This window comes from Oncorhynchus tshawytscha, linkage group LG23 (assembly GCF_018296145.1).
Source record: "Oncorhynchus tshawytscha isolate Ot180627B linkage group LG23, Otsh_v2.0, whole genome shotgun sequence".
In the NCBI taxonomy this organism is placed as follows: Eukaryota; Metazoa; Chordata; class Actinopteri; order Salmoniformes; family Salmonidae; genus Oncorhynchus; species Oncorhynchus tshawytscha.
The window spans coordinates 23321204-23393292 of NC_056451.1; the positions used below are offsets into that span (position 1 = coordinate 23321204).

Below are 72089 nucleotides of genomic sequence, written 5' to 3' on the forward strand. Positions count from 1 at the left end.
CTGGTCAGATGAAACCAAAATTGAACTTTTTGGCAACAAGGCCTGCTCGCTGAAGTTCTTTAGGGAGTGTTTGACAGTGGTGAGGGGTGGTCGTTTGACCACAGACCCAATACAGAGGCAGACAATGAGGCAGTGATCGCTAAGATCCTGCTTGAAGACAGCAGAGGTGTATTTAGAGGGCAGGTTGGTCAGGATGATATCTATGAGGGTGCCCGTGTTTACGGATTTGGGGTTGTACCTGGTAGGTTCATTGATAATTTGTGTGAGATTGAGGGCATCTAGTTTATATTGTAGGACGGCCGGGGTGTGAAGCATGTCCCAGATTAGGTCACCTAACAGTACGAGCTCAGAAGATTGATGGGGGGGGGGCAATCAATTCACATATGGTGTCCAGGGCACAGCTGGGGGCAGAAGGTGGTCTATAACAAGCGGCAACGGTGAGAGACTTGTTTCTGGAAAGGTGGATTTTTAGAAGTAGAAGCTTGAATTGTTGGGACACAGACCTGGATAGTATGACCGAACTCTGCAGGCCATCTCTGCAGTAAATTGCAACTCTGCCCCCTTTGGCAGTTCTATCTTGTCGGAAAATGTTATAGTTAGAGATGGAAATTTTGCGATTTTTGGGGGCCTTCCTAAGCCAGGATTCAGACACGGCTAGGACATCCGGGTTGGCAGAGTGTGCTAAGGCAGTGAATAAAATAAACTTAGGGAGGTGGCTTCTAATGTTAACATACATGAAACCAAGGCTTTTACGGTTACAGAAGTCAACACATGAGAGCGCCTGGGGAATGGGAGAGGAGCTAGGCGCTGCAGGGCCTGGGTAAACTACTTTCACTACACAATCATGGTGTTTTAAGTCTTTCTGTTTTTACAGTGTAGGCCTATGACATGTTTTTTTTTATCAGCACGAATTACTGTAGATTAAGCAATAAAAGCCCCACTCGTGGTCTTCTTAAATTAAAGTCATTTTTAACAGTATGGAGCACAATACCAGGAACTCCCTCAAACTTGTTTTCCAAAGACTGGGATTCGCACTAGGCAGCTGCTGTAAGAGCTTATGTTTCACTGACTCTCCACTGGTCGCAAAAACAAGCTTGATAGGCAGTTTAAACTTCTTCAATTCAACCATTAAAATACACATATAGTCTACATTTGTGAAAAGTCATCCACAACAACCACAAACTGTAAAGTGCAATAAGCTAAATGAGAGCAGAAGTGTGATTCACATCAATGAGCTATGTAGATATCAATAAGCGATATCCGTATCGCCCGTGGCTACACCACTGCTGTCGTCTTTTACCTCCAAGCGTTTATTCAAGTTGGATAATCTTTGGATATTAACAGCAGTTGCACCATTGGAAGACATACAGTAGCTTGGACTGTAGCCTACAAGCCTATTCCTGCTCTTTTCCCGCAATACATCAAACCGATTTGGTGTGTCATCATAGTGGTCTCCGACTTGTGGTCAGACTCGCTCAGGCTGAACAAATTTAAACTTGTGCCTTTTTCCAATGCTGATTTGAATTTCATTGAGAAAACAGAAAGGTAATCAAATGGACATTTCGTGAACATCCTTTCTGAATTTAAAAGGCATCCTAGAAGTAGACCTAATCGATTGATAAATTGATTGACAAAGTCATGAATATTTTGAAGAACTGAATGGGCTATGATAGCCTTTGGGCTATGAAAAGTATATATATGCCTCCTTGTCAAAATTACCTCAGTGGGTAGTATGAGATTTAATTGTGAAGATGATTGTTTTCTTGACAGCTACCACACAAATGTCAATAGCCAGGGAGACCCCATATATGTTCTATCATTCTCACTCAGATATCATATTAATTTGGCATAAGTATGGCAAAATGTGTAGAATTGCAGCAAATTCTCTTTAAAACTGTAAAAATGTCTCTCCACCCCATGCCAAAATGGGTAGAATTGCATGAAATTACCTGTAAAACAGAATTTTTTTAAACCTCTGCCCCATGAGACAATTGCATGAATTTTGTTACAAAATTGCAAAACAATTATCTTCCCCCCCATGGCAAAATGTGTGGAATTGCAAGAAATAAACATACATTTGTCTCTCCGTCATCAAGAGGGGAGCCACTAAAATGTTTTGCCGCGATGTGGGTGGCCCCCCAACCAAATCTCCCTTAGGGCCCCCCAAAATGCCCTGTCAGTAGTGTTGTTGCCCTGATAATTTGTTCAATTTCTGATATTGGATGGGGCCGTTGGGTCTGTTAATGGCCATCGCTCTTGCATTAGATGTACAGAATTGCTGGTCTTGATTATTCTCTATGTATTTTTTAAGAGAGTGTAAACAACACAAACCTAGGCTTGTACATTCATCATTAAACACACACATGCACACACCTGAGTGGCTGAAGTACAAGGTGACGCACTATGTTCCTGCTTTGTCCCATTTACCATACTGATAACAACAACCAAATAAAGAGGTTGAAAGGACTGAAACTTCTACGCCCAGAAACCAAACATTTGACATTTCTCTCTGAGGTGTTCCGACAGTTCCAAATGGGTGGGCAGAACGCAGGTACTCTTAGTCTCGCCATGTTTCATGGAAATGGCATTGTCACCATATCATGATGTCACCATGGGTATAAGAGCAAAGGGCCCCGTGGCGCTCCCATTCACAGCTTTTCCCAAAGCTCACCCAGGATATCTAAGGCCCCAGTGGAGACTGACAGGGACTGAGCACCAGCAGGTAAGTGGCAGGAGATAACCATTGGGACTCTAGTCGGCTTGAATATGAATATTGAATGGTATCAGTGTGTGGAGGTGTAAACGGATGTAGAACTTTGTCCAAATGTCTTCTTCTTCTCCCTGATAGTAATGGCTTATCAGAGTGAGATGGTGATCAGCTCCCAGCCTCAGGTCACCATCAACAACTACACCGTGACCTCCTCTGGGTCCTCAGATTGGAGCTCCAACGTTTGTGACTGCTGCGATGACTGCGGCATCTGTGAGTCCCCCTCTGTGTGTGTAAAGTTATGCATGCACAATGTTTGCATTGTGTTGAGTACACTGTTTAAAAATCCATAGACTGGGTGAGGTTATTCGGTATCAGGAGTTCTGCACAACTAATGTAACCGTGATGACCTCTCAAACGGCCACACCAACAATTAATGGTGGAGACAGTGTGTGACTTTAAACGTTTTTTCTTCCAGGTCTGTGTGCGATCTTCGTGCCCTGTATCCTGGGCTGTAAAGTTGCACAGGACAATGGGGACAGTTGCTGTGTGCCTTTCCTCCCTGGAGCCTTGATCGCCCTGAGGACAAGCATCCGGAGCAAATACCGCATCTCTGTGAGTGACCCTACTACATCCTCAATACAAAACCTATGTCCAGGACCTAAATATAATGGGAAAAATACAATTCTAAGCCTCCTCAAAGAGTTGTAATTTAAATATTTCCGTTATCACTCTAACTGAATGTTAGCGAGTATAGTATATAGTGTAAGGCTGGGAATCAATCCGATCTCGGGTTGATAGGCATTGCGTTTTTTAAAGGCAATCCAATTGAGACAATAAATGTAGCATTTACTGTGAGTGGGATCTCTGTGAACACAGGAACATTGCCTGAGCTGCAATGCCTATAACCTCCGATTTAATTGAATACTGGCCTTAGTCTAGTAGTGAAGACTGAAGGAGTCAACAGTTGGCTATTCCTATTAAAAAACAATGCATTCAAGGATGTGCAAGTTTACAGTTAGCCACAACTGGGTGTTTTCATTCTGTTTTTCTACTGCAGACGATAGAATGCAAAAAAAAGATGGTGAGAAAAAGGATGCAAAGAGATGAGAGTTTAGACAAGTCAACCTTATGGGTCCCCCCCTGTTCTCTCTCCACCCTCCTTTATAGAACTCCCCTGTAATAGGGTCAGGAGTCAGGAGTTTTTCTGACAACATGACCCGACCAAGAAAAACTCTGACCCTATTTGTAGCCTAACTGCGACCTGACTAAGATTTTACTTTTCAGGTCATGTGGTCAAGCAAACGTCAAGGCCCTACCTATAAGTGTTGTCATGGTGTTTATGTTATGCTTAACATGTTAATCTTTTATGTTTTTACTCAGGGTTCCGTGTGTGATGACTGGGTAGTCATGACCTGCCTGCCTTTCTGCGGACTCTGTCAGATGGCCAGGGAGCAGAAGATGAGAGGCTGATTGGTTAAATGAGGGGAATAGGTACAGGCTTAATGACAATCATGCATCCAGTCATGGGAAAAAAAACAGTGTACCTTCTGACGTCACAGGTACGATGTCACAGCCTGCTTTGAATATCCTATGCTTTGAACACAACTTTGTTGAAGTATTGCCTTGACTGTGGCCAGTCCATCCTATATTTATTATGGGCTGTGCAATACTCTTATAATATCATTTTACTACTAAAGAACCGTACCTTAAACTATACATTATAGTTTACTACTATGAGGTACTTTATATAGTGGTGTTTTTTTATCATTATCCAATGGTGTGTATTTGCTTGTCGGAAAATGACCTGATTGAGATGTTTCAGATTTCAATAAAGCACAATTTTCACATTCAAAATAAAGTTGTTCTCCACTTTTTTTCATTTCCATAGAGATGGAGAGGAAAATCCAGGGGTAGAAAAGTCAAGAATGTGCTTTTCTACCAAAGCTTTTTTTGGCACATTCTTGACTGGAGTCCCTGGGTTTTCTTCTCCCTCTCAATGTAAATAAAGAACAATAAATGGAGAGCAACTATCAATTGAATGTGTCCCATGACTTCGGGTCAGTTGTCCTTCCTCTTTCTGTACAACCAAAGTGAAAATCGTGTCAGTCATTAATCAAGTATTAAGAGACACACTTTCATAACGTAGCAGAAAGGACCAACATGACACAGCCCTCAGAGCACAGGTAAAGCGGGACTGGAGGCTTTTCAATAAGATTATATGGGACTTCAGATATGATTTTGCTTTATTTTAATGTTATATATAGACTCTCTTAACCTAAAAATAACAAAAGTATTTGATAACTCATAATCAAATTATGTTATGATGGATTATGATAGGTTAATGAAAGTTGTAGATTATGCAAATTGTTCAATTTCTAAATATTGCTTCCAGCGTCGATCAAAGCTCAGACGGCTTATTTATCTTCTTGATCTGACAGAGTTATAATCAGCCTGCCTCTGTGAACAAGTGGAATCATTAACAATGGTTTGTTCCTTATGTTTGCTTGTGTCCCTCGGATTTTTCCTTTTTAGCAGCACATTCACCACTCCCTCAAACGGTCAACTCCGCCCTCACGCAGCACAGGCCGAGGGCCTGAGACATGAAACGGACTACCCCAGCTCAGAGCAGGTGTTGTGCCGAAAATCTCCCCCTGCCAGAATCCCCCCCTTCGCGTGAGCGTGCACACACTCAATTTTTCATTGCTGCAACCTGCTTGCTAGTGGAGATTTCGGATCTAAACTCTTGTCAGTTTAGCCTACATTTCACTGATCTTAGTAGCAGAAAGCATTTTTTATTCGTGTCCTTCAAGGCAGCTGTCAATGATCACATTAGGTTGCGTTTCATTTGATTTTTTTATGGCGGTTTGATCGCGGGGGAGGCACTAATGTCTGCAGTTTTCGGTTTGGCTATTTGTTTCAAGTGTATTAGTCTATAAATAAATCTCTTTGCCAAAATTCGTCATCCCTCCCATGTCTTATTCGACTAGTAGTTGTTCTGAAATGTTTATTGCTTGCCTACATTTCACTCCCTCCTCTGTTTAGGAAGGGGGTGGATTCTGTCAGGGGGGAGATTTTCGGCACAACACCTGTTCAAGTACTATTCCTTAGCCAGCTAAGAGGAAGTAAGAAGCTAACGTTAAAGGGAAATATGCAGAAATGTATTGCTCCTCCATCTCCTGGTTGCTAAAATTCTAATAGTTAGCTTAATCTCAGTTTATGTGACAAAACAAGAAAGTATAGTGTAGAGAATAATTGTAAACCACTGTGAAAAATATTTTCCAAAACCAAAAATATTGTATTTTCAGCTGTTTTAAGCTGGTGTATAAAACAACAAATCACATTTCTATGTGAATTTGATCGGGTGGCCCAAAAAGTTACATATTGCAGCTTCAAACAGTGCCTAAACTGAGCAACAAATAGATAAATTCTCACAATAACTTTTCTTTACAGAGAGTAGGCTACTGAGACAGACCTGTGATGTAGCTCTCACGCTTCGAACACACCATAGTATGCAGCATCATCTGGATATGTATGCAACAAAGGTTCAACATTCACCCAATTTCTGTCAAACCGTCTACACATACAGTTTGAGCATACGTTCGATAGCACCACACCGAACGAACGCACAATGCTGCAAGGCAAACCACAGCGTTTCATTGGAAATGAATGTTATTCTGGTGTAATTCTGGTCCAAAATGCAATGAGGCTGTTGGTGTGATAGCGTCAGTGGTGAGGCTGAGGCAGGCTGCAATGCATGCAGAAGGAAGCAGAAGAGACAGAGAGACAGGTTAGTACAGTGGTTCCCAAACTTGGGGTGGGGCCCCATGTGGGGTCTCCTACGAAAATATGTACTAATCTTATCGAACAAGTTAAGAACTTTTAAAAAAGGAGATATATTTAAATATGAACATATCCACATGGCCTATCTTCCCTATAGGCCTATTTAAAATGCAATCAACATGCTAACAATACAGTTCTAACAATGTAAAACGTTTTTGTTTATATCAATGTTTGTTTGTCTTATCTCCATCGCCCACCGGATATTATAGGTTACCCATCACCTTTCATTTTTTTACCACTACAAAACTGATATAAATACAGAATAGTAAGTGATATTCTAATAATTCATGTGAAGGGGCACGTGCTCAGTCCCCTCCTGTACTCCCTGTTCACTCATGACTGTACGACCAGGCACGACTCCAACACCATTATTAAATTTGCCGATGACACAAGAGTGGTAGGGCTGATCATAGGCAACGATAAGACAGCGTATAGGGAGGAGATCAGAGACCTGGCCATGTGGTGCCAGGACAACAACCTCTCCCTCAACGTGATCAAGACAAAGGAGATGATTGTGGACTACAGGAAAAAGAGGATAGAGCACACCCCCATTCTCATCAACGGGGCTGCAGTGGAGCAGGTTGAGAGCTTCAAGTTCCTTGGCGTCCACATCACCAACAAACTAACATGGTTCAAGCACACCAAGACAGTTGTGAAGAGGGCACGACAAAACATATTCCCCCTCAGGAGACTGAAAAGATTTGGCATGGGTCCTCAGATCCTCAAAAGGTTCTACAACTGCACCCGAGAGCATCCTGACTGGTTGCATCACTGCCTGGTATGGTAACTGCTTGGCCTCCAACCGCAAGGCACTGCAGAGGGTAGTACGAACTGCCCAGTACTTCACTGGGGCCAAGCGTCCTGCCATCCAGGACCTCTACACAAGGCTGGGTCAGAGAAGGCCCTAAAAATTGTCAAAGACTCCAGCCACCCTAGTCATAGATTATACTCTCTGCTACCGCACAGCTAAGTCTAGGTCCAAGAGGCTTCTAACCAGCTTCTTCCCCCAAGCCATAAGACTCCTGGACATCTAGTCAAATAGCTACCCAGACTATTTGCATTGCCCCCTCCCCTGTTTAAACCATTGTCACTTTAATAACTCTACCTACATGTACAGTTGAAGTTGGAAGTTTAAATACACTTCGGTTGGAGTCATTAAAACACATTTTTCAACCACTCCACACAAGTCTTGTTTACAAACTATAGCAAGTCGGTTAGGACATCTACTTTATGCATGACACAAGTAATTTTTCCAACGATGTTTTACAGACTGATTATTTCACTTATAATTCACTGTATCACAATTCCAGTGGGTCAGAAGTTTACATACACTAAGTTGACTGTGCCTTTAAACAGCTTGGAAAATTCCAGAAAATGATGGCATGGCTTTAGAAGCTTCTGATTGGCTAATTGACATCATTTGAGTCAATTGGAGGTGTACCTGTGGATGTATTTCAAGCCTACCTTCAAACTCAGTGCCTCTTTGCTTGACATCATGGGAACATCAAAAGAAATCAGCCAAGACCTCCTCCAGAAAAAAATGTAGACCTCCACAAGTTTGGTTTATACTTGGGAGCAATTTCCAAATGCCTGAAGGTACTACGTTCATCTATTCAAACAATAGTAATCAAGTATAAACACCATGGGACCACGCAGTCGTCCTACCGCTCAGGAAGGAGACGCGTTCTGTCTCCAAAAGATGAACCTACTTCAGTGCGAAAACAGCAAAGGACCTTGTGAAGATGCTGGAGGAAACAGGTATAAAAGTATCTATATCCACAGTAAAACAAGTCCTAAATCGACATAACCTGAAAGGCCGCTCAGCAAGGAAGAAGCAACTGCTGGGTCTTCCAAATGGACAATGACCCCAAGCACACTTCAAAGTTGTGGACAACAAAGTCAAGGTATTGGAGGGCCATCACAAAGCCCTGACCTAAATCCTATAGAAAATTTGTGTGCAGAACTGAAAAAGCGTGTGCGAGCAAAGAGGCTTACAAACATGACTCAGTTACACCAGCTCTGTCAGGAGGAATGGGCCAAAATTCACCCAACTTATTGTGGGAAGCTTGCGGAAGGCTACCCGAAACGTTTGACCCAAGTTAAACAATTTAAAGGCAATGCTACCCAAATACTAATTGAGTGTATGTAAACTTCTGACCAACTGGGACTGTGATGAAAAAAACAAAAGCTGAAATAAATCCTGGAATGACATTGACCTCATCCCGACAGTAGAGGATGCCTGGTTATTCTTTAAAAGTGCCTTCCTCGCCATCTTAAGTAGGCATGCCCCATTCAAAAAATGTAGAACCAGGAATAGATATAGCCCTTGGTTCACTCCAGACCTGTCTGCCCTTGACCAGCACAAAAACATCCTGTGACGTTCTGCATTAGCATCGCATAGCCCCCGTGATATGCAACTTTTCAGGGAAGTTAGGAACCAATATACACAGACAGTTAGGAAAGCTAAGGCTAGCTTTTTTAAACAGAAATTTGCATCCTGCAGTACAAACTCATAAAGGTTCTGGGACACTGTAAAGTCCATGGAGAATAAGAGCACTTCATCTCAGCTACCCACTGCTCTGAGATTAGGAAACACTGTCACCACTGATAAATCCACGATAATTGAGAATTTCAGTAAGAATTTTTCTACGGCTGGCCATGCTTTCCACCTGGCTACTCCTACCCCGGTCAACTGCCCGGCACCCTCCACAGCAACCCGCACAAGCCCCCACCATTCCTCCTTCACCCATATCCAGACAGCTGATGTTCTGAAAGAGCTGCAAAATCTGGAGCCCGACAAATCAGCCGGGCTAGACAATCTGGACCCTCTCTTTCTTAAATTATCTGCCAAAATTGTTGCAACCCCTATTACTAGCCTGCTCAACCTCTTTTTTGTATCATCTGAGATTCCCAAAGATTGGAAAGCTGCCACGGTCACCCCACTCTTCAATGGGGGAGCCACTCTAGACCCAACCTGCTACAGACCTATTTTTATCCTACCCTGCATCTCTAAGGTCTTTGAAAGCCAAGTTAACAAACAGATTACTGACCATTTTGAATCACATCGTACCTTCTCCGCTATGCAATCTGGTTGCAATTACTGGTTGCAATCTGGTCTATGAGCTGGTCATGGGTGCACCTCAGCCACGCTCAAGGTCCTTAACGATATCATAACCGCCATCGATAAGAGACATTACTGTGCAGCTGTATTCATTGACCTGGCCAAGGCTCTCGACTGTCAATCACCACATTCTTATTGGCAGACTCAACAGCCTTTGTTTCTCAAATGATTGCCTCGCCTGGTTCACCAACTACTTCTCTGATAGAGCTCAGTGTGTCAAATCGGGGGGCCTGTTGTCCGGACCTCTGGCAGTCTCTATGGGGGTGCCACAGGGTTCATTTCTCGGGCCAACTCTCTTCTCTGTATACATCAATGATGTTGCTCTTGCTGCTGGTGATTCTCTAATCCACCTCTACGCAGACGACACCATTCTGTATACTTCTGGCCCTTCTTTGGACACTGTGTTAACTAACCTCCAGATGAGCTTCAATGCCATTCAACTCTCCTTCCGTTGCCTCCAACTGCTCTTAAACGCAAATAAAACTAAATGCATGCTATTCAACCGATCATTGCCCGCACCTGCCCGCAGCATCACTACTCTGGACGGCTCTGACTTAGAATACGTGAATAACTACAAGTGTCTGACTAGACTGTAAACTCTCCTTCCATACTCACATTAAGCATCTCCAATCAAAAATTAAATTTAGAATCGGCTTCCTATTTCGCAACAAAGCTTCCTTCACTCATGCTGCCAAACATACCCTCATAAAACTGACCATCCTACCGATACTTGACTTCGGCGATGTCATCTATAAAATAGCCTCCAACACTCTACTCAGCAAACTGGATGTAGTCTATCACAGTGCCATCCATTTTTTCACCAAAGCCCCATATACTACCCACCACTGCGACCTGTAGGCTCTCGTTGGCAGGCCCTCGCTTCATACTCGTTGCCAAACCCACTGGCTACAGGTTATCTACAAGTCTCTGCTAGGTAAAGCCCCGCCCTATCTCAGCTCGCTGGTCACCATAGCAGCACCCACTCGCAGCACACGCTCCAACAGGTATATCTCAATAGTCTCCCCCAAAGCCAATTCCTTCTTTGGTCGCCTTTCCTTCCAGTTCTCTGCTGCCACTGACTGGAACAAACCGCAAAAATCACTGAAGCTGGAGATTCCTATCTCCCTCACTAGCTTTAAGCACCAGCTGTCAGAGCAGCTCACAGATCACTGCACCTGTTCATAGCCCATCTGTATACAGCTCATCTATCTACCTCATTCCCATACTGTATTTATTTATTTATTTTGCTCCTTTTGCACCACAGTATCTCTACTTGCACATCCATCTTTTGCACATCTACCATTCCAGTGTTTAATTGCCAAATTGTAATTACTTCACCACCATGGCCTGTTTGTTGTCTTAACTCCCTTATTTGTTCTTATTTGCATTCACTGTATAGAGACTTTGTTTTCTTCTTTTTCTACTGTATTATTGACTGTATGTTTTGTTCATTCCATGTGTAACTCTGTGTTGTTGTATGTGTCGAACTTCTATGTTTTATCTTGGCCAGGTCGCAGTTGCAAATGAGAACTTGTTCTCAACTAGCTTACCTGGTTAAATAAAAGGTGAAATAAAAATATAAAGTAAAAAGTAAAAAAAACTATAATTACAATATACGGTACACACTAAAATTACATGTCACAAAACTGTGGCAGTCTGGTGTAATGGTTAGCCCCCAAGACATTGGACCACATACAGTGAGGGAAAAAACTATTTGATCCCCTGCTGATTTTGTACGTTTGCCCACTGACAAAGAAATGATCAGTCTATAATTTTAAATGGTGGGTTTATTTGAACAGTGAGAGACAGAATAACAACAAAAAAATCCAGAAAAACGCATGTCAAAAATGTTATAAATTGATTTGCATTTTAATGAGGAAAATAAGTATTTGACCCCTCTGCAAAACATGACTTAGTACTTGGTGGTAAAACCCTTGTTGGCAATCACAGAGGTCAGACGTTTCTTGTAGTTGGCCACCAGGTTTGCACACATCTCAGGAAGGATTTTGTCCCACTCCTCTTTGCATATCTTCTCCGAGTCATTAAGGTTTCGAGGCTGACGTTTGGCAACTCGAACCTTCAGCTCCCTCCACAGATTTTCTATGGGATTAAGGTCTGGAGACTGGCTAGGCCACTTCAGGACCTTAATGTGCTTCTTCTTGAGCCACTCCTTTGTTGCCTTGGCCATGTGTTTTGGGTCATTGTCATGCTGGAATACCCATTCACGACCCATTTTCAATGCCCTGGCTGAGGGAAGGAGGTTCTCACCCAAGATTTGAAGATACATGGCCCCGTCCATCGTCCCTTTGATGCGGTGAAGTTGTCCTGTCCCCTTAGCAGAAAAACACCCCCAAAGCACGGCAAGTTGAGTTGATGCAAAAGAGCTCCGTTTTGGTCTCATCTGACCACAACACTTTCACCCAGTTGTCCTCTGAATCATTCAGATGTTCATTGGCAAACTTCAGACGGGCATGTATATGTGCTTTCTTGAGCAGGGGGACCTTGCGGGCGCTGCAGGATTTCAGTCCTTCACGGCGTAATGTGTTACCAATAGTTTTCTTGGTGACTATGGTCCCAGCCGCCTTGAGATCATTGACAAGATCCTCCCGTGTAGTTCTCATGATCATTGCAATTAACACCTTGGAGCCAGAAATCTTTCTGATTGAGAGGGGGTCAATTACTTATTTTCCTCATTAAAATGCAAATCAATTTATAACATTTTTGACATGCGTTTTTCTGGATTTCTTTGTTATTATTCTGTCTCTCACTGTATACACCTGGTGATGTGGAAACAATTCCCTCTCAACCCGTCCTCTCTGTCTCCCTCTGTATCTGCTTCCCCTCTACATCTTCGACTATCACTGTCCATAAAACAATAACAAAAAAACAATTATTTAAAAACTAAACTGTGATCTTTGTCCAATTTACAAAGACATCATTGGGAGATGTCTGAGGTGAGGATGTTGTGGAAAATTGCAACATTATGTTATAGTGCTTGTAAGATTATAATCTTTGTATTGCATTAGAATGGTTGTTTTATTCGACCGAATAGAGTATTCTGTTAACTATTGTGTGTATGTGTGTTCCACTGAGGATGGGCCTCTATGAGATAGCACTGACAGAGGAGATTTACGATGTCTTTGGGTAATAAAGCCTAAAGAACATTCCAGATAGTAAAGGTAATGTTTTTGTGCTATACCGTACCAGGGTGAGACGGGTTCCAGTTTGGAGTAGGAGGTGGCCAGACACTGGTCTTTACAATGAGAACTGTTGACACAGCAGTAACTGTCTGCTATGTTTTATAAATATCTTTCACACCTTTGTGAATTGTTCCTAAGATCTGTGGTTCGTCATGTAAGTTGAGAGGGGTGTATCTTGGCTATAAAAGATCTTTGTACTTTTCTGTATTCACTTTTCAATGGTTCATTAGAGATAGCCCTTTTTGACTATCAATGACGCGCTATTGCAAAGCTCTTAATAAAAAGATGCAGTTTAAGTGTAACTCTGACTGGTGTGTAGTTTGTAACTCTCCTCATTTGGTAAAGCAGAAAAATGGCACCATAAGGTTGAGGTGTATCATGATATGGTGAAGGAAAATACCTAATGGAAAAGAGGAACATAAAGCCACAAGAGAACTAACAATTAACAATGGCACAGTTATTCTTTTTGTTTTCCAATGAAGTCACTGAGAAATGTATTGTAAAGTCACTAAAAGGTGTTTTTCCCTTCCCAATTGAGCTGGCTTATTGGCATGCATACCTATGGAGAATATAGTCTCATTTGAAGAAACAAAAATAACACATTTATTTTCCCAATGCAAACATTTCCTGGAACTTAATTAAAATGATGGTAATGTGCTTTTAATTAAAGGACAAGATTTTCATTGGAAAGAGTTCAGACTAGATGTAGAACATTACTCACCTTTTCCCTTTCCTGCTGCACACGTCAGACAACATGGACAGGCTAAAAGATGTAATGTAAATACCTTCGACCATCTTCCAAACCTCAGGACGCTTCAGATTGACAATAACCATCTGGAGACCATAGACAACCAGACATCCCAAAATCTGATCCAACTGAAGAGCCTAGACATGTCCTTGAAAAAAATATCAAATTTCAGCTCCTCTGTATTTCAGGACCTCAAGAAACATGTCAACCTGTCACTAAATATGCTCCCTCCACTTATTTTCTCCTCACTCTACAATCATATTACAGCAGAAATATCTGAACAACTTCTCTGCGGTGGCAGAATCTGTGACTCACTTACTGAAGCTGACAAAACTAGATCTGTGCAATAACAATCTAATGTCCATCCAGCATTATAACCATACAGACCTACCAGAGTCCCTCACCACCCTCTATCTCTGTAACTGGCCACTTTAGCATGTGAGTGGGGCTTCCATAGCCATAAACTACTACTGGATCTCTCCTACAATGACCAGCTCCCTTCAAGGGCTTTCCAAGGTGTGAACTTGCGGAAGCTAAACTACATGCGTTTGCATTCAACCAATGTCACAATGCCAGAGCTTTTGAACATCAGCAATGTTAGAGCTGGGAACATAGACTTCTCTGGTATGGGGTTGAAGACTGACAATCTGCTCATGGAGTTATGCAGCCTTTTGAGTACAAAGGTTACATTTTTAAAAAGCTGTGTCTGGGTACCAATGGGATACCGTCATTGCGGAAGAACACACTTTCCAACTGTCCAACAATCAGAGGTTTATTGGATCTTTTCTTCAACCAGTTGAGGAAGGTAAGATGCCTCCACTTTCTCAAAGAACAGGATCAAATCAAGAATCGCACTCTTTTGCTTTCCACCACAGACCAAATGTGAAGACCCTACAACTCGCAGCGGACACTTTTGACAATCTGACCAAGTTGACTTTCCTCTCCTTGGACAACTCCTGTGCCGGGGTGATGCAGCTGCAGTCGGGCATCTTCAAAAATCTGCGGAAGTTGAGCAAGCTCAACGCAAGGAACATGCGTGTCCAGTTATTCTCAAAAGGAGGTTTTCAGGGATCTGACGGAGCTGGAGATCTTGCTTCTCAACCAAAACGTAATGTAATCCTTAGATGAGAATGTGCTGGAGGCTCTGCGTAATATTCCTCTTAGTTGTAACTGCCTCAACAGCGATCTTCAGAACTGGACTTTGACAAACCAGAGAGTCAAGTTAGTCTTACTCTATTGACTACATTGCCCAGAAAAAAACTGCAACAAACCATATACAACTTTGACACCAATGTCTTCTACCTGGACCTGGGTGAGTACCTTTAAGCCACCACAACCACTGTGATTTAACTGCTGACTATAATCCTGCTTAGTAGACCAGCTACTTCTCAACCTGGAGGGCAACGGAGCCTCTTTCCGGCTGTGCCTGCATCACCGTGAGTTTGAGCTGGGCCGCAACATTGTGGACAACATCGTCTCCGCCGTGTACAGCAGCCGCAAGACCATCTGCGTGATTAACAGGCCAGCTACAGGCTCTTCCTCAAGCTCCAGGATGTGCCCCTGCTCATATTCCTGGACCCCATCGCTGAAAGGCAGCTGTTGGTTTACCACCGTATGAGAAAGGTAATGTTGAAGGAGACCTACCTGCAGTGGCCGGGGCCAGACTGCACTGAGCGGGTCTAGGCCCAGGAACTGTTTTGGAACCATCTGAGGAGAGCGCTAAGGAGCCGGAGCAGCAGTTTTGAAGAGGAAGATGAGGAAGAGGGGTGGGAAGGATATTTCATTTAGCCACCGACAATGATGCTAAGTATTACTTAATGACTTTAAGAAAGGGTTAGAGGACACGCTTTGCTCTGGCAGCAGCCTGATTCCTGGATATGAAACAAAGTTCAATGTAGTAAAAGTACAGAAATTATGCACACACACAGACAAAGACAGAGAGAGGAACTGAATCTCTTGTAAATATGTTCTCTGTGCCATGATTTTCTACTTGCTTGAATCCAGCATTGTCTATGCTTTGATTGATTGCTATAATAACCTTAATTCATTTTTGGTGGGCTTTTGTAATTTGCTCATGGAAAAAAAACTAATTGAATCCTATTCTGTACTAAATAATATTGTAATACTGTATGTATATTTAAAAGATGCAGAGGAAAATGGAAATAAGATGATCAGACATACGCTGATAAATCATGTTGCAAAGTTAAAGTATTCTTTAAGTTTACTTCTTGTTGGTAAATATCACTGTCTCAAATCAGCAATACACCAACATATTAGACCTATTACTTAATCACTTAAGGAAAGGGTTAGAGGACACACTTTGCCCTGGCAGCAGCCTGTTTCCAGGACTTTAAACAAAGTTCAATGTAGTAAAAGTACTGACATCATGCATACCCACACATATAGAAACAGAGAGAGTAACTGAAAATCTTGTAAATGTGCCCTCCGTGCCATGACTCTGTACCGGTACCCTCTGTATATAGCCTCGCTATTGTTATTTTACTGCTGCTCTTTAATTATTTGTTACTTTTATTTTTTAAAAACTGCATTGTTGGTTAAAGGCTTGTAAGTAAGAATGTCACTAAGTTCTACACTTGTTGTATTTGGCACATGTGACAAATAACATTTTATTTTATTTGATGTTCTACTTGCTTGAAATCCAGCATTGTTGATGCTTTGATTGACTGCTATAATAAGCTAAAGCCGTCATTTGCATTTGTAATTTGCTGTCATGGAAAAAAATTACTTAATCCTGTTGTGATCAGTACTTAATAATATTGTAATACTGTATGTACATTTAAAAGATACAAAATGGAAATTGAAAATAAGATGATCAGGTGTACCTTGACAAATCATGTTGCAAAGTGAATTTAAATATTCTGTAAGTATACTTCTTGTTGGAAAATATCACTGTCTCAATCAGTAGTACACAAACTAAAACAAGTAAATAAATCATCTATTATTAGATTTTAATATAAGTGACTATGTACAGTATTTTATTCACAGGTTCATTTTATTCAGTCCATTTTACAGGGAGAGAATTGTATACTCGTGTCCTCGCTCCTCAAAACCATTTGGAGAAAAAGGTCAGAGGGGAGGGACCTCTGGCTTTCTCATCTAATGGGTTTTGAGAAGGAATATGCGAGGAATATGCACTTGGGATGGGATCTATCCATAGACAGCAGACAATCCTCTGCATAATGCGTTAATGCTGATTCATGTCTTTTATAATCTGAGCTAAAGCATCCTGCTTGTCAAAAATAATAAAGTATACTTTGAGTAGGCCCACTGGCCACAAGAATAACGAGGGACACATTCACATGTGCTGCCGAAGTTGACTTGTCCACTGTAGCTGTCTGTAAATAACATACTGCATAAGTTCTGCAATGCATTTTATTTTATAGTGCTCCTGTATGTTTAAAAAAAAATACATTCTGCTGCTGTTACTTTCCACAGCATTATTGTGTTTTTATTGTCCAGGCTGGAAGTAGTTTTAGAGTTGCAAAGTTAGGGTGGATGGATACATTAATAGGAAAACATCCATTGGGTTGGGGCAGCTTTGTTTTACACATTCTGCAGCATTTGGGCTGTATACTATGTGTTTTGGAATCACAGCAGTGGCAGGCCTCTTCGATCATTTGAACACTCAATCTTTATTTTTGACCACATGCAGCTTTGCCCTTGGCTCTTCTGACTGGACCCTCTGGCAGGTAGTGGCCGTTGGCTCTTCATTATCAAAAGTGTGTTTTGGGGGGGTGGGCGGGTCATCATCACTGATAACGTTGTTCCTGTCATGATCTGTTTGCATAGGATCAGCATATGCATTCAAAATCCTGGCAGGCAAATGGCCTGTCTCCCCCTCATAGTCCATATCTGACCCATCGCTATCACAATCACTGAGGACAGCATTTTTCTCATTTTGAGGGATAACTGTAATGTTGCATGCCTTGTCTGGGCGGTCACCTAGATCCAACATATCCAGAACTTGACTCAAAGTGAAACTAAAAGAAAGAACAGAGTAGGAAGTCAGGTAGAACAAGAACTATGTATGTGTATATCTATGTCTATACCTAGATGCACTGTGTTATCCTGCCGGTCACTATTGTTGCTGTCAACATGTTTACACATTCTGTGACCACACTGAACAAAGTTGAGTAATTGCAAATGCATATATCAATACTAGACACCTTAAAAATTGAGTGAATTGGTATACATTGAGAGAGAGAGAGTAATATTACACAATTAAATAATAGATCATCACTCACACACACAGACATGTCTTCATAGTTGTTCATAGTTTGATCATAGTTTGTCAAAGTTTCTAATCACAGTTTGAACACAGTTGGCCATGGTTTCTAATCATACTTTCTAATCATACTTTCTAGTCTGAGAGGTTTGATATAAGAAGAGGGTCAAATAGACCCTAAGAGGTTAGAAGCTATTGTTTACAAACAGTATGAATAAAAACAATGGTTCAATGGATAAACAGCCTTCATTTAAAAAAACATACATGTCAATGAAAACAATTAAGACATATTCTTAAATAATATATATCTATATACAAACATCACATTGAATATTCAACTCACCTTCAAAAATCTCCATGAGGAAGGAAGGATTCCCAGATGATCTTTTAGCTGTTCTGTCTTCATGCTGTTCTGGGCTGTTGGCTGTTGTAGAGGGGAGGGGCAGTTGAGTGTGCTGGAGCATTTTATGGCCCTCCCTCTGGGAGCCTGTCAGCTTGTGACATGATGAGAAAGTAAAAGAGGGCCTACCTGTAAGATATTTTGTGCTAAAAACATACTTCTATTTGAAGAGATGTTTGACCATTCAGGGATCTACTACCAAACAGTCATGAAATCATAACAAAATTCATGTCTACACTAAAGAATGTGAATTTGGTCATAAAAATACTTGTTGACTAGTTATATGCATATATGCAAATATTTGACATTCTGGAGAGATTATTGGACACTATAGGGGCCTCCTAGACCTTGTTAAGGACAAATGTCTATAAAGATGGATTGGTATGAGATATCTGTTCCATTTTTGGGGGACATGTTGACAAGATGTTGGGGAATCACTCAAGGGGGAATATTGACCAACTAAGCATCTCAGTGTACAGTTCAATTGGCATTTTGTAACATTTTAGTCTTCTGTGATGTATTTAAAGTGGCATATTGGGTTGCAAGCTCAAAAATGAATATATTTAAACTATATCTGACATGTTACTGGTGTCTATTTTTAAGTCAATAAGCATGTGTGTAAAGTGTACGCTTTTGTTTCACAGTAGATTTGTTTAAGACCACCAAGAAACACCTGATTTAGCCCACTGCATTAATTATTAAGTGGGTATAAAGGAATCTGTTTAATGGATGGAGGACAGGTGGTTAAACATTTGGGGGTCAGGTCGGAAAGAATTGTTGGGAAGCTGCAGGAAGGCTCTGTCAGTAGAAGAGTGGCTGATGCTTAATAATCACAAGAAGAAGGTACAAGATGAAGTACAATTTCCAAGACTAGGGATTACACCCAATATCCCAGAGTCAGAAAGAAAGGCATTATGTCACAATCGTCATCGTCGATTGAAAACCATACCCGGCCAAATCATAGAAACACAGAACATAGAGTTTCCCACCTGAGTCACACCCTGACCAACCAAACATAGAGAATAAAAATATCTCTACGCTCAGGGTGTGACACATTACTGAATTTGAGAGGGTTGGAAGAGGTGGGTTTGGATGAGGTGAATAGGAAAGACTTATTTAGGCGGTGTGTCAATGTTATGAATAAAGATAAAATTGAAGAATAGAAAAGACACTCCTTGGAGGGGAAAACTGGGTATTGGTGACAAGGTAAAGTCAGCATGGAGAGCACTGTATAAGCCACCGTTACAAAAGAGCACTGGTGACATGTAATGGATTGTTTTGCATGGCATCATTACTTATTTTCCACCATAATTTGCAAATAAATTCATTAAAAATCCTACAATGTGATTTTCTGGATTTTTTTCCCTCATTTTGTCTGTCATAGTTGAAGTGTACCTATGATGAAAATTACAGGCCTCGCTCATCTTTTTAGGTGGGAGAACTTGCACAATTGGTGGCTGACTAAATACTTTTTGCCCCACTGTATGTATGTATGTATGTATGTATGTATGTATGTATGTATGTATGTATGTATGTATGTATGTATGTATGTATGTATGTATGTATGTATGTATGTATGTATGTATGTATGTATGTATATATATATATATATATGCTTTTTTTCCCTCTCTCTCTCGATTGATCTCTCTCACTCGCTCTCTCTGGGGGGCCTTGGTCCTACCAGTGTCTCAATAGCATCTCTATCACAACTTCTACCGAAGGTAGTTCCCCTTCCTGTTCGGGTGGCACTCGGCTGTCGTCGTCACCGGCCTACTAGCTGCCACTTATCCCTTTTCCCCTTTTCTGCTTATTCGTTTCACCTGTGTTTGTTTTAGGCTGATTGGTTGGGCTTTATTTATGGGCCTGCTGGTTGTGCAGGATTGTTTGGTGTACGTGTGTACACATCTGTGTGTCACGGTTTTCCCATTTTCTTGGGTTTTTGCTGGACTGTTTAAGTCCCCCGTGTTTGGGGCATTTGTTTTGGTGTGCGCCCCGTGTTTCGTGGGGTTGGTGTATGTTCACCGTTTTTGTGCATAAAAAGGTATTAGCACTACCCTGAACTCTCTGCTTCCTGCTCCTGACTTCTCACCCACTACACCCCGGACGTTACAATCTCCTTATCCAAGTCAGTATCCAACTACCTAAAACCCTTAAACACTACCTCTAATCTCTTACCATTACTACCAAAACAATTATGTTAACTCCCAATTATATAGAGCCACATTTTACTGTATGTTTAGTAACATAGTATTTGGCATTGTGTTATATGTTTGCTATTTAGTTATGACATTGCGATAGTGGTTATTATGCTGTAACAATGAAGTGTATAGTAAATCAATCTCCCTGGAAAGTTGACCTGATTTAACAGGCCTGTCCAATGTAGGTCGGGTGAGAGCTGAATTCAAGACAATCTTCACCTGTACCTCCAACCGCATCCCAGGATGCACTACACCTGGGTGTTGAAGGGGAGCACTTTATATGAGACCTGTTGTTTCTTCTGCTGGTCATCTGTATGGGACTGCTGTTCCTCCTGGATCCCTAGAGGGGGCGCTATTGGACAACAGCAGATTGGCAGGATTTAGGAGAATGTTGGATGAGGCCAGGTGCACATTCAGAATGAACAATAAAACAGGAACTAACATTTTTAAATTGAGTCTTGTCCAAAAAGAATGCTCATTACTCATTTCCATAATAATGTTTCCTCTGTTATGGCATAAGGATAGTTGAGTAATTGGAAGTTATCCAGTGAATTATGTTTATCATTCACATAATGATGGGATAAATAACAAACCAACATATTTATACTTTATGTAATATTTTCTGGTTTTCAATAAAGTGGCTTGTGAAAGTATTCACCCCCCTTGGCATTTGACCTATTTTGTTGACTTACAACCTGGAATTAAAATTGATTTTTGGGGGGTTTGTATCATTTGAGTTACACAACATGCCTACCACTTTGAAGATTAAGAAAATGTTTTATTGTGAAACAAATAAGAAATAAGACATAAAAACAGAACACTTGAGCGTGCATAACTATCCACCCCCCCCTCCCCCAAAAGTGAATACTTTGTAGAACCTTCTTTTGCAGCAATTACAGCTGCAAGTCTCTTGAAGGTATGTCTCTATAAGCTTGGCACATCTAGGCTCTGGGATTTTTGCCCATTCTTCAAGGCAAAACTGCTCCAGCTCCTTCAAGTTGGATGGGTTCCGCTCGTGTACAGCAGTCTTTAAGTCATACCACAGATGCTCAATTGGATTAGGTCTGGGCTTTGACTAGGCCATTCCAAGACATTTAAATGTTTCCGCTTATACCACTCGAGTGTTGCTTTAGCAGTATGCTTAGGGTCATTGTCCTGCTGGAAGGTGAACCGCTTTCCCAGTCTCAAATCTCTGGAAGACTAACAGGTTTCCCTCAAGAATTTCCTTGTATTTAGCGCCCATCCATCATTCCTTCAATTCTGACCAGTTTCCCAGTCCCTGCCGATGAAAAACATCCCCACAGCATGATGCTGCCACCACCATGCTTCACTGTGGGGAAAGTGATTTCGGGGTGATGAGGTGTAAGACATAGCATTTTCCTTGATGCCCAAAAAGCTACATTTTAGTCTCATCTGACCAGAGTACCTTCTTCCATATGTTTGGAGAGTCTCCCACATGCCTTTAGGCAAACACCAAACGTGTTTCCTTATTTTTTTTCTTTAAATCAATGGCTTTTTTTCTGGACACTTCTGTAAAGCCCAGCTCTGCGGAGTGTACGGCTTAAAGTGGTCCTATGGACAGATACTCCAATCTCCGCTGTGGATCTTTGCAGCTCCTTCAAGGTTATCTTTGGTCTCTTTGTGGCTTCTGATTAATGCCCTCCTTGACTGGTCTGTGAGTTTTGGTGGGCGGAACTCTATTGGCAGGTTTGTTGTGGTGCCATATTCTTTCAATTTTTAAAGAATGGATTTAATGTTGCTCCATGGGATATTTTTTTTGTAACCCAACCCTGATCTGTACTTCTCCCTAACCTGTTTGGAGATCTCCTTGGTCTTCATGGTGCAGCTTGCAAGTGGGACACAATCATGAAGTGGAACGACATTTATTGGATATTTCAAACTTTTTAACAAATCAAAAACTGAAAAATTGGGCGTGCAAAATTATTCAGCCCCCTTAAGTTAATACTTTTTAGCGCCACCTTTTGCTGCGATTACAGCTGTAAGTCGCTTGGGGTATGTCTCTATCAGTTTTGCACATCGAGAGACTGACATTTTTTCCCATTCCTCCTTGCAAAACAGCTCGAGCTCAGTGAGGTTGGATGGAGAGCATTTGTGAACAGCAGTTTTCAGTTCTTTCCACAGATTCTCGATTGGATTCAGGTCTGGACTTTGACTTGGCCATTCTAACACCTGGATATGTTTATTTTTTAACCATTCCATTGTAGATTTTGCTTTATGTTTTGGATCATTGTCTTGTTGGAAGACAAATCTCCGTCCCAGTCTCAGGTCTGTTGCAGACTCCATCAGGTTTTCTTTCAGAATGGTCCTGTATTTGGCTCCATCCATCTTCCCATCAATTTTAACCATCTTCCCTGTCCCTGCTGAAGAAAAGCAGGCCCAAACCATGATGCTGCCACCACCATGTTTGACAGTGGGGATGTTGTGTTCAGGGTGATGGGCTGTGTTGCTTTTACGCCAAACATAACGTTTTGCATTGTTGCCAAAAAGATCCATTTTGGTTTCGTCTGACCAGATCACCTTCTTCCACATGTTTGGTGTGTCTCCCAGGTGGCTTGTGGCAAACTTTAAACAACACTTTTTATGGATATCTTTAAGAAATGGCTTTCTTCTTGCCACTCTTCCATAAAGGCCAGATTTGTGCAATATACGACTGATTGTTGTCCTATGGACAGAATCTCCCACCTCAGCTGTAGATCTCTGCAGTTCATCCAGAGTGATCATGGGCCTCTTGGCTGCATCTCTGATCAGTCTTCTCCTTGTATGAGCTGAAAGTTTAGAGGGACGGCCAGGTCTTGGTAGATTTGCAGTGGTCTGATACTCCTTCCATTTCAATATTATCGCTTGCACAGTGCTCCTTGGGATGTTTAAAGCTTGGGAAATCTTTTTGTATCCAAATCCGGCTTTAAACTTCTTCACAACAGTATCTCGGACCTGCCTGGTGTGTTCCTTGTTCTTCATGATGCTCTCTGAGCTTTTAACGGACCTCTGAGACTATCACAGTGCAGGTGCATTTATACGGAGACTTGATTACACACAGGTGGATTGTATTTATCATCATTAGTCATTTAGGTCAACATTGGATCATTCAGAGATCCTCACTGAACTTCTGGAGAGAGTTTGCTGCACTGAAAGTAAAGGGGCTGAATAATTTTGCACGCCCAATTTTTCAGTCTTTGATTTGTTAAAAAAGTTTGAAATATCCAATAAATGTCATTCCACTTCATGATTGTGTCCCACTTGTTGTTGATTCTTCACAAAAAAAATACAGTTTTATATCTTTATGTTTGAAGCCTGAAATGTGGCAAAAGGTCGCAAAGTTCAAGGGGGCCGAATACTTTCGCAAGGCACTGTAGGTACACTTTCCACCATAATTTGCAAATAAATTCATAAAGAAATCCTACAATGTCATAGTTGAAGTGTACCTATGATGAAAATTACAAATACTTTTTTGCCCCATTGTACATATGAGATGAGTAATGTAGGTTATGTAAACATTAAATAAAGTGACATTGTTTAAAGTGGCTAGAGATGAGTCAGTATGTTGGCAGTAGCCACTCAATGTCAGTGATGGCATGTCTGATGGCCTTGAGATAGAAGCTGTTTTTCAGTCCCTCGGTCCCCACTTTGATGCACCTGTACTGACCTCGCCTTCTGGATGATAGCGGGGTGAACAGGCAGTGGCTCGGGGGGTTGTTGTCCTTGATGATCTTTTTGGCTTTCCTGTGACATTGGGTGGTGTAGGTGTCCTGAAGGGCAGGCAGTTTGCTCCCGGTGATGCATTGTGCAGACCACACTACCCTCTGGAGAGAGGCAGTTGCCGTACCAGGCAGTGATACAGCCCGACACGGTGCTCTCGATTGTGCATCTGTAAAAGTTTGAGAGTGTTTTTGGTGACAAGCCGAATTTCTTCAGCCTCCTCAGGTTGAAGAAACACTGTTGCGCCTTCTTTACCATGCTGTCTGTTTGGGTGGACCATTTCAGTTTGTCCGTGATGTGTACACCGACGAACTTAAAACTTTCAACCTTCTCCACTACTGTCCTGTCGATGTGGATAGGGGGATGCTCCCTCTGCTGTTTCCTGAAGTCCACGATCATCTCCTTTGTTTTGTTGACATTGAATGTGAGGTTTTTTTCATGACACCACACTCTGAGGGCCCTCACTGTAGGCCGTCTCATCGTTGTTGGTAATCAAGCCTACCGCTGTAGTGTCGTCTGCAAACTTGATGATTGAGTTGGAGGCGTGCATGGCCATTCAGTCATGGGTGAAGAGGGAGTACAGGCTGAGAACGCACCCTCGTGGGGGCCCAGTTTTGAGGATCAACAGGGTGGAGATGTTGTTACCTACCCTCACCACCTGGGGGCGACCCGTCAGGAAGTCCAGGACCCAGTTGCACAGAGTGGGGTCGAGACCCAGGGTCTCGAGCTTGATGCCGAGTTTGGAGGGTACTATGGTGTTAAATGCTGAGCTGGAGTCGATGAACAGCATTCTCACATAGGTATTGCTCTTGTCTAGATGGGTTAGGGCAGTGTGCATTGTGATTGAGATTGTGTCGTCTGTGGACCTATTGGGGCGGTAAGCAAATTGAAGTGGGTCTAGTGTGTCAGGTTGGGTGGAGATGATCTGGGCCTTGACTAGTCTCTCAAAGCCCTAACACGTTTAAATGTTTTACTCACGTCGGCTGCAGTGAAGGAGAGCACCCAGGTTTTGGTAGCGGGCTGTGTCAGTGGCACTGTATTGTCCTCAAAGCGAGGAAAGAAGTTGTTTAGTCTGTCTGTCGAGCAAGACATCGTGGACCACGATGGGGCTGGTTTTCCTTTTGTAGTCTGTGATTGACTGTCGACCCTGCCACATACCTCTCGTGTCTGAGCCGTTGAATTGCGACTCTACTTAGTCTCTATACTGACACTTAGCTTGTTTGATTGCCTTGTGGAGGGAATAGCAACACTGTTTGTATTCGGCATGGCACCTGTCACCTTGCCCTGATTAAAAGCAGTGGTTTGCACTTTCAGTTTTGCACGAATGCTGCCATCAATCCACGGTTTCTGGTTGTGGAATGTTTTAATAGTTACAACATCACCGATGCACTTGCGAATAAACTTGCTCACCGAATCAGCGTATTCATCAATGTTATTGTCCGATGCTATGCGGAACATATCCCAGTCCACGTGATCGAAGCAATCTTGAAGCGTGGAATCCGAGTGGTCGGACAAGAGTTGAACAGACCTGAGCACGGGGGCTTCTTGTTTTAGTTTCTGTCTATAGGCTGGGAGCAACAAAATGGAGTCGTGGTCAGATTTTCCGAAAGGAGGGCGGGGCAAGGCTTTATTTGCATCGCGGAAGTTAGAATAACAATGATCCAGGGTTTTGCCAGCCCGGGTCACGCATTCGATATGCTGATAAAATTTATGGAGCCTTGTTTTCAGACTAGCCCAGTTAAAATCCACAGCTACAATAAATTTAGTCTCAGGATATGTGGTTTCCAGTTTACATAGAGTCAAATGAAGTTCGTTCAGGGCCATCGATGTGTCTGCTTGGGGGGAATATACACGACTGTGATTATGATCGAAGATGATTTCTCTTGGTAGCGAATGCGGTCGGCATTTGATTGTAAGGAAATCTAGGTCAGGTGAACAAATGGACTTGAGTTCCTGTATGTTGTTGTGATCACACCACATCTCGTTAGTCATAAGGCATACACCCCCGCCCCTCTTCTTACCAGAGAGATGTTTGTTTCTGTCGGTGCGATGCATGATGAAACCAGGTGGCTGTACCTACTGATGACGTATGCCGAGTGAGCCATGTTTCAGTGAAACAAAGAACATTACAATCTCTGATGTCTCTCTGGAAGGCAACCCTTTCTCGGATTTCGTCTACCTTGTTGTCAAGGGACTGGACATTGGCGAGTAGTATGCTAGGGAGCGGTGCGCGATATGCCCGTCTACGGAGTCTGACCAGAAGACTGCATCCGTTGTTTTATGTCGCCTGCTGGGATCCTATCTATTGTCCTGGGTGGTGAACCAAACAGAGGATCCGCTTCGGGAAAGTCGTATTCCTGGTCGTAATGTTGGTGAGTTGACGTTGCTCTTACATCCAATAGTTCCTCCCGACTGTATGTAATAAAACCTAAGATTTCCTGGGGTAACAATGTAAGAAATAACACATAAAACATGTAAATACTGCATAGTTTCATAGGAATGCGAAGCGAGGCGGCCATCTCTGTCGGCGCCGGAAGTACTATATAGAATCTATACTAAGATCATGTGACAGATTATGTGACACTTAGATTGCACACAGGGGGACTTTATTTCTGTAATTATGACTTCTGAAGGTAATTGGTTTCACCAGATCTGATTTAGGGGCTTCATAGCAAAGGGGGTGAATATATATATGCACGCACCACTTTTCAGTTTTAATTTTATTATTATTATTTTTTCAATCAAGATATTTTTCTTATTTCACTTCACCAATTTGGAATATTTTGTGTATGTCCATTGCATGAAATCCAAATAAAAATCTATTTAAATTACAGGTTGTAATGCAACAATATAGGAAAAACACCAAGGGGGATGAATACCTTTGCAAGTGTCACGCCCTGACCTTAGAGATCCTTTATTCTGGTTAGGTTGGGGTGTGACTAGGGTGGGCAATCTAGTTTCTTTATTTCTAGGTTGGCTTGGTATGGTTCCCAATCAGAGGCAGCTGTTGTCTCTGATTGGGGATTGACCACCTGTTTGTTGTGGGATCTTGTTTTTTGGTTAGTTGCCTGTGAGCACGCCATTAGCTTCACGGTTAGTTTGTTCTGTATTGTTTTGGTGAGTTTCATTTATTAACCTGTTATGGCTGGAATCCCGATACCGGGATCGATATGACAACTATCAGTGAAAATAGAGGGTGCCAAAATTCAAACCACAGAAATCTCATAATTACAATTCCTAAAACATACATGTGTCTTATATAATTTTAAATCTATTTTCGTTGTTAATCCCACCAAAGTGTCCGATTTCAAATAGGCTTTTCAGCGAAAGCACTACAAACGATTACGTTAGGTTAAGCACAGCCATTTTCCAGCAAAATATAGCCTTCACAAAAACCAGAAAGAAAATTAATCACTAAACTTGAATTATCTTCATCAGATGACACTCATAGGACTTCATGTTACACAATACATGCATGTTTTGTTTGATAAAGTTCATATTTATATAAAAAATATCAGAGTTTACATTTACGCGTTAGATTCACTAGTTCCAAAAACATCAAGTGATTTTGCATAGCCACATCATTCAACAGAAATACTCATCATAAATGTAGATGATAATATAGTTATACACATGGTATTATAGATATACCTCTCCTTAATGCAACCGCTGTGTCAGATTTCAAAAAACTTTCCGGAAAAAGAAATGCATGCAATAATCTGAGACTGAGCTCAATTTAAAAACACCACAGCCGCAAAGATGGCGTCAACATAAACAAGACATTACATGATAAATATTCCCTTACCTTTGATGATCTACATCAGAAAGCACTCCAGGAATCCCAGGTCCACAATAAATGTTTGTTTTGTTCGAAAATGTCCGTTATTTATGTCCAAATACCTTCTTTTGTTAGAGCGTTTGGTATACATATCCAAACACTAATTCTGGTCAGCGTTATATCAGACAAAAACTTCAAAAAGTGATATTACCGGTCGAAAAAAACATTTAAAACTAAGTACAGAATCAATCATTAGGATGTTTTTAACATATCGCTTCAATAAAGTTCCAACCGGAGTATTCTTTCTTGTCTTCGTGAGCAATGGAACGCAAGTGACTACCATGAGGAAAAAGGATCACAAAATGTCTGCTTGATGGACAGCTGATATATTCTGCTCTCATTCACTCCCACAACAACATAGATGCCTCATTATAATTTCTATTGATGGCTGACATTTAGTGGAACCCCTAGGCAGTGCAACATCATTCATATCTCAAGGGGATTTCATTGGGGACTCTGGTGAATACATACAAGCTCAGATTTCTGACTTCCTGTTTAGATTTCAACTCAGGATTTTGCCTGCCAATATGAGTTCTGTTATACTCACAGACATCATTCAAACAGTTTTAGAAACTTCAGAGTGTGTTCTATCCAATACTACTAATAATATGCAAATATTAGCAACTATGACTGAGGAGCAGGCCGTTTGATATGGGCACCTTTTCATCCAAGCTACTCAATACTGCCCCTGCAGCCATAAAAAGTGAAACGTGGAACTCTACGCACACTGCGCCTTGGTCCGTTAATTCTATAAACGATCGTGACAGCAAGGCACTGTACGTACTGTATTATTATTATTCATATTTCTGTACATTGTTGTTGTTGAGATGACCTAGTTCTGAAAGCAGAATCAAACCAAACATATTTATGAAGCCCTTTTTACATCAGCAGATGTCACAAAGTGCTTATACAGAAACCCAGCCTAAAATCAAAAACAGCAAGCAATGCAGATGTAGAAGAACAGTGGCTAGGAAAAACTCCCTTGAAAGGCAGGAACCTAGGTAGAAAATGACAGAGGAACCAGGCTTTGAAGGGTGGCCGTCCTCTTCTGGCTGTGCCGGGTGGTTATTATAGGAATACATTGCCATTAAGGCCAGATTGTTCTTCAAGATGTTGAAACGTTCATAAAAATGACGAACAAATTCAAATAATAATCACAGTGGTTGTTGAAGGTGCAACAGGTCAGTACCTCAGGAGTAAATGTGAGTTGGCTTTTCATAGCTGAGCATTCAGAGGTCGAGGGGGTTTAACTCAATATTAAGAAGGATTGATTATGATTTCGATGGGATAATTTCACTGTAACCTTCTTCTCCCACAACAGTGTAGAGTAGACAGGGAAGAGGTAAGTGTTACAGCTCTCGTCGAAAGGAGTGGACCAAAGCGCAGTGTAGAAGGTATTCATGATCTTTATTTTCAAAAAACACTCAAACAAAATAACAAACATGAAAACGAAAGCACACCATTCTATCAGGTACAGACACTAAATTAAAAACAAGATCCCACAAAACCCAAAAGGAAAATGACAACGTATATGTGATCCCCAATCAGAGACAACGATAGACAGCTGCCTCTGATTGGGAACCATACACGGCCAAACACAAGTAAATTGAAAACATAGACTTTCCCACCCGAGTCACACCCTGACCTAACCAAACATAGAGAATAAATAGGATCTCTAAGGTCAGGGCGTGACAGTAAGGGGGCAGGGGATGTTTATGAGGGGGAACACAGAAGGAGAAGGAAGTGTGCGACATTAAAAAAGGCACTTACACCACCAAAAGGAATGTACACTAATATCAGGCATGGGAACTGTTCAGATTTTATGTAATTAAATGACATGAAATACAACACTTGTTACATGAGCAGGCAGAACATTCAGGCTCTGAATAGAGATTAGTACAATATCCCATTGTTCAACTCAGCTCTCATGCTTTGATGTTATCATTGGGTGCCTGTTCTCTCTCTCAGGGCTTTATGTTGGTTAATATGACCTCTTACCCTCAACCTGAGCGCTTTGTAATACAGCATGTGGGTACTTATGTTGGTTTCATAGAATAGCTGAATGTCTTTCACATGACCAGTTTGCTCCTCTATTCATGCTCCTTGTTTGGATCGTGAGATAATGACAGGCAGCATAACATTTCCTCCACTGTTCATCAATCAAACCTGATCTGGCTTAGACACACATAGGTGTAGTGAGGAGTTCCCTGATAGGGACCTGTCCCCACAGATTGGAACATTCTACAGGTGTTGACCTGGGAGATGTGAAAGGCATGTGTTTTGCTTGTTACACACACACTGCCAGGAATAACAGAGGGAGATTTCTCAATATTTGGGAAAATTGTGAAATGCGAGTGTCAATGATATAGGTACTGTATGTTAAAGTTTTATGTTACAATATCACAGACACGATATATGATACTTGATTTACAGTATGTACTATTCTATTCTGTAATTGTTGACTACATAATAAATATTTAACACATTTTGTTGTCAAGGTGTTTTTGTAAGAGACTAGCCCTTTTCCAATCTAGTAAAGCTGTCATCAGAAGATATATATATATAAAAAATAAATCACCTTTATTTAACCAGGTAGGCCAGTTGAGAACAAGTTCTCATTTACAACTGCGACCTGGTCAAGATAAAGCAAGGCAGTGCGACACAAACAACAACATGGAATAAACAAATGTAAACAAATGTACAGTCAATAACATAATATAAAAAAATGTAAATACAGTGTGTGCAAATGAGGTAAGATTAGGGAGGTAAGGCAATAAATAGGCCGTAGTGGCGAAGTAATTCCAATTTAGCAATTAAACACTAGTGATAGATGTGCAGAAAATGAATGTGCAAGTAGAGATACTGGGGTGCAAAGGAGTAAAACAATCAAATAAATAACAATATGGGGAGGAGGTTGTTGGATGGGCTATTTACAGATAGGCTATGTACAGGTGCAGTGATCTGTGAGCTGCTCTCACAGCTGATGTTTAAAGTTAGTGAGGGAGATTTGAGTCTCCAGCTTCACCGATGTTGGCAATTCGTTCCAGTCTTTGGCAGCAGAGAACTGGAAGGAAAGGTGGCCAAAGGAGGAATAGGCTTTCAGGGTGACCAGGGAAATACATCTGCTGGAGCGCATGCTACGAGTGGGTGCCGCTATGGTGACCAGTGAGCTGAGATAAGGCGGGGCTTTACCTAGCAAAGACTTGTAGATGACCTGGAGCCAGTGGGTCTGGGAACGAATATGAAGCGAGGGCCAGCCAACGAGAGCATATAGGTCGCAGTGGTGGGTAGTATATGGGGCTTTGGTGACTGTAATAGACTGCATCCACTTTGCTGAGTAGAGTATTGGAGGCTATTTTATAAATGACATCGCCGAAGTCAAGGATTGGTAGGGTAGTCAGTTTTACGAGTGTATGTTTGGCAGCATGATTGAAGAATGCTTTTTTGTCAAATAGGGAGCCAATTCTAGATGTAATTTTGGATTGTAGATGCTTAATGTGGGTCTGGAAGGAGAGTTTACAGTCTAACCAGACACCTAGGTATTTGTAATTGTCCACATATTCTAAGTCAGAACCGTCCAGAGTAGTGATGCTGGATGGGCGGGCAGGTGCGGGCAGCGATCGGTCGAAGAGCATATATTTAGTTTTACTTGAATTTAAGAGCAGTTGGAGGCCATGGAAGGAGAGTTGTATGGTATTGAAGCTTGTCTGTAGGTTAATTAACACAGTGTCCAAAGAAGAGCCAGAAGTACAGAGAATGGTGTCGTCTGCGTAGAGGTGGATGAGAGAATCACCAGCAGCAAGAGCAACATCATTGATCACAGAGAAAATAGTCGGCCCGAGAATTGAACCCTGTGGCACCCCCATAGAGTCTGCCAGAGGTCCGGACAACAGGCCCTCCGATTTGACACACTGAACTCTGTCTGAGAAGTAGTTGATGAACCAGGCGAGGCAGTCATTTGAGAAACCAAGGCTGTTGAGTCTGCCGATAAGAATGTGGTGATTGACAGAGTCGAAAGCCTTGGCCAGGTCGATGAATATGGCTGCACAGTATTGTCTTTATCGATGGCAGTTATGATATCGTTTAGGACCTTGAGCGTGGCTGAGGTGCACCCATGACCAGCTCAGAAACCAGATTGCATAGTTGAGAAGGTACGGTAGGATTCAAAATGGTCGGTGATCTGTTTGTTAACTTGACTTTCGAAGACATTAGAAATGCAGGGTAGGATAGATATAGGTCTGTAACAGTTTGAGTCTAGAGTGTCTCCCCCTTTGAAGAGGGGGATGACCGCGTCAGCTATCCAATCTTTGGGGATCTCAGACGATACGATAGAGAGGTTGAACATGCTTGTAAGGGTTTTCCTGTGGTGAAGGAGAGGCGGACCAAAACGCAGCATGGTTATATTGATTCATGTTTAATAAAAAAAGATAAACACTAACACTACAAAACAATAAACGTGGAAACCCAAAACAGCCCTATCTGGTGCAAAACACAGAGACAGGAACAATCACCCACCAACACACAGTGAAACCCAGGCTACCTAAGTATGATTCTCAATCAGAGACAACTAATGACACCTGCCTCTGATTGAGAACCATACTAGGCTGAAACATAGAAATACCCAAAACATAGAAAAACAAACATAGACTGCCCACCCCAACTCACGCCCTGACCATACTAAATAATGACAAAACAAAGGAAATTAAGTTCAGAACGTGACAATACTAGTAATAGGGGTTGCAACAATTGCGGCAGATCATTTTAGAAGGAGAGGGTCCAGATTGTGTAGCCCAGCTGATTTGTAGGGGTCCAGATTTTGCAACTATTTCAGAACATCAGCTATCTGGATTTGGGTGAAGGAGAAATGAGGGAGGTTTGGGCAAGTTGCTGTGGGGGGTACAGGGATGTTGACCGGGGTAGGGGTAGCCAGGTGGAAAGCACGGCCAGCCATAGAAAAATGCTTATTGAAATTCTCAATTATTGTGGATTTATCGGTGGTGACAGTGTTTCCTAGCCTCAGTGCAGTGGGCAGCTGGGAGGAGGTGCTCTTATTCTCCATGGACTTCACAGTGTCCCAGAACTTTTTGGAGTTGTGCTACAGGATGCAAATTTCTGTTTGAAAAAACTAGCCTTTGCTTTCCCAACTGCCTGTGTATATTCGTTCCTAACTTCCCTGGTAGGTTCATTGATCATTTGTATGAGATTGAGGGCATCTAGCTTAGATTTTAGGATGGCTGGGGTGTTAAGCATATCCCAGTTTAGGTCACCTAACAGTACGAGCTCTGAAGATAGATGGGGGGCAATCAATTCACATATGGTGTCCAGGGCACAGCTGGGGGCAGAAGGTGGTCTATAACATGCGGCAACGGGGAGAGACTTGTTTCTGGAAAGGTGGATTTTTAGAAGTAGAAGCTCGAATTGTTGGGAACAGACCTGGATAGTATGACAGAGCTCTACAGGCTGTCTCTGCAGTAGATTGCAACTCCGCCCCCTTTGGCAGTTCTATCTTGTCGGAAAATGTTATAGTTAGGGAAGGAAATGTCAGGATTTTTTGTGGCCTTCCTAAGCCAGGATTTAGACAAGGCTAGGACATCCAGGTTAGGAGAGTGTGCTAAAGCAGTGTGTAAACAAACTTAGGGAGGAAGCTTCTAATGTTAACATGCATGAAACCAAGGCTTTTACGGTTACAGAAGTCAACAAATGAGATCGCCTGGGGAATGGGAGTGGAGCTAGGCGCTGCAGGGCCTGGATTGACATTCACATCACCAGAGGAATAGAGGAGGAGTAGGATAAGGGTATGGCTAAAGGCTATAAGAACTGGTCGTCTAGTGCGTTCGGAACAGAGATTTAAAGGAACAGGTTTCTGTCGCGGAAGAATAGATTCAAGGCATAATGTACAGACAAGGGTATGGTAGGATGTGAATACAGTGGAGGTAAACGTAGTCATTGAGTGACGATGAGAGAGGTTTTGTCTCTAGAGACATCATTTAGACCAGGTGAGGTCACCGCATGTGTGGGAGGTGTAACGAACGGGCTAGCTAAGGTTTATTGAGCAGGGCTGGAGTCTCTACAGTGAAATAAGTCAATAATCACTAACCAAAACAGCAATGGACAAGACATGTTGACATTAGGGAGAGGCATGCATAGCCGAGTGATCATAGGGACCAGTGGGAGGCTAGGCGAGCTGGAGACACGGTGATTCAGAGCTAGCGGGCCGGGGCTAGCAGGCTAGCAGAAGGGCTTTAGGGGGGACGTCGTGACGGAACTGTTGTAGCCCCCTTGGACAGTTACGTCGGCAGACCAGTTGTATTAGATTGGTAGGGATCCGTGTAGGCAGTAAAAGGTTCCAGGCCAATTGGCAAAATAGGTAAAATAGGTATTGTAGCCCAAGAAATTGGCTGACGGTCCTCTTCAGCTAACAGTCCGATATGCTCTAGACAGCTAGCGGTCCGCGGCTAGCAGGCTAGCGGATGGGCCTTCAGAAGACGTCGGAACGGAGGAGCCTGTTGAAACCCCTCGGATGGATTACGTCGGTAGGTCAGTGGTGGTGGAATCGGCGGGGCTCCGTGTCGGCAGTTAAAGGGGTCCAGGCCATTTGGCAAAATATGTATTGTAGCCCAAGGAGTGGCTGATGGACCTCTTCAGCTAGCCGGGAGATGGGCCTAGCACAAAACTAATTCCAGGCTCACTAGTGCTTGCTTCAGGACAGAGACGTTAACCAGGGGGTAGCCACTCGGATAGCAGCTAGCTAGCTGCGATGATCCAGGTGAAAAGGTTCAGAGCTTGCGGTAGGAAGCCGAAGATGAGGAGAAAGAGCAGTCCGCTATTCTCTGGGTTAAAACGCGCTGTGCAGACTGGCAGGAGTTGACCAGGCTAAGGTTAGCTGATGACCCCTAGCAGTGGCTAACTGACTATTAGCTAGTAGTTAGTTAGCAGGCTAGCTTCTTTTGGGGGTTCCGGTTCTAAAGTATAGAAAATAGCAGATCCATACCACATTGGGTGAGGCGGGTTGCAGGAGAGTGTTATTCCTGGCAGTGTTTATTTTTTAACTGAGGTTAAAAATATTTAAAAAATATATACAAAATATATACAAAGGAAAAATAATTATATATGAACAGCACACGGCAAGACAAAGACAAAGACGTCCACGACTACACAAAATTAAATAGTATAAAAGGAATACTATTTCTACATATATTTTGATGTCTAATTGATCGGTGAAAATATTTGCAATGATTCTTTACTACAATACCATTGCCACACTAAGGCTACATACTGTATCTAAGTGTGAAGGAGTCAGACAGGTGGGATGAAGGGGGATAGGCGACTCAGGGGTTACACACATTCTCTGTCACCATTTGTCAACCAGAGGAAAATTTCCTTTGAGAACCCAGGCTGTGGGGGCAACACAGTGACCTTGACGTTGTCTCCGGGCACTCAGCTGCAGAGCGGCAGCTGGGCTGTGGGGGGCGTTCAGTTCTTTGCCTGGTAGTTGGGCCAGCAGGCTGTGTTCCTGAGCCACAACGGCAGTGCCTCGGTGGACATCAGACTCTGACTCTGACCTGTATCACAGTGGTCGACTCAGGGGTCTATGTGGTCCAGAGACATCAGCTCAGCTCACTATTAGATTAGTTAGATTAGACAAGTAATATCCTGAAGGCCCTGCGGGTCTTAATTGCCAATATAAAAGCTGTTTTTCTTGTTGTTGTTGAATAAATCAAAATGTTCCTTATGGGTACATAGTGCATTCATGATTCTTTTGACAAGCAGAAATATAAATGCAACATGCAACAATTTCTCAGATTTAGCTGAATTACAGTTCATATAAGGAAATAAATTAATTAGGCCCTGTTAGGTTCTTATTTTTCAGAGTAAATAACTCACGTACACTAGAGAAGCTTTAACAAAGTTTAATCATTCCCCAAAGTTTCTGTACAGCTGAAAATAGAGAGCTAAAGATTTCAGACTTCACAGTTTATATGCATCCTACTTAAAACACTCCCCTTTCTCTCCAATCCTTACATTTTATGGCTCTACAGGAAGCTAATAAAGAGGATAACAGGATTCCAAACATGTATTACTCTCTTAAAATAATCTGTCCTCACATCCTGACCTCAACCCCTCTTTCATCTAATACACATATATCCATCTGTCTCCCCTGTATCAACACATCACTCTCGTCTCCTCCATCAAACACATTCCAAAGCCTTCTGTCTTTCTTCTGAGAACCATTAACTTCTAACATAACTCAGTCTCTTTCATTTCCTTTCATTTCCATTCATTTAATATGTCAATGTTCAAAGTTTAGCTGATCCCAACAGCCCTAATTTATGGATCTCACATGACTGGGTAGAGGCGCAGCCATGGGTCTGGGAGGGCATAGGCCCACCCACTTGGGAGCGAGACCCACCCAATGGGGAGCCAGGCCCAGCCAATCAGAATGAGTTTTTCCCCCACAAAAGGGCTTCTTAAGATAAATAAATACTCCTCAACATCCCGCCCTTCCTCCCCTCAGTCGATCCCACAGGTGAAGAAGCCAGATGTGGAGGTGTGGTTACACGTGGTCTGTGGTTATGAGGCCGGTCGGACATACTGCCAAATTCTCTAAAATGACTTGAATAAAGAAAAAATGCACGCTCCCTCAAAACTTGAGACATCTGTGGCATTGGGTTGTGTTACAAAACTGGACATTTTAGAGTGGCCTTTAATTGTCCCCAACACAAGGTGCACCTCTGGAATGATAATGCTGTTAATTGTTTTCTTGACATGCCACACCTGTCAGGTGAATGGATTATCTTGATGAAGACTAAAATGCTCACTAACAGAGATGTAAACAGATGTGTGCACAAATTTTGAGAGAAATAAGATTTTTGTGTACATGGAACATTTCTGGAATCTTTTATTTCAACTCATGAAACATGGGACCAACACTTTACATGTTGCGTTTACATTTTTGCTTGGTGTAGAAATGAAAGGTTGTTTCTAATGGTGTAGAACTGTCAACCTATGTTGAACACACCCTTGTTGGTCTGTGCCAGGTGTATTTGAGTGGCCTTTTGTATAGAAGCCTTCCTGTTTGTTTTAATCAGGAGATCTGAGAGGACGGGAGGTTTGGTGTTTTAAAGTTAATATGAGAAATAGGAATTATTGTGAATGTAGTGCTTTTAGGCAATGGTGCCCATATTCTACCTAGAACTGCTCTCCTTCTCCCTGGGCACTCCCTCCAGGAGTGTCCAAACACATTGTCTGAAAATAAAATGTTAAAATCTAGTGATATTTGTTAGTGAGAAATCTGACATTGCTGTGTTAAAGTCTGTCTTGTAGGACAGCTGTACGGAGCTCCTGGAGCTGAAGATGTATGGAAATGATAAAGTCCTATTGAGATTGTACCTTTCTTGTGACACTGAAAATGAAAATAAATTGTTGCAGCCTAATAGTGTTGTCTGATTCCCATGCTCCACTCCTTGATGCAAAGAACCTTTAGCTTAGTCCTGAGGACCTCACCTCACGTATAAAAGCTGCGTAGTATGGATAAAGGAATAGGTTACTGTTAAATTCCTATGTTACATGTTTTAACAGAACAATACCAACAATCACTAATGCTCCTTTTTTTGTGCTGAATGAAAACATGTCATAAATTATGATTAATTTGAGATGGCAGAGTTGATGTTAAAATAAGTTCCACTCATCACACACTTCAAATCCTTGACCATAGATATATAGTGGGTTGCAAAAGTATTCACCCCCATTGGCATTTTTCCTACTTTATTGCCTTACAACCTGATATTAAATGGATTTTTTTTTTGTATCATTTTATTTACACAACATGAGTACTACTTTGAAGATGCAGAATATTTTTTTATTGTGAAACAAATAACAAATAAGATAAAAAAACTTGAGTGTGCATATCTATTCACCCTCCCCCAAAGTCAATACTTTGTAGAGCCACCTTTTGTAGCAATTACAGCTGCAAGTCTTTTGGGGAATGTCTCTATAAGCTTGGCACATCTAGCCACTGGGATTTTTGCCCATTCTTCAAGGCAAAACTGCTCCAGGTCCTTCAAGTTGGATGGGTTCCGCTGGTGTACAGCAATCTTTAAGTCATACCACAGATTCTCAATTGGATTGAGGTCTGGGCTTTGACTAGGCCATTCCAAGATATTTAAATGTTTCCCCATAAACCACTCGAGTGTTGCTTTAGGGTCATTGTCCTGCTGGAAGGTGAACCTCCATCCCACGCTCAAATCTCTGGAAGACTGAAACAGGTTTCCCTCAAGAATTTCCTTATATTTAGCGCCCATCCATCATTCCTTCAATTCTGACCAGTTTCCCAGTACCTGCCGATGAAAAACATCCCCACAGCATGATGCTGCCACCACCATGCGAGATGGTGGAGTTGCGCCATACATAACGTTTTCCTTGATGGCCAAAAAGCTCTATTTGACCAGAGCACCTTCTTCCATATGTTTTTTCTTTCATATGTCTCCCACAATGCTTTTAGGCAAACACCAAGCTTGTTAACTTATGTTTTTCTTTAAGCAATGGCTTTTTTCTGGCCACTCTTCTATAAAGGCCAGGTCTGTGGAGTGTACAGCTTAAAGAGGTGCTATGGACAGATACTCCAATCTCCGCTGTGGAGCTTTGCAGCTCCTTCAGGGTTATCTTTGGTCTCTTTGTTGCTCTCCTGATTAATGCCCTCCTTGCCTGGTCTGTGAGTTTTGGTGGGCGGCCCTCTCTTGACAGGTTTGTTGTGGTGCCATATTCGTTACATTTTTTTGTAATGGAATATAATTTCTAATTTATAAGGTCCGTGGGATGTTCAAAGTTTGGGATATTTTTTTATAGCCCATCCCTGATCTGTACTTCTCCACAACTTTGTCCCTGACCTGTTTGGAGAGCTCCTTGGTCTTCATGTTGCCCTTGTTTAGTGGTGTTGCAGACTCTGGGGCCTTTCAGAACAAGTGAATGTATATACTGAGATCATGTGACAGATCATGTGACACTTAGATTGCACACAAGTGGACTTTATTTAATAACTAATTATGTGACTTCTGAAGGTAATTGGTTGCACCAGATCTTATTTAGGGGCTTCATAGCAAAGGGGTGACTACATATGCATGCACCATTGTTCCATGTAGAATTCTTTTGAATTTCTTGAAACAAGTTATTTTTCTAATTCCACTATAATTTGGACTATTTTGTGTATGTCCATTAAATGAAATCCAAATAAAAATCCATTTAAATTACATGTTGTAATGCAACAAAATAGGAAAAACACCAAGGGGGATGAATACTTTGCAAGGCACTGTAACTACTGTTAAGATAGCCTGGTTGTACAATGACTTGCAGTGTAATACAACAATTCTGCCCTATCTGATATGGTGTAGAGATACTGGTTTCGTTTGAGTGTGCACCTGTGCGTGTCCTTGTCTCTGTTTGTACTTTTGTGTGTGTGTGCATAGAAATGCTGACTTAATTGATGACCATGTCTGTGTTGGCATTTTGTCAGGGCCAGGTGACTGATGACTTGGCTGTTGGCCTTAATCATCTACATCAAGCTGTGTGAATTGAGTATGGTTATTTGAAGGTCAGCCATACTCATAGCTTGTATTGGTAGAATTCTGCAAGTCACCATTGTTATAGACACGTTTGCAATCAAAACTGGTTGTCTTTGTTCTTTCCCAGAATTGTGTTCCCTCTGGTTTCTGTTAAGTGTTTCCCTCTCTCTCTCTCTCTCTCCCTCTATAACTCACCCAGAGAACCTGTTTCTGCTGTGAGAGTGGTGGCCAACAACACAGGAGACTTAGTGGAGTTCAATGGAACCACTGAGCCTCTACATCTCAATATCAGCTGTGAGTATGTCAAGCATTGACTGACTCTTTACAGTGATTTGGGAGTGACACAATAACATAGCTTCAATCATATTGCCAATGATGTATGATTTATCATGATCAATTGATTTTGCTCAAAAACACATAGGCACAAGAACTGTTCGTCGGGAGCTTCATAAAATGGGTTTCCATGGTCGAGCAGACATACTTAAGCCTAAGATCACCACGCGCAATGCAAAGCATCGGCTGGAAATTTAGAAGGGTTGGGTTAAATGCAGATGACACTTTTCAGTTGAAGGCATTCAGTTATACAACTGATTAGGTACCCCCTTTCCCTATCCCTTCATCTGCTGTGGTGTAAAAGTCAACAATTCACACTTTGTTTGTAAAGGTGACCTTGTGTGTGTCGAGGTGTGTTACTCTCTCTCAGGTGGGTTGTTGGTTCTAGTACCAGATACATTATAACATATCTGTTGTGTTTGACACCTGTGTTGTATCAATGTATATTTACAATGGGGCAAAAAGGTATTTAGTCAGCCACCAATTGTGCAAGTTCTCCCACTTAAAAAGATGAGGGAGGCCTGTAATTTTCATCATAGGTACACTTCAACTATGACAGACAAAATGAGAAAAAAAATCCAGAAAATCACATTGTAGGATTTTTAATGAATTTATTTGCAAATTACAGTGGAAAATAAGTATTTGGTCACCTACGAACAAGCAAGATTTCTGGCTCTCACAGACCTCTTTAAGAGGCTCCTCTGTCCCCCGCTCGTTACCTGTATTAATGGCACCTGTTTGAACTTGTTATCAGTATAAAAGACACCTGTCCACAACCTCAAACAGTCACACTCCAAACTCCACAAAGGCCAAGACCAAAGAGCTGTCAAAGGACACCAGAAACAAAATTGTAGACCTGCAACAGGCTGGGAAGACTGAATCTGCAATAGGTAAGTAGCTTGGTTTGAAGACATCAACTGTGGGAGCAATTATTAGGAAATGGAAGACATACAAGGCCACTGATAATCTCCCTCGATCTGGGGCTCCACGCAAGATCTCACCCCGTGGGTTCAAAATGATCACAAGAACGGTGAGCAAAAATCCCAGAACCACACGGGGAGACCTAGTGAATGACCTGCAGAGAGCTGGGACCAAAGTAACAAAGCCTACCATCAGTAATACACTACGCCGCCAGGGACTCAAATCCTGCAGTGCCAGACGTGTCCCCCTGCTTAAGCCAGTACATGTCCAGGCCCATCTAAAGTTTGCTAGAGCGCATTTGGATGATCCAGAAGAAGATTGGGAGAATGTCCTATGGTCAGATGAAACCAAAATATACCTTTTTGGTAAAAACTCAACTCGTCGTGTTTGGACAAAGAATGCTGAGTTACATCCAAAAAACACCATACCTACCGTGAAGCATGGGGGTGGAAACATCATGCTTTGGGGCTGTTTTTCTGCAAAGGGACCAGGACGACTGATCAGTGTAAAGGAAAGAATGAATGGGGCCATGTATCGTGAGATTTTGAGTGAAAACCTCCTTCCATCAGCAAGGGCATTGAAGATGAAACGTGGCTGGGTCTTTCAGCATGACAATGATCCCAAACACACCGCCCGGGCAACGAAGGAGTGGCTTCGTAAGAAGCATTTCAAGGTCCTGGAGTGGCCTAGCCAGTCTCCAGATCTCAACCCCATAGAAAATCTTTGGAGGGAGTTGAAAGTCTGTGTTGCCCAGCAACAGCCCCAAAACATCACTGCTCTAGAGGAGATCTGCTTGGAGGAATGGGCCAAAATACCAGCAACAGTGTGTGAAAACCTTGTGAAGACTTACAGAAAACGTTTGACCTCTGTCATTGTCAACAAAGGGTGTATAACAAAGTATTGAGATAAACTTTTGTTATTGACCAAATACTTATTTTCCACCATAATTTGCAAATAAAAATCCTCATTAAAAATCCTACAATGTGATTTTCTGGATTTTTTTCTTCTCATTTCGTCTGTCATAGTTGAAGTGTACCTATGATGAAAATTACAGGCCTCTCTCATCTTTTTAAGTGGGAGAACTTGCACAATTGGTGGTTGACTAAATACTTTTTTGCTCCACTGTACATCAAAATCCCAAGCCAATATGGAAGCCCAGAGATTAGTATTGAAATGACTCTCTATCAAGGGATAGATGGCAGGTTTTTGAAAAACATTTTACTATTTGGCTCATTTCCAACTTCCTTGTATCGCAACCCTGTCCATCTCTCCTGTCCAGGATGATATCTGACTTCAGAAGAGTTACATCTGGACCGTGTAGATACAGTGGCTAGAGTGATGTGTGTGGAGGCAACACCTGTGGTTAGTGGGTTTGTATAATAAAGGGTAAACAGAGAGACAGATGGATTAATGTTAAATCTATTAAATCATAGTCAATATTACTGAGTACAAACATACAGTAATAAAAAGACTGCAAAAAGCTTTGATGTAGATGGCATATACGCGCTTAGACAAAAGAGTTCCAAAAGGTTTCTTTGCTAAGGGATACGGTTCTGCCAAGAACCGTTTTCATCTGAAGAACCCATTTTTGTAATTGTTCATTTAATTTGCTAGTCCCACTAAGCACAAACCAGATGGGATGGCGTATAGCTGCAGAATGCTGTGGTAACCATGCTGGTTAAGTGTGCCTTGAATTCTAAATCAATCACAGACAGTGTCCTCCTCCATAATTCACAGTGGGAACCATACATGCAGAGATCATCCTTTCACCTACTCTGCGTCTCACAAAGACGAATGTGGACTCATCAAATATGGACTCATCAGACCAAAGGACAGATTTCCACCGGTCTAATGTCCATTGCTGGTGTTTCTTGGCCCATGTACGTCTCTTTTTATTATTGGTGTCCTTTAGCAGTGGTTTCTTTGCTGCTATTCAACCGTGAAGGCCTGATTCACGCAGTGTCCTCTGAACAGTTGATGTTGAGATGTGTCCGTTACTTGAACTCTGTGAAGCATTTATATGGGCTGCAATTTCTGAGGCTGTTAACGCTAATGAACTTATCCTCTGCAGCAGAGGTAACTCTGTCTTCCTTTCCTGAGGCGGTCGTCATGAGAGCCAGTTTCACCATAGCGCTTGATGGTTTTTGCGACTGCACTTGAAGAAACCTTCTAAGTTTTTGACATTTTCTGGATTGACTGACCTTCATTTCTTAAAGTAATGATTGACTGTTGTTTCTCTTTCCTTATTTGAGCTGTTCTTGCCATAATATGGACTTGGTCGTAACCAAATAGGGCTGTCTTCTGTATACCACCTCTACCTTGTCACAACACAACTGATCGGCTCAAACGCATTAAGAAGGAAATAAATTCCACATATCAACTTTTAACAAGGCACACCTATTAATTGAAATGTATTCCTGGTGACTACCGCATGAATCTGGTTGAGAAAATGCCAAGAGCGTACAAAACTGTCATCAAGGCAAAGGGTAGCTACATTGAAGAATCTCAAATACAAAAAATATTTTGATTTGTTTAACTTCTTTTATGGTTACTACATGATTCCATATGTGTAATTTCATAGTTTTGATGTCTTCACTATTATTCTACAATGTATAAAATCGTAAAAATAAAGAGAAACACTGAGTAGGTCTGTCCAAACATTTGACTGTTACTATATATATATATATAAAGGTAGGGGTGGAATACACATCTCATGAAATCTCATACGCATCTCATCATCTCATCAAAAAAAGAAACGTCCTCTCACTGTCAACTGCGTTTATTTTCAGCAAACTTAACATGCATAAATATTTGTATGAACATGAAATTCAACAACTGAGATATAAACTGAACAAGTTCCACAAACATGTGACTAACAGAAATTGAATAATTTGTCCCTGAACAAAGGGGTGGTCAAAATCAAAAGTAACAGTCAGTATCTGGTGTGGCCACCAGCTGCATTAAGTACTGCAGTGCATCTCCTCCTCATGGACTGCACCAGATTTGCCAGTTCTTGCTGTAAGATGTTACCCCACTCTTCCACCAATGCACCTGCAAGTTCCCAGACATTTCTGGGGGGAATGGCCCTAGTCCACATCCTCTGCTCCAACAGGTCCCAGACGTGCTCAATGGGATTGAGATCCGGGCATCAAACCACCAGTACCATCAAACCACCAGTCTCAACGTCAACAGTGAAGAGGTGACACCGGGATGCACAGAGTTCCTCTGTCCAATGTCAGTGTTCTGTGCTCATCTTAATCTTTTATTTTTATTGGCCAGTCTGAGATATGGCTTTTTCTTTGCAACTCTGCCTAGAAGGCCAGCATCCCAGAGTCGCCACTTCACTGTTGATGTTGAGACTGGTGTTTTGAGGGTACTATTTAATGAACACAGGAGTGATGGTTGCTGATAATGGACCTCTATACGCCTTTGTAGATATTCCATAACAAAAATCTGCCGTTTCCAGCTACAGTAGTGATTTACAACATGAATAATGTCTACAATCTGATCAATTTGATGTTATTTTAAAGGACAAAAAAGGACATTTCTAAGTGACCCCAAATGTTTGAACGGTAGTGTGTATATATATGTATATATATATATATATATATATATATATATATATATATATATATATATATATATATATTTATTTAATAAAACATGTGTGGAAAGTGCAGGGGTCTGAATACTTTCTGAATGCACTGTATGTATATATAATGTAACAAAAAAGCTGCATAACCGTTGGTATGAGGTTCTTACTGTGTAAGTTTTCGCCAGGTTTAATGGGACCCATGTCATCCAAAACGTTGACTCAAGTTTGCCAAAAAGAATCTAGATGCACCTGGATAATCAAGACTTTTGGAAGAATGTTCTACAGGGAGATTATTCAAAAGTCTCTTGGTGAGATGGTTCCCATTATGCCGGGTGAAAACCAAACACTGCATTCCACAGTAAGAACCTCATAACAACGGTCAAGCATGTGTAACAGATGTAAATCGTACTCTCCTTGTGTTGTGTTTTGTCCAAGTTAATCACATCCGCCAGTGGTCCCAGTTGAGCATCATTTATTTCTGTTGCTGTTGTTAAATGGGAAACAGCACGTTAGTTGTGCAGGGCTTAACGATATTGATGGGTGTCGATGGCAAAATCCCTTGCATTACATTTTCATACTGGGGCGAACAAAATACAAAAATACAGTACAAAATATAACATGTGTAAATACCTGTTGTTAAATAGGAAACAGCACGTTAGTTGTGCAGGGCTTAACGATATTGATGGCTGTCGATGGAAAAATCTGTAGCATGAAGACAACTGTGTTAGCAGTGGGCTTCTGTGACCAATACGTCGGTGTATGCTAGTTAACACACTTATTTACAGCAATCATATGCCAAAGCACATCCCAGAAAGCCCCTCAATCCCTAACAGGTACCATATACACACACATGTAGAAATCAGTAATGTCCAGCAAACTTGTACACATTGTAAAATATAAAATGTAAAACAGTATTCAGAATGTGACCTACCCCTTGCATCACATTTTCATACTGGGAAGACCTGACGTTCGCGATCTCCCCCTATCTGCAAGCGGGGCCAATCACAACACGCCTTATTGTCATCAGAGTTGAACCAACCAATAAGAATGCTTGTACATTAAATAAACCTTTCTTTAGATGCAAGTGGAAACATAACCAACCCTGTTACACATGGTAGTGGTAGTGTGATGGTTTGGGGATGCTTCGGTGCCTCAGGATCTGGATGACTTGTCTTAATGGAAGGAACTATGAATTCTACAGAAGAATATCAGTACATCTGGCTGTGAGCTAAAGCTGAAACGCAGATGAGTCATGCAGCAAGACAATGATGCAAAACACAATTAGATGTTTTGGAATGGCCTAGTTAAAGTCCAGACCTAATCCCAATTGAGATGTTGTGGCAGGATTTCAAACGAGCAGTACATGCTTGAAAACACCCAAAAGTCTCTGAGTTAAAGCAGTTATTTTTGCGAGGTAAAGCCCCGCCTTATCTCAGCTCACTGGTCACCATAGCAGCACGCACCCGTAGCACGCGCTCCAGCAGGTATATTTCACTGGTCACCCCCAAAGCCAATTCCTCGTTCGGCCGCCTTTCCTTCCAGTTCTCTGCTGCCAATGACTGGAACAAACTGCAAAAATCACTGAAGCTGGAAACTCATATCTCCCTCATTACCAGCACCAGCTGTCAGAGCAGCTCACAGATCACTGCACCTGTACAGAGCTCATCTGTAAATAGCCCATCCAACTACCTCATCCCCATACTGTTATTTATTTTGCTACTGTGCACACCAGTATCTCTACTTGCACACTCATCTTCTGCACGTCTATCACTCCAGTGTTTAATTGCTATATTGTAATTATTTTGCCACTATGGTCTATTTATTGCCTTTTTGCCTTGTATATAGGCTTTTTCTATTGTATTATTGACTGTATGTTTGTTTATTCCATGTGTAACTCTGTGTTGTTGTTTGTGTCGCACTGCTTTGCTTTATCTTGGCCAGGTCGCAGTTGTAAATAAGGACTTGTTCTCAACTAACCTACCTGGTTAAATAAAGGTGAAATAAATGTTTTTTTTAAATTACGCATGGAAGAGTGGGCCAAAATTACTCCACAATGATGTGAGAGACTGATCAACAACTACAGGAAGCGTTTGGTTGCAGTGATAAGTGGCAGAACTGCGAAGTATCCTCTGTTGTGGGTTCTCATCCTGGTGCTGCTCAACTTCACTACAGGTAAAGTGGACAATAAGCTCATTCTGTAAATATATTGATGCCTATTTGCGCTTTATGGTACAAACACTCTATTAAATAAGTAACAGGTTGTTCAAATGTCTCTGTTCGGAGTCCGCACCTTTCAAAACCTGAACCTATAGGGGAGGGTCTGGGTGGGTGTCTGTCCACGGTGGCGGCTCTGGCGCGGGACAGGGACCCCACTCCACCATAGACTTTGTCCGCCTCCTAACCTACCTCCGTGAACTAAGGTCAGAACGTGACAATCAATTTCTTTATTTTTTTTTGTAAACTCAGGTTCCCTTGATCTAATATTGGGTTTTGGTTGAAGATGTGATAACATTCATTTTCAAAACTATGCAGAAATACAGAACATCAGAAAGGGGGCAAATATTTTTTCACGGCGCTGTAAGTGTTTTCTTGACAGGTTCAATGTGAACAGTGTCTTATGAGCCCACGTTGCCTCAGCCACTGTAGATAGATCATGAGTTTCAACAGGGTCAGAAAACCTATATCCAGCCTCATTGGCCATGTACCATCCAGCCTCCTCCCAGGATTCATACAGGACAGACAGAGTTGATCAGATTTACAGTAAACCATAATCAACATGAAAACAACCCCGTGTGTCAACAAAAAATACAGTGGGAAAAGGGTACTTGGGCAAAACAGGGCGTGGGTAGTGGAGTAGGTGTGTGAGTGTTTTCTGGCGGCAGGTAGGGTGGGTAGGTACATTGGAATCACCTGACAATTTGTTGATTAAGAGGAGACTCTGACTGTGCAGTATCAACATGGTTGGATTTACCAAGAAGTCTGGACAGTCATATGGTTAATAGGAAATTGTCCTGTTCATTTCTGATCCGAGGTGTTTGATAAGAGGCAGAACTATGGAGTATCCTCTGGTGTGGGTTCTCATCCTGGTGCTGCTCAACTTCACTACAGGTAAAGAGGACAAAACGCTCATTCTGGAAAGATATTGATGCCTATTTGTGCTTTATGGTACATACACTTGATTAAATAAGTAACAGGTTGTTCATGTCTCTGTTTGGTTGATGCACTTCAGTCAAACAGTATCAAGTCAGAAAGATTAAGGTTTCTATTTATCTGACATTGACAACCAATGTCTAGAGTAGACATTATAAATAGATAGTAGGTCATGTTATAAATTGTGCTTTCAACTTGAAGGCACTAATTTAAACAAAAGTTGTATTTCTGTTAAAGAGCCAGAGTCTAAAGATTTGATTCATATCAAGTAAAATATTTTAGAGAACTTTAAAGACATTTGTACTGATTAAAAATATCTCAAAACATGAACTAAACTCATCAATCCATCCTCTTCTAGATGTCTCTGGCCAGGTGGTGGTTCCCTCGATGAACCCCTTAGCTGTGGGCAGTAATGTCACCCTGAACCTAGTTCCTCAAAGCCCCATCAACATAGGGACCTGGTCATATGAAACTACAACCATCGTACTTTTCTATCCTGGTGGCAGTAGTGTGGGTACAAGTTATCGAGGCAGAGTCTTATTCTCCTCCTCAGAGCTGTCCATAAGCTCTCTCCAACTCAACGACTCAGGACGATATACCGTGCAGGGAATGGAGCCAGTCCTGAATGCTGTGGTTACTTTGTCTGTCCAGGGTAAGGAACTGACATCTGCCTGTCTGTTGATCTTTCTATGATTGTAGACTCTCACTCACTGGCACGCATCAAATCAAATCAAATCAAATGTATTTGTCACATACACATGGTTAGCAGATGTTAATGCGAGTGTAGTGAAATGCTTGTGCTTCTAGTTCCGACAATGCAGTAATAACCAACAAGTAATCTAGCTAACAATTCCAAAACTACTACCTTATAGACACAAGTGTAAGGGGATAAAGAATATGTACATAAATATATATGAATGAGTGATGGTACAGAGCGGCATAGGCAAGATACAGTAGATGGTATCGAGTACAGTATATACATATGAGATGAGTATGTAAACAAAGTGGCATAGTTAAAGTGGCTAGTGATACATGTATTACATAAAGATGCAGTAGATGATATAGAGTACAGTATATACGTATACATATGAGATGAATGATGTAGGGTATGTAAACATTATATTAGGTAGCATTGTTTAAAGTGGCTAGTGATATATTTTACATCATTTCCCATCAATTCCCATTATTAAAGTGGCTGGAGTTGAGTCAGTGTGTTGGCAGCAGCCACTCAATGTTAGTGGTGGCTGTTTAACAGTCTGATGGCCTTGAGATAGAAGCTGTTTTTCAGTCTCTCGGTCCCAGCTTTGATGCACCTGTACTGACCTCGCCTTCTGGATGATAGCGGGGTGAACAGGCAGTGGCTCGGGTGGTTGTTGTTGTTGTCCTTGATCACTTATGCGCACACACACTCACCTGCACACTTACTTACCCATTCACATACTTTACTGCAAGCAGGTTCACATGCAAACACGCTCACCTGCACACTTACTTACCCATTCACATACTTTACTGCAAGCAGGTTCACATGCAAACATGCTCACCTGCACACTTACTTACCCATTCACATACTTTACTGCAAGCAGGTTCACATGCAAACATGCTCACCTGCACACTTACTTACCCATTCACATACTTTACTGCAAGCAGGTTCACATGAAAACATGCTCACCTGCACACTTACTTACCCATTCACATACTTTACTGCAAGCAGGTTCACATGAAAACATGCTCACCTGCACACTTACTTACCCATTCACATACTTTACTGCAAGCAGGTTCACATGAAAACATGCTCACCTGCACACTTACTTACCCATTCACATACTTTACTGCAAGCAGGTTCACATGAAAACATGCTTGCACATCAGTGGAGGCTGTTGAGGGAAGGACAGCTAATAATAATGGCTGGAATTGAGTGTAATGGAGTGAATGGAATGGTATCAAACACATGAAAACCATGTTTTTGATACCATTCCATTTACTTCATTCCAGCCATTATTATGAGCCGTTCTCCCCTCAGCAGTCTCCACTGATGCACATACATTACCTATCAATAATTCATCTCTGTCATAATAATAAAAGTTATTTCATGACATGGAAAGCTAACACTTAAATGTGTCAATGTTTTCTGAACCCATAGTGAAGTTGGCCTACATCAGAGTATGAGCAAATTGTTCGTTTACATTTCAGATAAGACGTACACAAGACGTTTTATGTGTGTGCAAAGGGCTCTACAGTGCTCAATCCTATAACTTGGTCTCTATGATAAGTAAATCAAATAAAATAGCATATTTAGATTTCCAAAACAAGTTTTACAGTGTGAAACAAATATAAACAATATGGTTGTTATTCTACTCTCTCACCCACAGAGCCCATTTCAAACGTGACTCTAAGGGCCAACGACACTAATCTAGTGGAATTGAACGACACTGCCATGTTCACCTGCTCCGTCTCCTCTGGCACCTCCCTCTCCTACCGCTGGATGAATGGCAGCTCAGAGGTCACAGCCAGTGACAGAGTTCGGCTTGGTGGTGGGTACAGCACTCTCACCATAGTCAGTGTGACACGACATGATGAAGGGCCGTTCAGATGTGAGATCATCAATGGAATCAGCAATGGAACCAGCCAGCCCATTGGCCTCAATGTTAGATGTGAGTATCAGAGTATGCAGTATACTGTACATTAATCATACACAACATACATGGATTGTACCTTGTCATTGAGAGCCAGCCTTCCATGCAATGATGTAATATGTCTATTTTCATCCCAAACCATTCCTCTGTGATCACATGATCCAGGTCATTATTTGCATGGATCATTTGTACACTGTGTTTAGTTCCTCAGCATGCACAATAGAGCAGGATGGAAACATATTCTAGGTAATGTTTACCCAACACTTCATTGTTATTTGTTCCTCCCATAGATGGCCCAAGTAACCTCACCATGATGGTAGTTCCTGAGATGACCATAGGACATACAGCCTACAAGACGGGCTCTGACATCACTCTGTCCTGCTCCGCTCAGTCCAAACCCGCTGAGTCCTACAAGTGGAGGTTTAATGGGATGTTCCTCAACGAGCAAAGCCCACAGCTCAGCCTGCAGAACACCAGAGAGAACCAGACAGGAAGTTATGCCTGCTTAGCCTACAACAATGTCACAATCCAATTTGCCAATATAAACACAATGATAAAGATCGTGGGTGAGGCAACATTCATTGTTACGAAATGTCATATAGTTGGTAGTGAATATTTGATTATTGATGGTTATGAATACAATGTTATATCATGGTATTTGTTTTACCACTGATTGAGTGAAGTACTCACCCTCTTCTTTTCACCATAGAGCCGATATCAGCGGTTTCGTTGAACCGTGATGGGAAGCCACCGATACTGGATCAGTTGTTCACTCTGCGGTGTGAGGTGACTGGACCTGTAAACTACATTCACTGGCTGATGAACGGCCAGCTCATCTCCCTAAATAACAGAACATTCTTCTCTACGGTCAACAACACAATGGTTATCAACCCAATCCAGTTGTCTGACAATGGAGAATATCTCTGTGAGGCCTTTAATGCTGTTAGCAACCTGACCAGCATGACATACAAGCTTGTGGTAAACTGTGAGTATTACAAGAGCTGGTCATCTTTGTCTGATAAAACCAATTCAGTGGCCTTGTAGTTAAAGTTTCTGCCCTGAGATATGAAGGTTGGGAGCTTGATCCCTTGATGAGTCATTCCAGCGACTGTAAAAATGTGACCCAATGTGTCTTTACTTGGCACTCAGCATTATGGAGATAGATTGGGGCGTAAGGGCCTGTGACAGACTAGCGTCCTGTCCAGGGGATGTACTTACACATCAAGCTGCAACACGCTACAGAAACAGGATATACTGTAAGCTCCTGCTCCTAGGAGCTCCTGCTCCTATGCGCTCCTACTCCTATGCGCTCCTTCTCCAATAAGCCAACTTTAACTAAGACAAGGATTGTGGAAGGCTGCTTACTTACTAATCTTTGTCAAAATAGTCAAACCATAAGATTAACCATACTGTCCTGTGTTTAACAGTTGGACCAGAGAGACCTGCTATAACTACTCCGGATATAGCAATGACAGGACACATCGTGACCTTCAACTGCTCTGCCTCCTCTCAGCCTCTCAGCCAGTTCAGCTGGTTCTTCAATGGATCCCAGGTGGCGACAGGCACAGTGTATGAGATGGGCCCACTGACCTTAGCCAGTCATGGGGAATACACCTGTGTGGCCTTCAACAACATCACTTGCAGAAACAGCACTGTCTCCAAGATGCTCACTGTTGTTGGTGAGTCAGTAACTGCTACTTAAAATCAAGAGACTATACGTTTCTTTACTTTGTGTTCTGTTGGTTTTAGACAGTATATGTGCTGTTGAACCTACAGTATAAAAAAATGGAAGTTGAGATAAAAGTGCTGAAAAACCCTTTGATCTGCTTCCACAGCACCTGTGACCATGACCATGGTGAAAGTCATTGGAGCCCAGCCAATACTGAAGGAGAGATTCTCTCTGACCTGTGGCACCGCTGGAACGGTTTACTCCATTCAGTGGATGAGGAACGGCTGGCCTCTGTATGCTGACAACAGAACAGACTTCTCTATGAACAACAATACACTGACATTCAACTCATTACAGCATTCTGACAACGGAGACTATCAGTGTTCTGCCTCCAACCCCTTCAGCAACATGACCAGCCCATTCTACAAACTAATCATCAACTGTAAGTAGTCATTAACAAGTTCAACTTTGATCCCCATGTCCTGAGGTGGAATCTTATTGAACATCCTTTATAAATATTGTTGTAAAGGCAATGTGATGGTTTGGATCCCACCTCTTAAATCATCTGACATATGTTGGTAACCTTTGACCTTCTGGCCAATGACAGATGTTGGGTTTAACGCACATGTGTCAAACCCATTCCACAGAAGGCTGGGTGTCAGCTGGTTTTTCAAACCTAACTTGAACTTGATTTACATATTAACGTCCCTTATTAGTAAGGAACTCCCCAAATCTGGCTGTCTCGGTCTCAATTGAAAGGAAAAAACAAAAACCAGCAGACACTAGTTCCTCCTTGGAGTGAACTTGACACCCCTGGTCTAACTGATTGTCTATTGTATCATAGATGGACCGGAGATGCCTATAATAACAGGACCAGCATTAGGAGAAACAGGACACAGCGTGACCTTCAACTGCTCTGCCTCCTCTCTGCCTCTCAGCCAGTTCAGCTGGTTCTTCAATGGATCCCAGGTGGCGACTGGCTCAGTGTATGAGATGGGCCCACTGACCTTAGCCTGTCATGGGGAATACACCTGTGTGGCCTTCAACAACATCACTTGCAGAAACAGCACTGTCTCCAAGATGCTCACTGTTGTTGGTGAGTCAGTAACTGCTGCTTAATATCAAGGGACTAAAAGTTTATTTACTTGTGTTCTGTTGGTTTAATGAACAACACATGTGCTGTTGAACTTACAAGATAATAAGATGGAAGTTGAGATAAAAGTGCTGAAAAAACCTTTGATCCGCTTCCACAGCAACAGTGACCATGACCATGGTGAAAGTAATTGGAGCCCAGCCAATCCTGAACGAGAGATTCTCTCTGACCTGTGGCACCGCTGGAACGGTTTACTCCATTCAGTGGATGAGGAACGGCTGGCCTCTGTATGCTGACAACAGAACAGACTTCTCTATGAACAACAATACACTGACATTCAACTCTGTCCAGCATTCTGACAAAGGAGACTATCAGTGTTCTGCTTCCAACCCCCTCAGCAACATGACCAGCACAGAATATAGACTGATCGTCAACTGTGAGTAGTTCTTAACAAGTTCAACTTTGACCCCATGGCCTTCGGTGGAATCTTTTTGAACTTCCTTAATTAATATTGTAGTAAAGTCAACGTGATGGTTTGGATCCCACCTCTTATACCATCTGACATTTGTTGATGACGTTTGACCTTCTGGCCAATGACAGATGTTGGGTTTAACGCACGTGTCAAACTCATTCCACAGAAGGCTGGGTGTCAGCTGGTTTTTCGATCCTCCCTTGAACTTGATTGATGTATTAAGGTCCCTTACTAGTAAGAAACTCCCCAAACCTGGTTGTCTAGGTCTCAATTGAAAGGAAAAAAACAAAAACCAGCAGGCACTAGGAACTCCGTGGAATTAATTTGACACACTTGGTCTAACTGATTGTCTTTTGTATCATAGATGGACCAGAGTTGCCTATAATAACAGGACCAGCATTAGGAGAAACAGGACACAGCGTGACCTTCAACTGCTCTGCCTCCTCTCAGCCTCTCAGCCAGTTCAGCTGGTTCTTCAATGGATCCCAGGTGGCGACAGGCTCAGTGTATGAGACTGGCCCACTGACCTTAGCCAGTCATGGGGAATACACCTGTGTGGCCTTCAACAACATCACTTGCAGAAACAGCACTGTCTCAAACATGCTCACTATTGTTGGTGAGTCAGTAACTGCTACTTAAAATCAAGTGACTAAAAGTTGTTTTACTTTGTGTACATTTGATTTCAGATACAGTATACGTGCTGTTGAACCTACAGTATAATACAATGGAAGTTGAGATAAAAGTGCTGAAAAACCCTTTGATATGCTTCCACAGCACCTGTGACCATGACCATGGTGAAAGTAATTGGAGCCCAGCCAATCCTGAACGAGAGATTCTCTCTGACCTGTGGCACCGCTGGAACGGTTTACTCCATTCAGTGGATGAAGAACGGCTGGCCTCTGTTTGCTGATAACAGAACAGACTTCTCTATGAACAACAATACACTGACATTCAACTCTGTCCAGCATTCTGACAACGGAGACTATCAGTGTTCTGCCTCCAACCCCCTCAGCAACATGACCAGCACAGAATACAGACTGATCGTCAACTGTGAGTAGTTATTAACAAGTTCAACTTTGACCCCATGGCCGTCGGTGGAATATTTTTGAACTTCCTTAATTAATATTGTAGTGAAGTCAACGTGATGGTTTGGATCCCACCTCTTATACCATCTGACATTTGTTGATGACGTTTCACCTTCTGGCCAATGACAGATGTTGGGTTTAACGCACGTGTCAAACTCATTCCACAGAAGGCTGGGTGTCAGCTGGTTTTTCGATTCTCCCATGACCTTGATTGATGTATTAAGATCCCTTACTAGTAAGAAACTCCCCAAACCTGGTTGTCTAAGTCTCAATTGAAAGGAAAAAAACAAAAACCAGCAGACACTAGGAACTCCGTGGAATTAATTTGACACACTTGGTCTAACTGATTGTCTTTTGTATCATAGATGGACCGGAGATGCCTATAATAACAGGACCAGCATTAGGAGAAACAGGACACAGCGTGACCTTCAACTGCTCTGCCTCCTCTCAGCCTCTCAGCCAGTTCAGCTGGTTCTTCAATGGATCCCAGGTGGCGACAGGCTCAGTGTATGAGACGGGCCCACTGACCTTAGCCAGTCATGGGGAATACACCTGTGTGGCCTTCAACAACATCACTTGCAGAAATAGCACTGTCTCAAACATGCTCACTGTTGTTGGTGAGTCAGTAACTGCTGCTTAAAATCAAGGGACTAAAAGTTTATTTACTTGTGTTCTGTTGGTTTAATGAACAACACATGTGCTGTTGAACTTACAGGATAGTAAGATGGAAGTTGAGATAAAAGTGCTGAAAAAACCTTTGATCTGCTTCCACAGCAACAGTGACCATGACCATGGTGAAAGTAATTGGAGCCCAGCCAATCCTGAACGAGAGATTCTCTCTGACCTGTGGCACCGCTGGAACGGTTTACTCCATTCAGTGGATGAAGAACGGCTGGCCTCTGTATGCTGACAACAGAACAGACTTCTCTATGAACAACAATACACTGACATTCAACTCTGTCCAGCATTCTGACAAAGGAGACTATCAGTGTTCTGCTTCCAACCCCCTCAGCAACATGACCAGCACAGAAAATAGACTGATCGTCAACTGTGAGTAGTTCTTAACAAGTTCAACTTTGACCACATGGCCTTCGGTGGAATCTTTTTGAACTTCCTTAATTAATATTGTAGTAAAGTCAACGTGATGGTTTGGATCCCACCTCTTATACCATCTGACATTTGTTGATGACGTTTGACCTTCTGGCCAATGACAGATGTTGGGTTTAACGCACGTGTCAAACTCATTCCACAGAAGGCTGGGTGTCAGCTGGTTTTTCGATCCTCCCTTGAACTTGATTGATGTATTAAGGTCCCTTACTAGTAAGAAACTCCCCAAACCTGGTTGTCTAGGTCTCAATTGAAAGGGAAAAAAACAAAAACCAGCAGACACTAGGAACTCCGTGGAATTAATTTGACACACTTGGTCTAACTGATTGTCTTTTGTATCATAGATGGACCGGAGTTGCCTATAATAACAGGACCAGCATTAGGAGAAACAGGACACAGCGTGACCTTCAACTGCTCTGCCTCCTCTCAGCCTCTCAGCCAGTTCAGCTGGTTCTTCAATGGATCCCAGGTGGCGACAGGCTCAGTGTATGAGACTGGCCCACTGACCTTAGCCAGTCATGGGGAATACACCTGTGTGGCCTTCAACAACATCACTTGCAGAAACAGCACTGTCTCAAACATGCTCACTATTGTTGGTGAGTCAGTAACTGCTACTTAAAATCAAGTGACTAAAAGTTGTTTTACTTTGTGTACATTTGATTTCAGATACAGTATACGTGCTGTTGAACCTACAGTATAATACAATGGAAGTTGAGATAAAAGTGCTGAAAAACCCTTTGATATGCTTCCACAGCACCTGTGACCATGACCATGGTGAAAGTAATTGGAGCCCAGCCAATCCTGAACGAGAGATTCTCTCTGACCTGTGGCACCGCTGGAACGGTTTACTCCATTCAGTGGATGAAGAACGGCTGGCCTCTGTTTGCTGATAACAGAACAGACTTCTCTATGAACAACAATACACTGACATTCAACTCTGTCCAGCATTCTGACAACGGAGACTATCAGTGTTCTGCCTCCAACCCCCTCAGCAACATGACCAGCACAGAATACAGACTGATCGTCAACTGTGAGTAGTTATTAACAAGTTCAACTTTGACCCCATGGCCGTCGGTGGAATCTTTTTGAACTTCCTTAATTAATATTGTAGTAAAGTCAACGTGATGGTTTGGATCCCACCTCTTATACCATCTGACATTTGTTGATGACGTTTGACCTTCTGGCCAATGACAGATGTTGGGTTTAACGCACGTGTCAAACTCATTCCACAGAAGGCTGGGTGTCAGCTGGTTTTTCGATCCTCCCTTGAACTTGATTGATGTATTAAGGTCCCTTACTAGTAAGAAACTCCCCAAACCTGGTTGTCTAGGTCTCAATTGAAAGGAAAAAAACAAAAACCAGCAGACACTAGGAACTCCGTGGAATTAATTTGACACACTTGGTCTAACTGATTGTCTTTTGTATCATAGATGGACCGGAGTTGCCTATAATAACAGGACCAGCATTAGGAGAAACAGGACACAGCGTGACCTTCAACTGCTCTGCCTCCTCTCAGCCTCTCAGCCAGTTCAGCTGGTTCTTCAATGGATCCCAGGTGGCGACAGGCTCAGTGTATGAGACTGGCCCACTGACCTTAGCCAGTCATGGGGAATACACCTGTGTGGCCTTCAACAACATCACTTGCAGAAACAGCACTGTCTCAAACATGCTCACTATTGTTGGTGAGTCAGTAACTGCTACTTAAAATCAAGTGACTAAAAGTTGTTTTACTTTGTGTACATTTGATTTCAGATACAGTATACGTGCTGTTGAACCTACAGTATAATACAATGGAAGTTGAGATAAAAGTGCTGAAAAACCCTTTGATATGCTTCCACAGCACCTGTGACCATGACCATGGTGAAAGTAATTGGAGCCCAGCCAATCCTGAACGAGAGATTCTCTCTGACCTGTGGCACCGCTGGAACGGTTTACTCCATTCAGTGGATGAAGAACGGCTGGCCTCTGTTTGCTGATAACAGAACAGACTTCTCTATGAACAACAATACACTGACATTCAACTCTGTCCAGCATTCTGACAACGGAGACTATCAGTGTTCTGCCTCCAACCCCCTCAGCAACATGACCAGCACAGAATACAGACTGATCGTCAACTGTGAGTAGTTATTAACAAGTTCAACTTTGACCCCATGGCCGTCGGTGGAATATTTTTGAACTTCCTTAATTAATATTGTAGTAAAGTCAACGTGATGGTTTGGATCCCACCTCTTATACCATCTGACATTTGTTGATGACGTTTGACCTTCTGGCCAATGACAGATGTTGGGTTTAACGCACGTGTCAAACTCATTCCACAGAAGGCTGGGTGTCAGCTGGTTTTTCGATCCTCCCTTGAACTTGATTGATGTATTAAGGTCCCTTACTAGTAAGAAACTCCCCAAACCTGGTTGTCTAGGTCTCAATTGAAAGGAAAAAAACAAAAACCAGCAGACACTAGGAACTCCGTGGAATTAATTTGACACACTTGGTCTAACTGATTGTCTTTTGTATCATAGATGGACCGGAGTTGCCTATAATAACAGGACCAGCATTAGGAGAAACAGGACACAGCGTGACCTTCAACTGCTCTGCCTCCTCTCAGCCTCTCAGCCAGTTCAGCTGGTTCTTCAATGGATCCCAGGTGGCGACAGGCTCAGTGTATGAGACTGGCCCACTGACCTTAGCCAGTCATGGGGAATACACCTGTGTGGCCTTCAACAACATCACTTGCAGAAACAGCACTGTCTCAAACATGCTCACTATTGTTGGTGAGTCAGTAACTGCTACTTAAAATCAAGTGACTAAAAGTTGTTTTACTTTGTGTACATTTGATTTCAGATACAGTATACGTGCTGTTGAACCTACAGTATAATACAATGGAAGTTGAGATAAAAGTGCTGAAAAACCCTTTGATATGCTTCCACAGCACCTGTGACCATGACCATGGTGAAAGTAATTGGAGCCCAGCCAATCCTGAACGAGAGATTCTCTCTGACCTGTGGCACCGCTGGAACGGTTTACTCCATTCAGTGGATGAAGAACGGCTGGCCTCTGTTTGCTGATAACAGAACAGACTTCTCTATGAACAACAATACACTGACATTCAACTCTGTCCAGCATTCTGACAACGGAGACTATCAGTGTTCTGCCTCCAACCCCTCAGCAACATGACCAGCACAGAATACAGACTGATCGTCAACTGTGAGTAGTTATTAACAAGTTCAACTTTGACCCCATGGCCGTCGGTGGAATATTTTTGAACTTCCTTAATTAATATTGTAGTAAAGTCAACGTGATGGTTTGGATCCCACCTCTTATACCATCTGACATTTGTTGATGACGTTTGACCTTCTGGCCAATGACAGATGTTGGGTTTAACGCACGTGTCAAACTCATTCCACAGAAGGCTGGGTGTCAGCTGGTTTTTCGATTCTCCCTTGACCTTGATTGATGTATTAAGATCCCTTACTAGTAAGAAACTCCCCAAACCTGGTTGTCTAAGTCTCAATTGAAAGGAAAAAAACAAAAACCAGCAGACACTAGGAACTCCGTGGAATTAATTTGACACACTTGGTCTAACTGATTGTCTTTTGTATCATAGATGGACCGGAGTTGCCTATAATAACAGGACCAGCATTAGGAGAAACAGGACACAGCGTGACCTTCAACTGCTCTGCCTCCTCTCAGCCTCTCAGCCAGTTCAGCTGGTTCTTCAATGGATCCCAGGTGGCGACAGGCTCAGTGTATGAGACTGGCCCACTGACCTTAGCCAGTCATGGGGAATACACCTGTGTGGCCTTCAACAACATCACTTGCAGAAACAGCACTGTCTCAAACATGCTCACTATTGTTGGTGAGTCAGTAACTGCTACTTAAAATCAAGTGACTAAAAGTTGTTTTACTTTGTGTTCTTTGATTTAAGAACAACACATGTGCTGTTGAACTTACAGGATAGTAAGATGGAAGTTGAGATAAAAGTGCTGAAAAAACCTTTGATCTGCTTCCACAGCAACAGTGACCATGACCATGGTGAAAGTAATTGGAGCCCAGCCAATCCTGAACGAGAGATTCTCTCTGACCTGTGGCACCGCTGGAACGGTTTACTCCATTCAGTGGATGAAGAACGGCTGGCCTCTGTTTGCTGACAACAGAACAGACTTCTCTATGAACAACAATACACTGACATTCAACTCTGTCCAGCATTCTGACAATGGAGACTATCAGTGTTCTGCCTCCAACCCCTCAGCAACATGACCAGCACAGAATACAGACTGATCGTCAACTGTGAGTAGTTATTAACAAGTTCAACTTTGACCCCATGGCCGTCGGTGGAATATTTTTGAACTTCCTTAATTAATATTGTAGTAAAGTCAACGTGATGGTTTGGATCCCACCTCTTATACCATCTGACATTTGTTGATGACGTTTGACCTTCTGGCCAATGACAGATGTTGGGTTTAACGCACGTGTCAAACTCATTCCACAGAAGGCTGGGTGTCAGCTGGTTTTTCGATCCTCCCTTGAACTTGATTGATGTATTAAGGTCCCTTACTAGTAAGAAACTCCCCAAACCTGGTTGTCTAGGTCTCAATTGAAAGGAAAAAAACAAAAACCAGCAGACACTAGGAACTCCGTGGAATTAATTTGACACACTTGGTCTAACTGATTGTCTTTTGTATCATAGATGGACCGGAGTTGCCTATAATAACAGGACCAGCATTAGGAGAAACAGGACACAGCGTGACCTTCAACTGCTCTGCCTCCTCTCAGCCTCTCAGCCAGTTCAGCTGGTTCTTCAATGGATCCCAGGTGGCGACAGGCTCAGTGTATGAGACTGGCCCACTGACCTTAGCCAGTCATGGGGAATACACCTGTGTGGCCTTCAACAACATCACTTGCAGAAACAGCACTGTCTCAAACATGCTCACTATTGTTGGTGAGTCAGTAACTGCTACTTAAAATCAAGTGACTAAAAGTTGTTTTACTTTGTGTACATTTGATTTCAGATACAGTATACGTGCTGTTGAACCTACAGTATAATACAATGGAAGTTGAGATAAAAGTGCTGAAAAACCCTTTGATATGCTTCCACAGCACCTGTGACCATGACCATGGTGAAAGTAATTGGAGCCCAGCCAATCCTGAACGAGAGATTCTCTCTGACCTGTGGCACCGCTGGAACGGTTTACTCCATTCAGTGGATGAAGAACGGCTGGCCTCTGTTTGCTGATAACAGAACAGACTTCTCTATGAACAACAATACACTGACATTCAACTCTGTCCAGCATTCTGACAACGGAGACTATCAGTGTTCTGCCTCCAACCCCCTCAGCAACATGACCAGCACAGAATACAGACTGATCGTCAACTGTGAGTAGTTATTAACAAGTTCAACTTTGACCCCATGGCCGTCGGTGGAATATTTTTGAACTTCCTTTATTAATATTGTAGTAAAGTCAACGTGATGGTTTGGATCCCACTTCTTATACCATCTGACATTTGTTGATGACGTTTGACCTTCTGGCCAATGACAGATGTTGGGTTTAACGCACGTGTCAAACTCATTCCACAGAAGGCTGGGTGTCAGCTGGTTTTTCGATTCTCCCTTGACCTTGATTGATGTATTAAGATCCCTTACTAGTAAGAAACTCCCCAAACCTGGTTGTCTAAGTCTCAATTGAAAGGAAAAAAACAAAAACCAGCAGACACTAGGAACTCCGTGGAATTAATTTGACACACTTGGTCTAACTGATTGTCTTTTGTATCATAGATGGACCGGAGATGCCTATAATAACAGGACCAGCATTAGGAGAAACAGGACACAGCGTGACCTTCAACTGCTCTGCCTCCTCTCAGCCTCTCAGCCAGTTCAGCTGGTTCTTCAATGGATCCCAGGTGGCGACAGGCTCAGTGTATGAGACGGGCCCACTGACCTTAGCCAGTCATGGGGAATACACCTGTGTGGCCTTCAACAACATCACTTGCAGAAATAGCACTGTCTCAAACATGCTCACTATTGTTGGTGAGTCAGTAACTGCTGCTTAAAATCAAGGGACTAAAAGTTTTTTACTTGTGTTCTTTGGTTTAAGAACAACACATGTGCTGTTGAACTTACAGGATAGTAAGATGGAAGTTGAGATAAAAGTGCTGAAAAAACCTTTGATCTGCTTCCACAGCAACAGTGACCATGACCATGGTGAAAGTAATTGGAGCCCAGCCAATCCTGAACGAGAGATTCTCTCTGACCTGTGGCACCGCTGGAACGGTTTACTCCATTCAGTGGATGAAGAACGGCTGGCCTCTGTATGCTGACAACAGAACAGACTTCTCTATGAACAACAATACACTGACATTCAACTCTGTCCAGCATTCTGACAATGGAGACTATCAGTGTTCTGCCTCCAACCCACTCACTAACATGACCAGCACAGAACTTAGAGTGATCGTCAACTGTGAGTAGTTATTAACAAGTTCAACTTTGACCCCATGGCCGTCGGTGGAATCTTTTTGAACTTCCTTAATTAATATTGTAGTAAAGTCAACGTGATGGTTTGGATCCCACCTCTTATACCATCTGACATTTGTTGATGACGTTTGACCTTCTGGCCAATGACAGATGTTGGGTTTAACGCACGTGTCAAACTCATTCCACAGAAGGCTGGGTGTCAGCTGGTTTTTCGATCCTCCCTTGAACTTGATTGATGTATTAAGGTCCCTTACTAGTAAGAAACTCCCCAAACCTGGTTGTCTAGGTCTCAATTGAAAGGAAAAAAACAAAAACCAGCAGACACTAGGAACTCCGTGGAATTAATTTGACACACTTGGTCTAACTGATTGTCTTTTGTATCATAGATGGACCGGAGTTGCCTATAATAACAGGACCAGCATTAGGAGAAACAGGACACAGCGTGACCTTCAACTGCTCTGCCTCCTGTCAGCCTCTCAGCCAGTTCAGCTGGTTCTTCAATGGATCCCAGGTGGCAACTGGCTCAGTGTATGAGATGGGCCCACTGACCTTAGCCAGTCATGGGGAATACACCTGTGTGGCTTTCAACAACATCACTTGCAGAAACAGCACTGTCTCCAAGATGCTCACTATTGTTGGTGAGTAAGTAACTGCTCCTTAAAATCAAGTGACTAAAAGTTTTTTTTACTTTGTGTACATTTGATTTCAGATACAGTATACGTGCTGTTGAACCTACAGTATAATAAAATGGAAGTTGAGATAAAAGTGCTGAAAAAACCTTTGATCTGCTTCCACAGCAACAGTGACCATGACCATGGTGAAAGTAATTGGAGCCCAGCCAATCCTGAACGAGAGATTCTCTCTGACCTGTGGCACCGCTGGAACGGTTTACTCCATTCAGTGGATGAAGAACGGCTGGCCTCTGTATGCTGACAACAGAACAGACTTCTCTATGAACAACAATACACTGACATTCAACTCTGTCCAGCATTCTGACAACGGAGACTATCAGTGTTCTGCCTCCAACCCCCTCAGCAACATGACCAGCCCAGAATACAGACTGATCGTCAACTGTGAGTAGTTATTAACAAGTTTAACTTTGACCCCATGGCCTGAGGTGGAATCTTTTTGAACTTCCTTTTTTAATATTGTAGTAAAGTCAACGTGATGGTTTGGATCCCACCTCTTATACCATCTGACATATGTTGATGACGTTTGACCTTCTGGCCAATGACAGATGTTGGGTTTTACTCACATGTGTCAAACTCATTCCACAGAAGGCTGGGTATCAGCGGGTTTCGATCCTCCCTTGAACTTGCTTGATTTATTAAGGTCCCTTACTAGTAAGGAACTCCCCAAACCTGGTTTTCTGTGTCTCAAATGAAAGGAAAAAAACAAAAACCAGCAGACACTAGGGCCTCCATGGAATTAATTTGACACAACTGGTCTAACTGATTGTCTTTTGAATCATAGATGGACCGGAGTTGCCTATAATAACAGGACCAGCATTAGGAGAAACAGGACACAGCGTGACCTTCAACTGCTCAGCTTCCTCTCAGCCTCTCAGCCAGTTCAGCTGGTTCTTCAATGGCTCCCAGGTGGCAACTGGCTCAAAGTATGAGACTGGCACACTGACCTTAGCCAGTCATGGGGAGTACACCTGTGTGGCCTTCAACAACATCACTTGCAGAAACAGCACTGTCTCCAAGATGCTCACTATTGTTGGTGAGACTTGTTCTAACCGTAATCCTTTAATTGATTCGTTTGGTCTACTTTCTTGAGGACAAAAAATCCCTCTGCAGCCATTAAACCTACTGCAACCATTGAAACAGTTTCACTTTGTTCTCAGCGCCAATCACCTCAGTGTCCATAAGCACCAGTGGAACCCAGGCGATAGAGGGTGACTCCTTTACAATGACTTGCAATATCGTTGGTGATCCTAGCTCCATTCACTGGTGGAAGAACCTCACGTTAGTGCATGTGGATAACAGAACCCACGTCTCTTTTGACAACAGAACACTGACCTTCAACCCTGTCCAGTATTCTTCCTATGGAGAATATCAGTGTATGGCCAGAAATAGTGTGAGCAACAGAACTAGCAACCGCTACACACTCCTAGTGAATTGTAAGTAATAATGGGGATGTATTCTTGTCAAAGATAGAGGTAATAACTGTGATGACATATTATGAAGTCAATAATCGACAGTAAGGTAGTTATACTTGAATGTTTCAATGTCGTCTGATTTTCACAGATGGACCCAAGCAACCTGTGATAGCTGGTGCACCCATTGCCGAAACAGAACAAAGAGTGACCTTCAACTGCTCAGCCTCCTCTCAGCCTCTCAGCCAGTTCAGCTGGTTCTTCAATGGCTCCCAGGTGGCAACTGGCTCAAAGTATGATACAGGCCCACTGACTTTAGCCAGTCATGGGGAGTATACCTGTGTGGCTTTCAACAACGCCACTGGCAGAAACAGCACTGTCTCCAAGATGCTCACCGTCATTGGTAAATCAGACTACAGATTCCCATAAATGCAAAAAAGTTTATTTTTCTCAAATGTTGTGTACACATTTGTTTACATCCATGTTAGTGAGCAGTTCTTCATTGCCAAGATAATCCATCCACCTGACAGGTGTGGTATATCAAGAAGCTGACTAAACAGAATGATCATTACACAGTTGTACCTTGTGCTCGGGTCAATAAAAGGCCACTCTAAAATGTGCAGTTTTGTCACAAAACACAATGCCACAGATGTCTCATGTTTTGAGAGAGCGTGCAATTGGCATGCTGACTGCAGGAATGTCCACCAGAGCTGTTTCCCTACCATAAGCCGCCTCCAACATCATTTTAGAGAATTTTTCAGTACGTCCAACTGGCCTCACAACCACAGAACAAGTCCAACCATGCCTTCCCAGGACCTTCACATTCAGCTTGTTCACCTGCGGGATTGTCTGAGACTAGCCACCTGGAAAACTATTGAAACTGAGGAGTATTTCTGTCTGTAATAAAGCCCTGTTGTGTTGAAAAACTCATTCTGATTGGCTGGGCCTGGCTCCCCAGTGGGTGGGCCTATGTCCCCTCAAGGTCACCCATGGCTGCACCCCTGGACAGTCATGTGAAATCCATAGATTAGGGCCGAATGAATGTTTTTCAATTGACTGATTTCCTTTTATGAACTGTAATTTGTTGAACGTTGAGTTTATTTTTTTGCTCAGTAGTGTGCAGTGTCCACTTATACCTTGAGCTCTCACCCCCTCCTTCCACAAAGATGTACTTTTCCATCAGCCAGGATTTATCTATTCTCCTCCATGCATATCACAGGACTTCTCATCAGTCAGGAGAGGCCTTGAGAGTACACATTCCTACTGTCCACTGCAGTCCACTAAATAATTAAATTATTCTCAATCAGAGTTTGAACCTAACACTACTTTCAATCTCTAAAGATATAAAAACTCATACTAAGAGGATATAATGATATAAAACAGGAAATATATAAAACAGTATTATAAAACAGTAATTTACAATCCATCAGATCGCACAACCATTTGTATGATATATATATATATATATGTTTTATATATCCAACTATTGCTTTGCTGGAACTAAACATTTGATCAAATGACAAATCTTGATACTGTACATAAAGCAATACACTTCCTCTGTCCTCACAGAGGCTATAAAGTCGGTGATGGTGAAACGAAACAAAACGCCGATATCATCTGACAACCTAACCCTGACCTGTGACGTCACCGGGCGCTATGACACCATCTACTGGATGAAGGACAACCTGTCTCTGGTCCTGAACAACACCTTGAACACTGACATAACCATATCTAACAACTCTCTGCACTTCAGTCCAGTCAAGGTGTCTAACGATGGAAACTATCAGTGCGTCGCCACCAACCTCCTTCGCCCACACACCAGCCCTAAATACCAGCTATTGGTGAACTGTAAGTACTGGTGTTTTAATCTGTTGGTAAAATATTTTAAAAGATAAGCATTTGATGTTATATAATGTAGAAAATCAGAAACCCACCACTATTATGATGGTTACTGCTATCTGGGATCTTTGGGATGTCCCTAACCTAAACCCTAACCTTAACCATAACTCTTACCTAACTCTGACCTTAACCATTTTACATTTCACCTTCATGTCAGAGTTGGATGTCCCAAGGATTCCGTTTAGACTTTTCCCTATTATGACCCCACTTCTCTGAACCTCTCTCTGTAGATGGCCCTTTGAGTGTGAACGTCTCTGGCCCAGGCTTAGTGGTGATTGGCTCAGTAATCCCTGTCAGTCTGAAGTGCTCAGCCGACTCCCGGCCAACCAGCGAGTACCGGTGGAAATACAACAACCAAGCATTGTCCACGACTGGTCCTTTGATGGCTGTAGGTGTCTCCTTGAAAAATGCAGGGATTTACACCTGTGTGGCCAAGAACTCTCTAACCAACATCTCAATGTCCAAGACCATTAGTCTGGATGTCACTGGTAAGTGGGTGGGTTGTTGTAGTAAGACCTAGGTGGGATATAATGAGTAATTAAATGTCACCAAGTTGTTTTTATTATGTTGAATTTAATTTGGTTCTAGCTTGTGTACGTGTTTGTGCAAGGATCATTTTCATGCATCATGGAAATGCAATACAGACATTTTATGAACTGGTGGGTACAGACAGGAATCGAGAAGATATATACAATTGAAGTCGGAAGTTTACATATCCCCCTCCTCTCCGATTATCTTTGTCCCCTCCTCTCCCATTCTCTTTGTCCCCCTCCTCTCCCAACCTCTTTGTCTCCGTTCTCTCCCATTCTTCTTTCTCTCTCAGGCCACTCGCCTGCCCCTCCATTCCAGTCCAGAGTTGGTCTGATGTTGATGGGCCTTGCAGCTCTCTCTCTGCCTCTGATCAACCACTGAGACTACCACACTGCATGTCTGCTGGCTGGGAGCCAATCACTCCCTTCCCTCTACCCTCACTGACTCCCCTCGCTGATCTGAAAAAAGAACTGGATAGAAATAAGTGGTATTGTCAATATTGTAATTGCCCAATCGTACCATCATAGGACTGGGTTTAGTGTGCTTATCTCTTTTCCAATGCTTTTAGATTGTGAGGAGAGAGTCAACATGAGGTCAGAAGGGAGGGGCCTATCCCCTTAGAATAGAACCCACCTCAACAGTTTGTTTTTATGTCAATCATCTCTATAAACTGATATTCTTTTAAAAAACTGGTCTTCCGCATGGTAATTGAAGGCGCAAAGATTCGCTGCTCAGTTGTGCTGCCTATTTCTGATTCTAAATAAAAGTTCTTAGATATTCACTGCCCTTGTGACTGTGACTGTTGCCCTGGAGTCCATTCACTGAGTCCCTTTCTGTGTTTGATCATGTATCTAACCTCTATAGTTCAAGTACAAATTCAGGTTTATTTAACTTATAAATACCTTAAAGGTAAAACGTTTCAAAACGATAATACATTTAACTGGTGTTTATGTAAAGCATGGCTTGTTTTTGCACATATTTAATGTATAGGATTGTAAATCATCGGAGGAGATGAAAGCTTGTGCACGTGTCTTATGTTTATACTTCCTCTTCATTAATTATTGTCTTAAATTAAGTTTTGTCTTTTCACCCATGAATGGTGCAATCTTGGGGGATTTCTTTATCGGCAAGAAGAAATGTGAATTTAATGTAGCAACAGAGAGATTTAGAGTGGCACAAAAAACGCTAAAGGATATATGAAATCTAATGATACAATGATAAAATAATACATTGGAAATCAATCCACAAATCAAATCAAATCAAATCAAAATCAAATTTTATTTGTCACATACACATGGTTAGCAGATGTTAATGCGAGTGTAGCGAAATGCTTGTGCTTCTAGTTCTGACAATGCAGTAATAACGAACAAGTAATCTAACTAACAATTCCAAAAAAACTACTGTCTTATACACAGTGTAAGGGGATAAAGAATATGTACATAAGGATATATGAATGAGTGATGGTACAGAGCAGCATAGGCAAGATACAGTAGATGATATCGAGTACAGTATACATACAGTATATACATATGAGATAAGTATGTAAACCAAGTGGCATAGTTAAAGTGGCTAGTGATACATGTATTACATAAGGATGCAGTCGATGATATAGAGTACAGTATCAACGTATGCATATGAGATGAATAATGTAGGGTAAGTAACATTATATAAGGTAGCATTGTTTAAAGTGGCTAGTGATATATTTACATCATTTCCCATCAATTCCCATGATTAAAGTGGCTGGAGTAGAGTCAGTGTCATTGACAGTGTGTTGGCAGTAGCCACTCAATGTTAGTGGTGGCTGTTTAACAGTCTGATGGCCTTGAGATAGAAGCTGTTTTTCAGTCTCTCGGTCCCAGCTTTGATGCACCTGTACTGACCTCGCCTTCTGGATGACAGCGGGGTGAACAGGCAGTGGCTTGGGTGGTTGATGTCCTTGATGATCTTTATGGCCTTCCTGTAGCATCGGGTGGTGTAGGTGTCCTGGAGGGCAGGTAGTTTGCCCCCGGTGATGTGTTGTGCAGACCTCACTACCCTCTGGAGAGCCTTACGGTTGAGGGCGGTGCAGTTGCCATACCAGGCGGTGATACAGCCCGCCAGGATGCTCTCGATTGTGCATCTGTAGAAGTTTGTGAGTGCTTTTGGTGACAAGCCGAATTTCTTCAGCCTCCTGAGGTTGAAGAGGCGCTGCTGCGCCTTCCTCAAGATGCTGTCTGTGTGAGTGGACCAATTCAGTTTGTCTGTGATGTGTATGCCGAGGAACTTAAAACTTGCTACCCTCTCCACTACTGTTCCATCGATGTGGATGGGGGGGTGTTCCCCCTGCTGTTTCCTGAAGTCCACAATCATCTCCTTAGTTTTGTTGACGTTGAGTGTGAGGTTATTTTCCTGACACCACACTCCGAGGGCCCTCACCTCCTCCCTGTAGGCCGTCTCGTCGTTGTTGGTAATCAAGCCTACCACTGTTGTGTCGTCCGCAAACTTGATGATTGAGTTGGAGGCGTGCATGGCCACGCAGTCGTGGGTGAACAGGGAGTACAGGAGAGGGCTCAGAACGCACCCTTGTGGGGCCCCAGTGTTGAGGATCAGCGGGGAGGAGATGTTGTTGCCTACCCTCACCACCTGGGGGCGGCCCGTCAGGAAGTCCAGTACCCAGTTGCACAGGGCGGGGTCGAGACCCAGGGTCTCGAGCTTGATGACGAGCTTGGAGGGTACTATGGTGTTGAATGCCGAGCTGTAGTCGATGAACAGCATTCTCACATAGGTATTCCTCTTGTCCAGATGGGTTAGGGCAGTGTGCAGTGTGGTTGAGATTGCATTGTCTGTGGACCTATTTGGGCGGTAAGCAAATTGGAGTGGGTCAAGGGTGTCAGGTAGGGTGGAGGTGATGTGGTCCTTGACTAGTCTCTCAAAGCACTTCATGATGACGGATGTGAGTGCTACGGGGCGGTAGTCGTTTAGCTCAGTTACCTTAGCTTTCTTGGGAACAGGAACAATGGTGGCCCTCTTGAAGCATGTGGGAACAGCAGACTGGTATAGGGATTGATTGAATATGTCCGTAAACACACCGGCCAGCTGGTCTGCGCATGCTCTGAGGGCGCAGCTGGGGATGCCGTCTGGGCCTGCAGCCTTGCGAGGGTTAACACGTTTAAATGTCTTACTCACTTCGGCTGCAGTGAAGGAGAGACCGCATGTTTCCGTTGCAGGCCGTGTCAGTGGCACTGTATTGTCCTCAAAGCGGGCAAAAAAGTTATTTAGTCTGCCTGGGAGCAAGACATCCTGGTCCGTGACTGGGCTGGGTTTCTTCCTGTAGTCCGTGATTGACTGTAGACCCTGCCACATGCCTCTTGTGTCTGAGCCGTTGAATTGAGATTCTACTTTGTCTCTGTACTGCCGCTTAGCTTGTTTGATAGCCTTGCGGAGGGAATAGCTGCACTGTTTGTATTCAGTCATGTTACCAGACACCTTGCCCTGATTAAAAGCAGTGGTTCGTGCCTTCAGTTTCACACGAATGCTGCCATCAATCCACGGTTTCTGGTTAGGGAATGTTTTAATCGTTGCTATGGGAATGACATCTTCAACGCACGTTCTAATGAACTCGCACACCGTATCAGCGTATTCGTCAATGTTGTTGTCTGACGCAATACGAAACATCTCCCAGTCCACGTGATGGAAGCAGTCTTGGAGTGTGGAGTCAGCTTGGTCGGACCAGCGTTGGACAGACCTCAGCGTGGGAGCTTCTTGTTTTAGTTTCTGTCTGTAGGCAGGGATCAACAAAATGGAGTCGTGGTCAGCTTTTCCGAAAGGGGGGCGGGGCAGGGCCTTATATGCGTCGCACACATAGTGAAACTTGTTATAAAATCATGTATTTCAAGGAGTATAATTATATAATACATTTTTATTTAAAAAACTAGTCAGGGTTCCTGAGCGAGCAATATGAGATTACAAAACATTGTTACAAGGTTTATAAAGTAGTTATTAAAGGTCAACTCTTTAAATTGGGATACTCATTAAGTTTTTGCCTTGGTCACCCTTTGACCTCTCTACTCTTTCCATGATCTTCTGGCATTTCCACTGATTCGTAAATCCATTCTTTAGGCACATTGCCACAACTGGATTGTGCATAGGTCAAAGAGGATGGGATGGGAGAGAGATACACCGATTGGTGACTTTGAGAAAGTCCACTGTAACAAGTATTGTAGTAACTCTTCAATGTAATGCTGCTAGTGTTACAGAAACATAAGGCTGCTCACAGGCCTTCCTGGGCTTGCGGTAGGATTTGGCAGACTCCTGGCAGAGGCAGCCTCCACTCAAACCCTCTCTCCTCCTCCCTGAGTGACACAAAGTAAACTGCTGTATTAGCCTGAGTACCATGCAGTTCCTGCCAACTAATTGCCATTCAAAAACATTACTATCATGGGTTGTAAGAAACAGACTGACAAACAAGCTAGGATTGTAATGTATTTATTTTTTTTAAACACAAACTACTGTATACACTTAAAATATACATAATGGACAAATAGCAATGACTTCCTAATCACTTACCTTTACAGTCACACAGTCTGTCATGGTGTCTGGGGGGGTTGTTCTGGTCTCCAACTCTCCCTGGGTCCTACACATTACCTGTAGTTTCACTGACACCTGAACGTTGCATATCAGTTTCGAGAATCCCTTGGAAGAGAGGATGAGAGAAAGGTTGATCAGAATGGATATGTACAGTAAGTATGATGGATATTTTTCAATGATTGATGAGTCTGTATGATGGATATTTTTTAAATATTATTATTATTTTTTTTTACCTTTATTTAACCAGGTAAGCTAGTTGAGAACAAGTTCTCATTTACAACTGTGACCTGGCCAAGATAAAGCATAGCAGTTCGATACATATAACAACACAGAGTTACACATGGAGTAAACAAAACATACAGTCAATAATACAGTAGAAAAAAAGAAAAGAAAGTCTATATACAGTGAGTGCAAATTAGGTCAAATAAGAGACAGTTGAAGTTGGAAGTTTACATACACCTTAGCCAAATACATTTAAACTCAGTTTTTCACAATTCCTGACATCTAATCCTAGTAAAAATGACCTGTCTTAGGTCAGTCAGGATCACCACGTTATTTTAAGAATGTGAAATGTCAGAATAATAGTAGAGAGAATTATTTATTTCAGCATTTATTTCTTTCATCACATTCCCAGTGGGTCAGAAGTTTACATACACTCAATTAGCATTTGGGTAGGATTGTCTTTAAATTGTTTAACTTGGGTCAAACGTTTCAGGTAGCCTTCCACAAGCTTCCCACAGTAAGTTGGGTGAATTTTGGCCCATTCCTCCTAACAGAGCTGGTGTAACTGAGTAAGGTTTGTAGGCATCCTCGCTCGTACATGCTTTTTCAGTTCTAGCCACAAATTTTCATTGACGTCAGGGCTTTGTGACAGCCACTCCAATACCTTGAC

The 72089-nt window shown here is 42.4% G+C and overlaps 3 protein-coding genes and 1 pseudogene across 5 annotated transcripts; all 4 read left to right on the forward strand.

Annotated features, from left to right (window-relative positions):
- The first annotated feature begins 2615 nt into the window (after positions 1–2615).
- Positions 2616–4767, forward strand: cnfn (cornifelin). The gene is made up of 4 exons (XM_024403440.1): positions 2616–2722; positions 2849–2980; positions 3186–3322; positions 4091–4767. Exons 2-4 carry the CDS (start codon positions 2851–2853, stop codon positions 4178–4180), a joined length of 357 nt encoding a protein of 118 aa, XP_024259208.1. The 5' UTR covers positions 2616–2722; positions 2849–2850; the 3' UTR covers positions 4181–4767.
- A 103-nt stretch (positions 4768–4870) lies between these two features.
- LOC112235063 lies at positions 4871–15407 on the forward strand (annotated as a pseudogene).
- Positions 15408–47355: 31948 nt separating this feature from the next.
- On the forward strand, positions 47356–59784 carry LOC112235064 (hemicentin-1-like). Of its 3 annotated transcripts, XM_042304943.1 has the most exons (21): positions 47356–47533; positions 47934–48227; positions 49945–50226; positions 50499–50774; positions 50918–51193; positions 51636–51887; positions 52044–52319; positions 52722–52973; positions 53131–53406; positions 53807–54058; positions 54217–54492; positions 54893–55144; positions 55302–55577; positions 55979–56230; positions 56389–56664; positions 57065–57316; positions 57475–57750; positions 58151–58402; positions 58561–58835; positions 59236–59487; positions 59644–59784. In XM_042304943.1, the coding sequence occupies exons 1-19, from the start codon at positions 47479–47481 to the stop codon at positions 58803–58805; spliced, it is 4848 nt and encodes a 1615-aa protein (XP_042160877.1). In that variant the 5' UTR covers positions 47356–47478; the 3' UTR covers positions 58806–58835; positions 59236–59487; positions 59644–59784. The 3 variants fall into 3 exon arrangements, with proteins under 3 accessions (XP_042160877.1, XP_042160879.1, XP_042160878.1); XM_042304945.1 differs by lacking the exons at positions 54893–55144; positions 55302–55577; XM_042304944.1 differs by lacking the exons at positions 52044–52319; positions 52722–52973.
- A 4011-nt stretch (positions 59785–63795) lies between these two features.
- LOC121840615 (carcinoembryonic antigen-related cell adhesion molecule 5-like) lies at positions 63796–67412 on the forward strand. The gene is made up of 7 exons (XM_042304946.1): positions 63796–63825; positions 63950–64000; positions 64116–64225; positions 64353–64604; positions 65771–66049; positions 66331–66588; positions 66924–67412. Exons 3-7 carry the CDS (start codon positions 64168–64170, stop codon positions 67010–67012), a joined length of 936 nt encoding a protein of 311 aa, XP_042160880.1. The 5' UTR covers positions 63796–63825; positions 63950–64000; positions 64116–64167; the 3' UTR covers positions 67013–67412.
- Positions 67413–72089: the final 4677 nt, after the last annotated feature.

Bases quoted from the DNA above. Each gene is read 5' to 3' on its own strand.
- cnfn (XM_024403440.1), top strand. From the start codon at position 2,851: ATGGCTTATCAGAGTGAGATGGTGATCAGCTCCCAGCCTCAGGTCACC. The intron at 2,981-3,185 runs GTGAGTCCCCCT...TTTTTCTTCCAG, and splicing joins CTGCGATGACTGCGGCATCT to GTCTGTGTGCGATCTTCGTG. The intron at 3,323-4,090 runs GTGAGTGACCCT...GTTTTTACTCAG, and splicing joins GGAGCAAATACCGCATCTCT to GGTTCCGTGTGTGATGACTG.
- LOC112235064 (XM_042304943.1), top strand. From the start codon at position 47,479: ATGGAGTATCCTCTGGTGTGGGTTCTCATCCTGGTGCTGCTCAACTTC. The intron at 50,775-50,917 runs GTGAGGCAACAT...TTTTCACCATAG, and splicing joins CACAATGATAAAGATCGTGG to AGCCGATATCAGCGGTTTCG. The intron at 57,751-58,150 runs GTGAGTAGTTAT...TTTGTATCATAG, and splicing joins ATACAGACTGATCGTCAACT to ATGGACCGGAGTTGCCTATA.
- LOC121840615 (XM_042304946.1), top strand. From the start codon at position 64,168: ATGGCCAGAAATAGTGTGAGCAACAGAACTAGCAACCGCTACACACTC. The intron at 64,605-65,770 runs GTAAATCAGACT...CTGTCCTCACAG, and splicing joins CAAGATGCTCACCGTCATTG to AGGCTATAAAGTCGGTGATG. The intron at 66,050-66,330 runs GTAAGTACTGGT...CTCTCTCTGTAG, and splicing joins ATACCAGCTATTGGTGAACT to ATGGCCCTTTGAGTGTGAAC.